General features: G+C 40.4%; 4 protein-coding genes and 1 long non-coding RNA gene across 7 annotated transcripts; 3 read left to right on the top strand and 2 right to left on the bottom strand.

Moving 5' to 3' along the window:
• The first annotated feature begins 5,824 nt into the window (after window positions 1-5,824).
• Window positions 5,825-10,625, top strand: LOC139153580 (uncharacterized). The gene is made up of 2 exons (XR_011556854.1): window positions 5,825-6,007; window positions 9,321-10,625. It is a non-coding gene; the product is annotated as an uncharacterized lncRNA (long non-coding RNA).
• A 6,912-nt stretch (window positions 10,626-17,537) lies between these two features.
• LOC139154155 (regenerating islet-derived protein 4-like) lies at window positions 17,538-31,683 on the bottom strand. Its single transcript, XM_070728588.1, has 7 exons — window positions 31,525-31,683; window positions 30,594-30,666; window positions 29,014-29,109; window positions 27,290-27,453; window positions 26,014-26,154; window positions 20,431-20,608; window positions 17,538-17,872 (listed from the first exon to the last, which is right to left on the bottom strand). Exons 1-7 carry the CDS (start codon window positions 31,681-31,683, stop codon window positions 17,805-17,807), a joined length of 879 nt encoding a protein of 292 aa, XP_070584689.1. The 3' UTR covers window positions 17,538-17,804.
• A 3,143-nt stretch (window positions 31,684-34,826) lies between these two features.
• LOC139175960 (C-type lectin Cal-like) lies at window positions 34,827-38,991 on the top strand. The gene is made up of 5 exons (XM_070767380.1): window positions 34,827-34,894; window positions 36,753-36,844; window positions 37,249-37,389; window positions 37,582-37,696; window positions 38,890-38,991. Exons 1-5 carry the CDS (start codon window positions 34,828-34,830, stop codon window positions 38,955-38,957), a joined length of 483 nt encoding a protein of 160 aa, XP_070623481.1. The 5' UTR covers window position 34,827; the 3' UTR covers window positions 38,958-38,991.
• An 11,506-nt stretch (window positions 38,992-50,497) lies between these two features.
• Window positions 50,498-55,403, top strand: LOC139175792 (C-type lectin LmsL-like). The gene is made up of 5 exons (XM_070767081.1): window positions 50,498-50,564; window positions 51,517-51,608; window positions 52,375-52,515; window positions 52,708-52,822; window positions 55,139-55,403. Exons 1-5 carry the CDS (start codon window positions 50,498-50,500, stop codon window positions 55,204-55,206), a joined length of 483 nt encoding a protein of 160 aa, XP_070623182.1. The 3' UTR covers window positions 55,207-55,403.
• A 6,716-nt stretch (window positions 55,404-62,119) lies between these two features.
• Window positions 62,120-70,909, bottom strand: LOC139175758 (C-type lectin-like). 3 transcript variants are annotated; one of them, XM_070767023.1, is made up of 7 exons: window positions 70,115-70,200; window positions 68,060-68,166; window positions 67,246-67,310; window positions 64,026-64,120; window positions 63,756-63,899; window positions 63,511-63,625; window positions 62,120-62,409 (listed from the first exon to the last, which is right to left on the bottom strand). In XM_070767023.1, the coding sequence occupies exons 3-7, from the start codon at window positions 67,295-67,297 to the stop codon at window positions 62,342-62,344; spliced, it is 474 nt and encodes a 157-aa protein (XP_070623124.1). In that variant the 5' UTR covers window positions 67,298-67,310; window positions 68,060-68,166; window positions 70,115-70,200; the 3' UTR covers window positions 62,120-62,341. The 3 variants fall into 3 exon arrangements, with proteins under 3 accessions (XP_070623124.1, XP_070623126.1, XP_070623123.1); XM_070767025.1 differs by lacking the exon at window positions 68,060-68,166 and having other exon boundaries at window positions 70,115-70,195; XM_070767022.1 differs by lacking the exons at window positions 67,246-67,310; window positions 68,060-68,166 and having other exon boundaries at window positions 70,115-70,909.
• Between the last annotated feature and the right edge of the window lie 770 nt (window positions 70,910-71,679).

Here is a 71,679-nt window from a genome sequence, read left to right on the forward strand (position 1 = left end):
ATTATTCAGTGCCCTTTCTTCTCTTTTAAATAACATTTAGATCCCAGGTTACTTCCTGCCAGTTTTCAGATAGTGGGGTGAGATGGAGTGGAATGGAACGGAACAGAACAGAATAGAATAGGACAGAGTTGGAAGGGACCTTGGAGGTCTTCTAGTCCAACCCTCCCCCCCCCCACGCGCACCTAGGCAGGAAACCTTATACCATTTCCAACAAGTTCTCCAATCTCTTCTTAAAAACATGCAATGTTGGAGCATTCACAACTTCTGGAGGCAAGATGTTCCACTGATTAATTGTTCTAACTGTCAGGAAATGTCTTCTTAGTTCTAGGTTGCTTCTCTCCTTGAGGAATTTCCACCCATTACTTCTTGTTCTACCCTCAGATGCTTTGGAGAATAGTTTGACTCCTTCTTCTTTGTGGCAACCCCTGAGATATTGGAAGACTGCTATCATGTCACCCATAGTCCACTAGCAACAAACTGAAACATAAAGAATATGGCACTGCAGAATGTTATTGCAACACCTGAAATCAAGATGTAATTATTTCTTTCTTCAGCAGGACTATTGTTCTCTGTAAAGTGTTGTTCTCTATTTTCTAGACTCTTTTCAATCGAGCTTTAGACATGACTACAGCACAGAAACTGCTTTGGTCACTCTGATGGATGATCTCTGGCGAGCCCGAGATGGCGGTCATTCCTCTATCTTGGTGCAACTTGCCCTCTCGGCTGCTTTTGGCATGTCACATGAAACCACTGGGTGAGATCATCCAATAACATGTGGGGAGGTATCAGCAAGATGCTGATGACACCCAGTTATAGGGGTACAGGCAGACAAACAAAAGCAAAATGGCAAGAAGTAACCTTAGATTTTTGTTTTATTACCTTGGAATACACATTACTCAGGTATATATGTGTGTGTGTGTGTGTGTGTGTGTGTGTTTTCTGTTGAAAAAACATATACAGTAGTACCCCTAGATACGAGCATAATTCGTTCCATAAGGGAGCTTGTATCTCGAGGCAACTCGTATTCTGGAACAAATAACTTTCCCCCCCTCCGAGATAACCAAAAGCAAGGATTCTTGCGCCACCTAGTGGACACTTGGCTCATATCCCAAATTTGAGCTCGGAACTAGAACAGAAATGTCTCTCCCCTCGTGGCTTGTATCTTGAAATACTCGCATATAGAGCAGCTCGTATCTAGAGGTACTACTTGTATATCTATATGCAAAAACATGTGATACATACATATATATGTATGTATATACACACATACACACACACACATATATACCTGTATTATTTGAAATGCATGAATATGAGTGAATCTATGTGCCTGCAGGTCATTGAAGGGCTACCAAAATTTCTACTACGACACTGTGGGCATGACTTATGCAGAACGCCCAGTATTTTCTTTCCATGTCTTTCAGTGCAAATTGGGTGCTCTGGGGTGGAGCTCCATTTTCACTACCCCACTGCATTCCTCCCCAATCCAGGCAGTAACCCACCCATGCTGCAGGTGCGTCTGATCATTTTTGGGGAATAGACCACCACAGTATGTACTGTTTAATCAACACCATAGAGAGACTAGGGTTTTTTCCTTTGATTACTGTGCTTTGAGTGTATGATTTGTATCCAAAGCAAGAACAGCAATTATTTGCCAACTTCCTTCATGGCCTAGAACCATAGGACATGAAGGTGTCTTGGAAGGCTTCTATTCCAACCCACTGCCCAAGAGAAATGGTTATCCAATCTTTTCTTGAAAACCTTCAGCAAGGGATTATACACAACTCCAAGAGGAAAGTGTTCCCTTGATTCATTATTCTCAATGTCCAGAAATTTCTGCTTAGTTCCAGATTTATTTGAGTGTTCTTCTCAGGAGTTTCTGTCCATTGCTACTTGTCCTGCACTTAGTGCTTTTAGAGACTAAATCAACCCTGCCCCCTCTTCCCTTTGACAGCTTTTCAAATATTGGGAGATGATTATCATGTCACTCACGAAGTGAGTGGTCTTCAAACTTGGTAACTTTAAAACTTGTGGACTTCAACTCCAAAATTCTCCATCCAGCTAGGGTAAAAACATTACTAAAACCAACTTTCTAAACAATGAATGGTTTCAATGCTTTATGAATGGTTAGCAAGCTTGGGAACACCTGGATCTCTGAGAAGATGCTGTTCTTGAGCAGGTGAGCATAGGTTGATAGAAGGGACCTGGAGCATCCTCACCTTACCAGTTCTGGTAGGGTGGACAGAAATAACTAGAGACAGGTAATCCAACAAATAGCCTGACCCTATGTCATGTAGGGCTTTACAGGTGACAACTAACACCTTGAATCACACCTGCAGGGCTCACAAAGCAGTGATATCATATGAGCATTGTGCAGAATGTCAAAAAAAATGCCTGTGTAGTTTCATGGTGGGCAATCAATAGTTTCTAAGGGTTCTTTAGAGCAATATTAAAGAAATCTAAATAGGAGCTAAATAAGTCATGAGTCATAATGCATAAGGTTTTCTGGTCTGGGCATCACTCCAGTTGGTGAATCAGATTAAACAGTGCAAAGATCATGTTTACTAAAACACTGTACAATGAAAGTAAGATAGCGTAAGATCAAATTATCTGTAGAGTACTACCTTGTTTCATTTTACAGAAGTATTTAGCACCTGCCCACACTGCCAAAAGCAGCAAAACCGGGTTCAATGACCGTGGAATTACTCTGTTTGATTGGCCAGTAAACTCACTTGACCTGAACCCAGGGCATTGCCAAGAGAAAGACAAGAGACGTGAGACTGAATGATGCAGAAGAGATGAATGCTGCTATTGAAGCATCCTGGCCTTCCATAACACTTCAGCAGTGCTACAGGGTGATAGCTTCTATGCCTTGCCGCATTTAGACAGTAATTGCTGCAAAAGGGGCCCAAATCAAGTACTGAGTACATATGTATGCTTATGCTTTTCAGAAGTCTGATATTTTTCTGTGTACAGTCCTTATTGTATTGAATGCATGTGACATGTGATATTCATGTAATACCACATTTTATCCTAAGACTATCCACAGTTGACCTCCCCAGATTCCTAAGAGGTCAGTAAGAGGAGTGCATAAGTGCACTAGCGTGCCTCCCGTCCCCTGTCCTATTGTCTCTCCTATATCTCATATATTGTATCTAATATTCTTCTATTCTATTCTTCTTATACTATTCTCATAATATCCTTCTTTTCTCTAATTGATATATTCTATTCCAAAAATTTGACTTCTATTCTTTCTCTAATATATTTTACTCGAGTATAACCTCTATAATCTTCATTGTGTATTGTTGTCCATTGGACAAAATAAATAAATAAATAAATATTCTAATTTTCTAATTTCTGGTTTCCATGTGCTGTACCCTCAGAATCATCACAATTATGACAAATCACAGCTTGATTATCTTGCCTTGCCTGTAATGAGTCTTTCTCATTATATTAATTTTCATCTTTTAAGTTGCATTACTGAAATAGATGAACTTTTACATGATCTTCTAATTTTTTTGAGTTTCACCTGTAGATTGATCATCTGTGTCAAACTAGACACCCAGTAGCACATGTTCAATATGGGAAACCAAAATAAATCTGGAATAATGCCAATTGTGAGTAGTTTATTTAATTTGTATGCAGGGTTCGGCTAGTGCCCGGATGGGGAGGAATGCAGTGGGGTAGTAAAAATGGAGCTCCACCACTGAGCACCCAATTTCCAGTGAAAGATGTTGAAAGAAAATTCACAGAATCCTGTATAAATCACGCCCACAATGTGGTAGTAAAAAAATTGGTAGCCCTTCACTGTTTGCATGGTACAAATGTTGGGTATGTATGGTACATATGTTGGGCGTATTTTTAATTTGGGGCCATTCTAATTCCTGCGTGAAGATAAGTCACTTCACAAAAACCTTTGGAATCAATAGCCTATTTGTTACCAGTTTGCTACACAAATAATCTTGCATACCTCAAATAGTGTCAGTCCTGTAGGAGATGGGAAAGCTCTTCAGATTCCTCCAGCATCTTCATAAAGGAATTTTCTTTCCCTTTAAAAAATCCTTGATGGTCTCCTTATCCTTAAGTTATAAATAAAAGGGTTCAGCAATGGAGTGACCATGGCAGTGATAACTGCCACTGCTTTCTGGATACCCTGAGAGCATTCCTTCTTAGATAATGACTACATAAAATGGCACTGCCATAGATGATGGGAGCCATCGTGATGTGGGACGCACAAGTGGCGCCTCCGGAGTAGACTCGGGCGGCTCACAGCAATAGTAAACACAATGTAAAATAAAAATCTAATATTTAAAAAACTAAAAAACCCATAATTTAAAAACATACACACAACATACCATACACAAATTATACAAACGCCCCCCTCGCCACAGCTGAAAGATGGTTTTCTAATGTAACCTGTGGATCGAAGAGGATGCCCAAGTTGCAGACCCTCTATGAGGGGGTCAGTAATTCCCCCCCCCCATGGTAATGGACTGACAGATGGAATTGTCCTTGTGAGGCAAAACCCACAGCCACTCCGTCTTATCAGGGTTGACTTTGAGTCTGTTGACACCCATCCAGACCCTAACAGCCTCCAGGCACCGGCACATCACTTTCACTGCTTCATTGACTGGACATGGGGTAGAGATGTACAACTGGCTATCATCAGATTACTGATGATACCTCACCCCATGCCCCTGGATGATCTCACCCAGCAGTTTCATGTAGATATTAAATAGCAGGGGGGAGAGAACCGATGCCTGAGGCACCCCACAAGGGAGTAGCCTAGACCTCTGACACCCCACTAACACTGACTGAGACCGACCGGAGGGGTAGGAGGAGAACCACTGAAGGACAGTGCCTCCCACTCCCAACCCCTCCTGTTGGCGCAGAGGGATACCATGGTCGATGATATTGAAAGCTGCTGAGAGGTCGAGAAGCACCAGAGGAAGGCCTGAGACAGAGGATAAACCCCTGTCCCTGGCCTGCCAGAAATCATCTATCAATGCGACCAAAGCAGTTCCCTTGCTATATCCAGGCCTTAATCCTGACTGCTCAGGGCCTAGATAATCAGCTTCTTCCAAGGACCGCTGGAGCTGGAGAGCCACCACATTCTCAACAACCTTCCCCATTTAAAGGGCTTTCCTGCCCCCTGGAAAACCCCTGCCCAACCCCACTGGCCTCCCTCATTTCCAAGCCGGGGGTTATAGTTAGGTCCCCACCTGCTTCTACCTGTACACTCAGCTAAGGGGGCCTTCACACCCAGCTTTCTTATTTTTCATTCATTCATTCCAATCATTCATCCACCATTCTTCATCGGCATATTCAAACACTCCCCACCCACAATAAAACATTAATATAAAAGGGTATCAAAAAACAACTGTGCTGGATTAATATAAGGCATATAAGGAGCATTGGTAACAAGGTTTCTAAATTGTAATTTCCAAGACTATCTATGGAGAAATGATTACATCCATAATACAGAACCATATTAAATATATTCTATTGCTTTGGTTAAATTTTAATTAAATTAACATTTAAATTAAATCATAATTTGTTTCCCTTCTGGTCTCAACTACTTTTGGGACAGTGGTCTATATAGCACACACCATTTTTCAGCTTCATAGAATATATAATTTTTTGGAATACAGTCTCCATTAATTTCCACTCAGAATCACGCTCTCCTTAGAAGATCACTTTATTCTTCTAGAGAAAAATAATTGTAAATTTAAAAAGGAAATATTTCACGTAGAAGCTAAAGTCCAGGGAGAAAGGGGAGGATGTTATATCAGGTATATGCACCTGGACATGCCTTCATAAAAGTCTCTTGTCCCATACGCAGTGATAAAAGTTCAGAAGGCTTTATTCCAAGGCTTCTATTCTGAAATGAAACACATTTTAGAGTATAAATAGGAACTCTAAAAACGAAAGTGATCAGAAGAAACCCAAACTTTCATTTCTCCTCCAAGGAAGAGCTCTACACATTGACAAATTTTTCACCCAGAGGGTAAGTTTGAAACCACTTTGATCTGCACTGTTCTAAGGCTGCTTTCCAGACAGAACTGATCCTGTGTTACCCAGGAGGAACAGCCTACTAATAGCTAATATCTTCTGTTTATGTGCATTTGTTTTATTATCCTTCCCATCTCTTATGTGTATGTATTTATATTCATGGAAGAGCTTCTTCTATTATGGGATCACTGATCCAAAGGAGAAAGGGATGGATACTTGGATTAACAGAATAACAGAGGAGGAATCTTAGGAGTCTTCTAGTCCTGCTCTATGCCAGTGATTGCAAACCTTTTTCTTCCTTGAGTGCCGAAAGAGTATACACACGTGCTATCACGAAGGTGCAAATGCCCACACCCATAATTCAATGCCTGGGGAGGGCAAAAACACATTTCCTGAACCCCTGGAGGCCCTCTGGAGGCCAGAAACTGCCTGTTTCTCAACTTCTAGAGGGCCGAGAAGGCTCATATTTCACCCTCCCCAGGCTCCAAAGGCTTCCCTGGAACCGGGGCAGGGTAAAAACACACTGCACCATCCCCCTGGAGGCTCTCTGGAAGCCAGAAACACCCTCCCGGAGCTCCTGAGCAAGCCAAAAATGAGCTGTCCGGCACATACATGTGAGCTGGAACAGAGCTAGGACAAAGGCTTCCCATTTGCTGCCCTTTCTTCCTTTTCTACACACTCTGAGGTTTGAAAAACAGGTGTCCTTTTTCCTATCCTCCCAAGCTTTTCGGAATGACTCATGGAGCCAACTTGAATCATGATACAGAATAACAGTGTATTAATTTACCTGGCGATTCTCCTAATGAGCAGAAATATTTCTTTGTATACAGACTAGATTTGGCTCAGAGTGTAACCTATATATTTTCTTTCCTCTCCCTTAAACAACATTGATATGGACTATACTATGATGTTGGCAATCATTCTGGCTTTCACCACAGTTTGTTATTAATAGATCATTAGAGAGCCATTTTGGTGTAGAGATTAAAGTACCTGGCTAGAAACTAGAAAAACAGTGAGTTCTAATCTGACTTTATCCATGCAAGTTCTTTCTGTGACCATAAGCCAGCCGCTCTCCCAAATTTTGGATTCAGCCTGGGGAGATCCAGGACCCCATCATTCCAAATTCTCGCCATGGTTTTGGGACGATCACTTTCAGCTAGCACATCACGCAGGACTTGATGTGGGTTCTGGATCCTTTTCTGCTGGTTTGCTGACGGGTCACACCAGCCATACATGTACACCACAGCAATAAAAAAAATAACTTATATATGTACATGCACAGAAGCAAAATCCGTGATGGTGGCACCTAGGGAGACATCGACAGAACCAGCGGCATGACATCATCAGCAACTTACTAGTGGCTCTAAAGAACCAGTTACAACCAGTAGGAACCCATCTCTGCCCAGGACTATTATGATGTGGATAAAATAAAGTATATTTTTTCTTTACGTTTCTGGGTTTCTGAAACTCAGGTGAGCACAAAGGTCTAATAAAAAGATTAGAAGAAATATATTTATCCATAAAACCATGACCAGTTGTCATCTGTTTTAAAGCTGCAAACAAACATGAGAGTTCAGAGTCCAAAGTTCAAAAACATATGAATTTGCTTAATAGAGATAGATTGATAGATAGATAGATAGATAGATAGATAGATAGATAGATAGATAGATAGGTAGGTAGGTAGGTAGGTAGGTAGGTAGGTAGGTAGGAAGGAAGGAAGGAAGGAAGAAAGAAAGAAAGAAAGAAAGAAAGAAAGAAAGAAAGAAAGAAAGAAAGAAAGAAAGAAAGAAAGAAAGAAAGAAAGATGATAAGCAGGCAGGCAGACATAAGACACTTTCAGAAAGCCACCTCCCAAATTGGTTTTCTGCTCTGGTCTATTCAGTGGAGTTGATAACATTTTTCATTTGTCCCTTCCTTCCTTCCTTACCATTTGTTTTGTGAGTTTTGTAGTTACAATGGCATTGAAACAAATGACTTATGATCGGTTTCCACCCTGAGGACTGTTGCAGCCTCCCTGTGGTCAGGTGATCAAAATTTGGATAGCTTGGCAACTGACATGTATTTATGACAGTTGCACTGTTCCTCGGTCATGTGATTACCATTTCTAACCTTCCAACCTCGATTTTGGCAAATAAAGTCAATGGGTGAAGCCAGATTCGTTTAACAACTACAGGATTCATTTAACAACTGCAGCAAAAAAACATAAATTTTATTTTATTTTATTTTATTTTATTTTATTTTATTTATTTATTTATTTATTTATTTTATTTTATTTTATTTTATTTTATTTTATTTTATTTTATTTTATTTTATTTTATTTTATTTTATTTTATTTTATTTTATTTTATTTTATTTTATTTTATTATTTAAATCAAGTTCTATGCCACACAATCACAAAGGACTCAGGGCAGATTACAATCATATAAAAATATACAAATACAATAAAAAGAAGTCAAATATAAAAGTCTAAAACTATAAAACTCCAGTTTAAACAAACCCACAACTCAACTATTCAATCAACTCACATACATACCAAAGTCATAAATTGCAGCAAAACTCTTACCAAATTTCTCACTTAGCAACATAAATTTTGGGCTCAATTACAGTCCTATATTGAGGATTTTCTGAATATACATAAACTTTGGTACTAGGTAAGGAGACCACTCAGTCACAATGGCATCACAGATCCGGTTCTGTCAGTGTCAGTCCGTGCATGTGGCCATATATTTTTCTGAATTTTTGGTGAATTTTCCTATGTTTGGATGGCTTCTCCTCATCCTCTGCTTGGAAGAACGCCCTCCTGCCCACCCCGGGTTAATACTGACATTTATTTCTTCACCTGAAGCACAGCTGATCAGCTGTGTTACGGGCTGAATCCACCTTCTGAGCATGCGTGGAGCAGAGCAAGCACGGGCACACAAAACCTCATAATGCGAACCGGTGACGAAGTTAAGTGGAACACACCCCTGCAATCATTGCACAAACCAAAAGGGCCCCCAGCTGAACTGCACATCTGTTCACCACCTGAGAAGTTTAATGTTGGATGAGGAAGTCAGAAGATCATTTAGAACAAAATTCCCCATTCTTTCCGCATTAGTGGCCCGGAAGGAGAGGGAGGGAAGAAAGATGGAATGGTTGTGTGTGAGGGATGGGTACATGTGTATGTGCAAGTACCAGTTGCCCAGAGGAGTGAGGCTGAGTGCCAGCATGCACCATCCAGTCACTCATGCAGCCCGGTTGTGAATAGGATGTGGATCTGTAGTGGGCTGTGACCCATGACTTTCTTCTTCTTCTTCTGATCTTTGCAGATTCCTGGAGTCTCCCGCCATGCTCGCCTCCAAGATATCCTGCTTGCTGGTTGTCTCTTTGGCCTTTCTTTTGGGGGCTCTGCTGGTTGGGCACAGCCAAGGGCAAAGCTGGCCAGGATTCCAGCGGAAACACATAGACGGTAGTCCATACCCACCTCCAAACCCCAGATTATATTGTGAAAACATGATGCGGGCTCGAGGCATGACCACTCCTTTTTGCAAACCCCGCAACACTTTTATCAATGCTCCTGCCTACACTGTCCAAAGACTCTGCCGAGGCATCTGGTGTCCATCTGCTATTACCAGTGTCACTAATTTCAATTTGGTTGATTGCAATTATACTGGTGGCTTTGCTCCCTATAGCTGCAACTATCGTGCAGATGTTTTGTCAGCCCGCATTCGTATAATCTGTGAAAATCAGCTGCCCGTTCACTTCATTCAAGTTGTACCATAAGCAAAGAAGTGAAATTCTCCTCCTGGCTCCTGAAGAAAACCCTGCAACCATTAACCAAGAATTGTTTTGCTTTATCTCTTCAATCACATCAAGCATGCTTTTGAAAGGAAACGCCTTCTGATAAAAATTTTCTCTTTAGATAGATCTGGACCCGGTAGTTTTGAGGCCAACAGCTTTGGGACCTGTCTATGCATGGCCTCCTTCCTTCCTCCTTCTCTATATGATCCATAGTTACTAATGACAATTATTAAGTGTTATACCACATGATTCTTGACAAATCTATATTTTCTTTTATGTACACAGCGAGCATGTGCACAAAGACAAATTCCTTTTGTGTCCAATCACACTTGGGCAATAAAGAATTCTATTCTATTTGTTAGCAATGCACCTGCTCTTATCCACATCACAATTCATTTCAACTTGGTGGATTTTGTGCATACTGTTGGCTCTACACCTTATTCCTGCAATTATCAAGGAAGTGTGCTGATGACTCATTTGTCAATTCTGTGACAATTATGGGCCCATTCATTGCATTCATATTGTATGAAAAGCAGAGAAATGAAACCTGTCCACTGAAGAAGACCCTGGAAACTTCGACCAAGAATTCAGCTCAACTTCACTTTACTTCTTCAATTACATCAATAATTTGAAATGAAATGTATGTTAATAAAAATTATCTCTTTAAATAGATCTGGATGTGTTGTTGTGAAACCAGTTGCCTTCCCTTTCCATATGCATTCTCCCATTGCCTCCTGTTACTCAGAATTAATCTGATGCTAAACCTGAATCTTATTAGTAGTAGAGGTATAAATCTGTCTGCATATTTGCATAATAAACTGCTTTCTTCTCAATACATAATATTGTTGTGGCTGATTATTCTGTGCCCTTTCTTCCCTGTTCACTGAGTGATTATTTATTTATTTATTTATTTATTTATTTGTTTGTTTGTTTATTCATTCATTCATTCATTCATTTATACATACATACATACATACATACATACATACATACATACATACATACATACATACATAGCGATGGGCGAACCCAACAAAGTTCGTGTTCGGTGGATTCGGGTGAACTTTTCAAAAACTTTGGGTGACATCACAGAACACCGAACCCGAACCTGAACCAAACTCCGAACTTTTAAAAAATAGAAGGAGGCGCAGCCCTGTGTTTGGTGGCGCAGCCCTGTGTTTGCCCACACAAATTAAATTTGCAGGAGGGTGAATGGGGATGCTGAGTAGCAGGAGGAGGCAACAGCAACCATTTGCCAGATTTTACTCAGCAATCCGATATGCCGCAGGTATCACCTTTCTCACAGTAATCCAGTGTGATGGAAGGCCATGCGCTCTGTGATGCCATCGGTCTCTGGCCGCTGAGACCAGAAATAACAGCTTGAGGCGTCAGCTTACACAGAAAAAGGAAAGGCAGAGAAAGAAGGTGGTCCTGCTGTTGACCCAAAATTACATTTGCAAGAGGGTGAACAGGGGGACACAGAGTAGTAGGAAGATGCAACAGCAGCCATCAATCAAATTTTGCACAGCAATCCTGTATGATTGGAGAGCATGCGCTCTGTGGTGCACTGGGTCACTGGCCACTGTGGGCAGTAGTAACAGCAGACTGAACACTGAGGGTTTTCAGCCCACTAGTAGTGATCTGGCACCTCGTCATCACCCATGGCATCTTCATAGTTTATACTTTATTAGAGTTGTATGCCGCTCTTCCACGAAGACTCCGAAGGCTTTACATTACACTGGAAAAGGAAAGGCAGAGAAATAAGGTGGTCCTGCGGTTGACCCAAAATTATATTTAGAGAGAGTGCTAGTGGCTTTAGATTACACGGGAAAAACCGCCCCGAGTCTACAGAGATGGGCGGCATACAAATCTAATTAATAAATAAAAATAAATAAATAAATAAAAGGAAAGGCAGAGAAAGAAGGTGGTCCTGCGGTTGACCCAAAATTACATTTGCAAGAGGGTGAACAGTGGGACGCAGAGTAGCAGGAGGACGCAACAGCAGCCACCCACCAGATTTTGCACAGCAATCCTGTGTGATTGGAGGGCGTGCACTCTGTGGCGTGCTGGGTCACTGGCCACTGTGGGCAGTAGTAACAGCAGACTGAACACTGAGGGTTTTTGGTCCACTAGTAGTGATCTGGCACCTCGTCATCACCCATGGCATCTTTTATTTATTTATTTATTTATTTATTTATTTATTTATTTATTTATTTATTGTTAGAGTTGAAAGGGACCATGAAGGCCATCGAGTTCAACCCCCTACCCAAGAAGGAATCCTATAGTACACCAGTCAAGTGGCAGTTCAATCTTCTCTTAAAAATGTCCAGAGTGTTGGAGTTCACAACATCCGCTGGTAGGTTGTTCCATTGGTTGATCGCTCTGACCGTCAGAAAGTTCCTCTTTATCTCCATGTTGAATCTCTCCATGGTCAGCTTCCAGCCATTGTTCCTCATCCGGCCCTCTGGTGCCCTGAAGAATAAAGTGATCTTCATAGTTTATACTTTATTAGAGTTGTATGCCGCCCCTCCATGAAGACTCCGAAGGCTTTACATTACACAGGAAAACCAGGGGGGAGTTGGGGAGCCCTTGCAGAGTAGTGCCAAAGACTTTAACACATTTTTCACTGATAAAGTCACTCGGATCTGGGCGGACCTCGACTCTGATTGGAGAACAGAGTCGACTGACAACGAGTCAGTCGAGGTGACTGGGGCCCGTACTTGTCCACCTGTCTGGGAAGAGTTTGATCTGGTGACACCTGATGAAGTTGCCAAGGCAATTGGAGCTGTGAGTTCCTCCACCTGTTTACTGGATCCGTGTCCCTCCTGACTGGTTTTGGCCAGCAAGGAGGTGACACAGAGCTGGGTCCAGGAGATTGTCAATGCTTCTTTGGGGAGGGGGTCCTTCCCGGCTCCCTACAAGGAGGCACTTGTGCGCCCCCTCCTCAAGAAACCTTCCCTGGACCCAGCCATTCTCAACAACTATCACTCAGTCTCCAACCTTCCCTTTATGGGGAAGGTTGTTGAGAAGGTGGTGGCGCTCCAACTTGGAAGAAACTGATTATCTAGGCCCTCAGCAGTCAAGATTCAGGCCTGGCTACAACACAGAAACTGCTTTGGTCACGTTGATGGATGATCTCTGGTGGGCCTGGGACAGAGGTGCTTCTTGATCTCTCAGCGGCTTTTGATACTATTGACCATGGTATCCCTCTGCGCCAGCTGGAGGGGTTGGGAGTGGGAGGCACTGTTCTTCAGTGGATCTCCTCCTACATCTCCGGTCAGTCGCAGTCGGTGTTAGTGGGGGGTCAGAGGTTGACCTCTAGGCTTCTCCCTTGTGGAGTGCCTCAGGGGTCGGTCCTCTCCCCCCTGCTATTCAATATCTACATGAAACTGCTGGGCAAGATAATCCAAGGGCATGGGGTGAGGTATCATCAGTATGCTGATGATACTCATCTGTACATCCCCACCCCATGTCCACTCAACGAAGCAGTGGAAGTGATGTGCCTGTGCCTGGAGGCTGTTAGGGTCTGGATGGGTGTCAACAGACTCAAACTCAACCCTGATAATACAGAGTGGCTGTGGGTTTTGCCTCCCAAGGGCAATTTCATCTGTCCGTCCATCACCCTGGGTGGGGAATCACAATTCAAAGTGTTGGTTATGACCTATAAAGCCTTCCATGGCATCAGACCAGAATATCTCCGGGACCGCCTTCTGCCGCACGAATCCCAGTGACTAGTTAGGTCCCACTGAGTTGGCTTTCTCCGGGTCCCGTCGACTAAACAATGTCATCTGGCGGGACCCAGGAGAAGAGCCCTCTCTGTGGCGGCCCCGACCCTCTGGAACCAGCTCCCCCTGAAGATTAGGATTGCCCCTACCCTCCTTGCCTTTCCTTAATAATAATAATAATAATAAGAAGAAGAAGAAGAAGAAGAAAGGCAGCGAAAGAAGGTAGTCCTGCGGTTGACCCAAATGTACATTATAGGTTCTCAGAACAAATCTGTGCAAAAAATAGGTTTATTGAACACAAGCTTTAGTCCAGCACAAACTATACCCAAACTTTCACCATAAAAATATAACTGACTATATATATACATACATAACATGAATTTTACAACTGTCTGTGAGGCTGGTATTGGTGGTGGTAGTAAGGAATGCTCTAACCACTCACTCAGGTGGTGGCACAGCAATGGCCTCTGTTAACCACGCCTGGTTCATTTTAAGAAATGTCAGTATATCCACATTCACGGTATATAGGCAGATCCTTCTGTCAGTGATGACCTCTCCTGCGGTGCTGAACACACGCTCTGACAGGACGCTTGCTGTAGGGCAGGCCAGCACTTCCAGGACATAGAGGACAAGCTCTGGCCACGTGTTCAATTTTCCTACCCCAAAATTGAATTTGTTGGAGGCATCACTAAGAAGAACCATCATGCGTGTGGACAGGTATTCGTCCACCATGAGGGTCACGTGATGCCTTCTGCTATGGGACATCACATCCGAGGGTGGTGTATCTGTGTGGTTGTCGAATAAGGTCTCATGCATATTTGCAACGTCTTCCAATGACCACCCCCCTGTGGTGCTGCCAGTGTCCCCGCTGCATTGCCGACTGCATCCTACTCCTACTCCGCATACCACCACTGGGCACTCCAATTGCTCTGGGAACTCTTCCAATATTGCGTCCATGAACGCACACTTGTACTCGCGTATTCTATGCTCGGGCGCTGGTATGAAGGAGGTGATGCGGTCCTTATAATGGGGATCCAGCAGGGCGGTCACCTAGTAACTGGCTGAGTTGAGGATGTGGGCTACCCTGGGGTCATTCTGCAGGCACTGGAGCCTATAGTGGCTCATGTGAGCCAGGCTGCCCCAAGTCAAGGCGAAGTTTTCAGCAACAGGTCTCTCCTCCTTCTCCTCCTGCTGCCACAAAACTTTACGCTGGCTGGACAGCAGAGTACCTGGCTGCTGTCGGCACAGCCCCCCACTCTGCAAGACATGGATTTGCTAGGAAAATGGGCCTTCCTCTGCCTGCTCCTCCTGTTCCAACTCCCGCTCTGTTTCCTCCTGTCGGAAATCATGCATGGCCTGAAGGGTTTTTTCCAGTAGGCAAACCATGGGGATGGTAGCACTGACGACGGAATTGTCAGAGCTGACCATATTAGTCACGTACTGGAATACATTCAGGATGGAACAAATGTCCCTCATGGAGGCCCACTCATTGGGGGTAAAGTGCTGTGGGTCTGCACTTCGACTTGACTGGGGGTTATGAAACTGGTAATCCACTATTGCCTGCTGTTGCTCACACACCCTTTTAAGCATATGAAGCATGGAATTCCAGCTAGTTGGCAAATCACAGATGAGGCGGTGGGTGGGAAGGCCAAAGTTCCTCTGCAGGGAAGATAGGCAAGCAGCAGCAGGGTGGGAACATCAAAAGTGCACGCACACCGCACGCACTTTACCCAGCAGCGCTGACATGTCCATATAATTGGCCAGGAACTTCTGCACCACCAGGTTGACCACATGCACCATGCAAGGGATGTGCGTCAACCCCACTTGGCCCAAGGCTGCCACAAGGTTCCGCCCGTTGTTACACACCACTTTCCCCGGCCTCAGGTTCAGCAGCAGCAACCACTCATCTGTCTGCCCCTGGATGCCGGTCCATAGCTCCTGCGTGGTGTGTGGTCTCGCCCCCAAGCAGATGAGTTTCAGCACCGCGTGCTGCCGTTTACCCATGGCCATTCTGAAGTAGGCGGTTGCTGGGCTGCGCTTACTGGATGTGGAGGAAGAAGACGGGGAAGCAGAGTAGGAGCAGGAGGCAACAGCAGGCACCAACTGATGTCTAGTAATCCTGGAATGGAATGGAATGAAATGGAATGGAATAGAATGAGTTCGAAGGGATCTTGGAGTCTTCTAATCCAACCCCCCTGCTTAGGTAGGAAACCCTGATAGCGAATCTTTTTTTGTTTGCATGCCAAATGGGGGTGGGTGGGTGTGCTGGCATGCATGTACATGCCCACACTCCTTCCCTCTCTCCCCATGCATGCGCACATACACCCTGTGCTTCCCCCTGCATATGCACATAGGCATTTCTGAAGCCTGGTAGGCAGTGGTGGGTTCATACTAATGTGGTCCTGAGAGTCGTACTGGCGATGTGAAACCCACTGATTTTTGGCATTTTTTCCCCTGGGCATCTCCATTGTCAGAAGAAGCCCCTCCCCCCACCCCCCCCCACCCCCCACCCCCCCCCCCCCACCCTCATCAAATCGGACCTTTATTCTTTGACCGAATATGACATTGCAGAATCATATTGCAACACCTGAAATCAAAATGTAAATATTTCTTTCTTCAGCAGGAATATTGTCCTCTGTAAAGTATGGGTCTCTTTCTCCAGCAGGAATATTGCCATCAACATTCTGATTGACAAGCTCAGCATTTTAGCCACTGAGCCACCACGCCCATCACATTATCACTTCACCATAGCATAAGACAGAGATTGGCATTATTGACAGTACATTGGTATTAAAGTATTGGTATATGTTTCATTAATAAATGTGTTTAGACAATGTTCACATATTCTAAACCTATCTAAATAGATTCATTTTTATATCAATTCTGGCAGGTTCAGTTTTGTGGGTTCCTTTCCACCCCCCAGCCCCCCAATGGAATAAAAATCAATGATTTGGAGATTTACATGTGGATAAACAGAAATGGAAATTGTGTTATGCATTAGGGAGGATCCTTGATATTACAAGGTTCAAAAGACAGTTTCTCTCTATTATGCAATGATTACAAAAATGTACTTTTCTTTCAAGAGTTGAGCAAACACTTTATCCTGGGAATCATGATTGGAAGATTATTTTAATGTTTGTAAAATGTTCTGTTTCTATCATTCTGTTCTGTCTGGATGGATCAATCCATTAGAAAGCACACACGCTAGAAACATTGATCAAGGCAGATGTATTATTGTTTATACAAAGTCCAGCAAGAAATAAATGAATTCTAAGATATTTCAGGCTGACAGTGTTCCCACCTATGGAGCATAGATAACACTGGATGCAAACCAGCTAGAGGCATAAACCTTCCTTAATGAAGTATCTCTGGTATTTATCACTTCACTCACTCAGCTTCTGTAAAAGCAGGAAACAAAATCCATGGAATCAGAAGCAGGCTCTCAAGGCACAATTTTCATGATGAACGTTGCTTGCCACACCTTTTCTCACATCAGCCTGTCCTATAAATACTGACACTGTGTGGCTAAATGTCCCATAGATCTAATCAATGCCTAGAACCCCTTCTGGAGCGATAGTCATGCCTGGCTCTCATTCTTCTGACCCTCACATCTAAGAGAGGGTCCTCAAAGTCCCCACCATCATCTGGCTCAGACAATACTCTAACTGGAGGTTCTACATCTCTGGTGGTTCCCCAGTCTCCAATTCCCCTTCACTCTCACTCTCAGACTCAGATGGCAAGAACACTGGCCTGCAATGCCAGTATTCCTGTGTCTTCTGGTCCTCAAAATCTGACCAGCTGAGCCAAATGTAGACCACTCACAACGCAACACCTTCAACTTGAGCATTGCAGGAATTGATCATGCTGGGAAAAGAATAAATGAAGTGATTCAGAGAATTGTTCATGTCTGTGTGATATCAATTAATTTATTCCTTAAATTATTCCATCAACTGATACCACTCCCCTGAAAGGAGTTTATGGAAATATGTATGGATGATCAAGACTCAAAGAAAGTGTCAACATAACAGTATTTTATTATTTTAATTATTAAGGGACTTTCCCAAAGAATCTGAGGCGTAAATAACAGTTAGTACAGAACATAAAACTGCCTGTTAAAATTTCTGATGCAAACACAATGCCAGAAACTCTTAATATCAGATACTATGAGTTATATTTAGCATGGTCTGTATGAATCGTGACTAAAAGAATGTATCTTCCAAGAGGTCCTCTTCTTCTGTAAGTCCAATTCATGTGAACCTCTCACCTTATGGAATCAGTGTCTCTTTCCTACAATGCATGCTTGCAGATGTAAGCATTCCGTTTGTGACATGCGGTGTTGTTCCATTTAATGAAATCTATGAGGAATAAAAACAAGCAGGGATTAAATAATGGGATGTGTTCAGCCAGCCAGCCAGTCTTTGGGATTCAGTAAAGCATGACAAGATTAACCCATAATGGACAGATGCTGCCTCAAAAGCAAAAGGGGACTCTACCGTCGTAGTGTGTAATCTTTTGTAAACAGAATTGGAGCAAACCTTGCACATCATCTAGCCCAAGAGTGTCAAACTCAATTGTGTTGAAGGCCACATCAGAACTTCTGTTGGCCAGGCTGGTGTGGCGGATTATGTAGATGTGGGCAATTGAGTGGGAATGGCCAATTTGATATCACTCACTGGGGGTGGCTGACTGGGTGGACATGGACAACTGGGTGGGCATGGCTAATTTCACACCACTCTGCTGGCATCTTTCCTCTTCGCACTGAGTAGACAGGGCCACTGGCCTGATGTTTCCTTTTCGTAGTGGGCAGACTAGGCTGAGGCCACACTGCCCCAATATTTCCTCTTTATATTGGGTAGATCAGGTCAAAGGTATGTGGGCTGGCACCTTACATTTTTCAGGATGGCCCTGCGGGCCAAATCCAACCACATTACAGGCTGGATCCAACCACATAACAGGCCAGATCCAGCCCGCAGGCCTTGTGTTCAACACCCCTAATCTAGCCTAAACTCCTGTCCAAGCATGAGACCCAATACCATTCTGGACAGATGGCTGTCCAAACTCTTTTTAAGAAACTCCAGTGTTATTGCACCTATGAATTCTGAAAACATGCTATTTCACTGATTAATTTGTTTTCACTCCAGGTAATTTCTTCTTAGTTCTTGATTATATCTTTCTTTTCATACATTACTCCTTGTCTTGCCATCTGGTGCTTTAGACAATAAGCTGGCTCCCTTTTCTTTCTGACAGCTTCTCAAATATCAGAAGACTGCTATCATGTCACTAGTCCTCTTTGTTATTTAGACAGTCCCAGTTCCTGCAATAGTTTATCATATGCCTTAGATGCCAGATCACTAATCAGTAGTGAAATCTACTTACCTTCTTACCTTCTTTACCGGTTCGTAAGCACTTTGTGTGTGCCACCATCACTTGCACTATTTCACTCTCTGTGTATGCACAAAAGGCTTTGCGCATGGGCGGAGGGTTTTAAAAAATGGTGATGTCTGGGTGAGTGGATGGAACCTCATGCTTCTAGAGGTTCTCTAAACCACTGGTGGCCACCGCTACTGTTACATCCATATCGGGCTGAACTGATAGCATTTCACACTTGCCCCTAATCATCTTTGTTGCTTTTCTCTGCATTCTTTCTAGAGTCTTAATATCTTTTTATAGTGTGATGACCAGAACTGGATGAAGTATTCCAAGTATACCCTGTCTTGTTCTCAATCAAGGTTCATGGATTTTGGACACTCAAACTCATATCCTGTTCCAGTTTGTTGTTTTAGTTGTTTAATTTTAAAATGGAAATAATCTGAATCAAAGCCATTGTGCATGGTCAGGAAAGCCTAAGCTTCCTGCCAGAAAGGAACTCATTGATATTACTTAATTAAAAAATACCTCTATCACTGTTCCTCTTCTCCTCATTCATTCATTCATTCATTCATTCATTCATTCATTCATTCATTCATTCATTCATTGGATTCATTCATTCATTCATTCATTCATTCATTCATTCATTCATTCATTCATTGGATTTATATGCTGCCCCACTCCAAGGACTTGGATAACCAGTGGCCCTGTTCCCGATTAGGTCAATATAGGCTTACAGGAAAATAGATAAAATAAAATAAATAAATAAAATAACAATATATCATAAAAGGTCTAATAATTTTAGTTTAGCCATTTGCATTCAGGTAGCAAGAGATGGATGCCTGGGTTACAAGCTGAAGGTCAGCTAATGTACGTTGTTCCTTCCTAAAGAACAGGGTCTCCAAACTTGGCAAATTTAAGATTTGTGGATTTCAACTTCCAAAATTCCTTCCTGGGAAAATCTGGGAGTTGAAGCCCACAAATTTTAAAGTTGCCAAGTTTGCAGACCCCTGTTAAAAAATAAAAAAGGAGGTCTCAGTTCTTGTGGAAATAAATTCTATTGCCTTTATTTTATTTTCCAACCCATTAGCTATGTCTGGTAGAAAACTAGACTTGGGAAGGATGGGGTATCTAACCAATAGCTCCTGGAGCACAGGTTTACCTAGTTCAAGACGCTATTACTTGAATTCTCAAGTTGCATAACATCTCAATATGTTTAGATTTAGGGGTTAAGGATATTTTTTAACTTAAACCATGTAAATCAGGCCGCTGCGGCCTGTTCCACAAGCCACATTAAAACAAATCATTATTTAGCATCATAATCACAGTGAGCCATTGACTGACAGTTTCCAGATCAGGCTAAATGTTGGGAATAGAGATTTAGACCCATTTCTCTCTGATTTGCCCTGAAGATCTTCCCACTGTGACTGGTGTACACATATTCTAAGAAAAAGTGTTCACCACTATTCAAGTGATTTAGCTGAGGTCAAGGAATGTTACTGAACAGGAGAGTAATGCCTGTTGGCAATATGTTGAAAATTTTCACCTTTATGATCTGTGATGGGTGCTGCTTCATATTGATGATAGGACTCCTTTGAAACATTAGCTCCATGTACAGGACGGACCAACTCAACACAATATTCCTTTGTTCTCAAGTTGGGTTTCCCCAACATCCATGCCTTGTAGTTGTAGGTGGATTCATCAGACCATCTCCATTTTCCATTCTGTGTGATGAAAAGAGGGGATAATGCAACAGTTCAAACCTGAATAAAGTTTTGGTTCCAGATTGGTCTCCAAGGGCTTTGAATTGGAAAAACCAAGAAGTGCAGGGGAGAGAGGGGAAGAAATAGGGAGATTCCCCAAGCTGCTTTTTCAAAGGGCAACTGGACTTTCTTTGTTTTTCCTTGAAAATATTTTACTTCACATCCAAGAAGCTTCTTCAGTTCAATCAGAACAACAGTCAGAGCAGAAGAAGCTTCTTGGATGAGATACAAAATATCTTCAAGGGAAAAGAAAGAAAGTCCATTTGGAAAAAGCACTTTTGGGACAACCATGATTTGGATGACTGATAATCTCCATAGACAAATAGGGAATTCCCTATGAAAAGACTGCTGAAACAAAAGAGAAGGTAAAAGGGCAGAAATGTAAAAGAAAACAAAAACCTAGAAAAGCCCATTTTTATTATTTGGATTCCAGACTGATTGGAAACCAATATCTTATCTCTGGCACTACAATAAGGATCAAGGAGAATAAGGAAATCTTGCAGGGCTTACATTGTGTTATCACTGACTAGCACAGCTTATTTTTATTTTTACTTATACCTGCATATATTATTTTTATAAACAACCCAATGCAGATCTTCCTCCCATTTTCTCCACAACAACCTTATGAAGTGGATTGAGCTGAGAGAAAGTGACTTGCTACCTATGTAACTGGGTTTCATAACTCAGATCAGATTTAAATTTACAGCCTCTTGCTTTCTACCCTTACCCTGTTGCTGTAATCACTAGAGCAAACTGGCTCCTCAGTTGATGAAATGGCAAAGTTTCAAGGATAACTTTCGGGTATACAAGATTCCTTAGATTCTCTGAGCAGCCTTGGGCAGAAGCATCACATTTGTCCAATTTAAACTCCTTTCTTGATGCAGAGATTGCAACTAGAATTTAGAGGACATCAAAAAAAGGGATGTTTGGCTACCAAAATGAACCAAGGGAGGGGAGAATATTTTTGGAGAATAAATATCTTCTCTGAAGGATGAGTTTTGTCCCCACATTTGAAGCCCTGTTGAAAGTTTAATCAGATTTGTTATTATGTATTGTTTTTTTACCATTGTTGTGAGCCGTCCCGAGTCTACGGAGAGGGGCGGCATATAAATCCAATAAATCTAAATCTAATCAATTATAGGTCTCTGAGAGTTCTACCTGGAAGGTTCTACCTGGCCCAGGATACTGCAAAAATATTTATGGCAGATTGGAAGGTTATATAATCCATGTGGTTTGGAATTTCTGGAGACTGTGGTCTCAACACATCCCTGGCTGAAAATTACTAGAGATTATCTTTTGTAGGAAAATAAACCTGAGATAGAAATTCTGTGTAGCCCATTTACAGTGATGCTAGTTTTATACAGATGAGAAAGTGGATTAAAGCTAATGTCTCAAAGAAAAAAGAGTGTAGACAATAGAAGAGGAATGGAGACATTTGGAACAATTATTTTGATACAGTATATGCTTTGCAGTGAAAAAGGTCAACTGTAAGCAACGTTAAGCAAACAGTATGGCATTGGGCCAGAATACATCCGGAACCGCCTTCTACCTCACGAATCCCAGCGGCCGATAAGGTCCCACAGAGTTGGCCTTCTCCGGGTCCTGTCGACCAAACAATGTCGTTTGGTGGGCCCCAGGGGAAGAGCCTTCTCTGTGGCGGCCCCGGACCCGTTCAATTTATGTGGCAGCGGCCCCAAAAGCTAGACTGCATCAATACAGGGTTAGAAGCAAGATCACATGAAGTTCTAGTAGCATTTTACAAAGCCTTAGTAAGACCACACGTGGCATACTGCATCACCACAGTATAAAAAAGATGTTGAGACTCTTGAAAGACTTCGGAGAAGGGCAACAGGAATAATTCGCAAGCTGGAGGGTAGAACATATGAAGAACAGTTACAGGATTTGGGTATGTCTAGTCCAGTGGCTCCCAATGTGGGGCCCATGCCAGGGACAATTTGATTTTTAATGGGGGCAATTGGAGACTTGTTTAAACCAAGCTAATGGCCTTTGAGGCTTTCCCTGCATGTGTAGAGTTCACTTTTTGAATAGTAAGAATTATATGTCATGGGGGAGGTATAGGGATTTTAGAGATGCTTGGGAGGGAGGCATGGCCAAAAAAGTTTGGGAACCACTGGTCTAGTTTAATAAAAAGACTAGGGGAGAGATAGTAGCAGTTTTCCAACATTTGAAGGACTCCTGCCAAGATGGGGGAGGTCAAACAATTTTGCAAAGCACCAAAAGGCAAGACAAGCAACAATGGATGGATACTAGCCAAGGAGAGAAGCAACCTAGAACTAAGAAATTTCCTAAGGGTGAAAGCAATCAATCAATGGAACAAGATCCCTTCAGAACCTATGGATGTTTCATCACTAGAAGCTTTCAGAAAGAGACTGGACAACCATTTATTCGAATTGATATAGGGCAGTGATGGCAAACCTATGGCATGGATGCCACAGGTGGTACATAGAGCCATATCGGCTGGCATGTGACCCATTGCCCCAGCTCAGCTCCAACATGCATGTGTGTGCCGACCAGCTGATTTTTGGCTCACACAGAGGCTCTAGGAGGGCGTTTTTGGCTTCCAGAGAGCCTCCAGAGGGATAGGGGAGGGTGTTTTTACCCTCCCCCGGATCCAGGGAAGCCTTTAGAGCCTGGGGAGGGTGAAACACGAGCCTACTGGGTCCACCAGAAGTTGGGAAACAGGCCATTTCCGGCCTGCAGAGGGCCTCCAGGGGCAAAGCTGTTTTTGCCCTCCCTAAGCATTGAATTATGGGTGTGGGCACTCACGCATGTGCGATAGCATGAGGAGAAGAGAAAAAAAGGGGGGAGGTTCACCATTACTCATACATGGTGTTCTGCTCAAGTAGGGGGTTGGACTAAAAGATTTCCAAGGTTCTTTCCAACTCTACCATTCTATGTTGTAAGAAAAGGGAATGTTTATGTAAAGAACATGAAGAATACAAAGACACAGACCTGAACACAGAGAACAAAACTGATGAGAAGAATGAAGAGGCTTGCCAGCAGCATGAGCATCAAAACAAGCGATGGGCGACTCAGCTGCAGAAAATGAAGAGTGTTCCCAAATCTTATATGTCTTCCATCAATGTTTTGGAGACAAAAGTAGCCCAAGTGGCCAAACAGCAGGATGCCAATAGAGAAGCCAGCAAGCAGCTTCAAGGCTGTGCTGAGAAGAAGATGAAGGAAGTGAGCCTGTAAGTTAAAGATGAAAGTCATAATGATGATAAGCAAAGGGGCTTCCATGGAACTCCTAAGATAAAATGGTTTGGAATTGAGAAAGGATCAGAAAAAGTAACCTAGTTCAGCTTAGCTTTCTGAATGCCAAGAGAGTCATAAAACACATTTTCTCAAAATGTTGGCCCACAGATAAGTCAGGGTGAAGAAAAAATATCATGGTTTTAATAGAGCACTTTTTTTCAGGTTGCTTGGACAGAAGCATGGAAAATATCAGGCCATTTTAATGAATAACCAAAAAGAAAAATTTTATAGAAAATGCTTCATATAAGTATACACTTCTTCTGAATGATTTTCAAATCATGCTTTGACCTAAAAATATATCAAGAAAGATGTGTGTGCAAAATGCATTCTTAAAAGATACGAGGGTCACCCAGAAAGTAATGCACCACATTTTTTTTCTCTCAGCCTACAGTAATGGTACAAATGCAAAACTTTAGATATACATTGGTTGAATTGTCATGAGTGCATGTGTAAATTTTGCATTTCTTCAGATAGATAGCATAGCTGCAGCAGTGTTTTAAAATGGCATGTACGTTACAAGCAGTGTGTCATCATTGAATTTCTTACTGCGGAGAAAGAATGTTGGGAACATCCACGAACATTTGTGTACAGTTTATGGATAATCTGCAGTCGACAGAAGTACGGTTAGTCACTGGGCAGAAAGGGTGAGGACATTTGAAGATGGTTCGGCAGAGCTCCAAGACTTCGTGACCAGAACAAGGAGTGGTACCGACAGGGATACATGCCCTTGTGTCTCACTGGAGGAAGGATGGAAATTACATGGAAAAATAGGGAGTGTGGAAGAAACATCATTCTTTCTTGTATGTAGGTTTCATTGTGTTCAATAAATAATTGTTGAAGAAAAAATGTGGTGCATTACATTCTGGGTGACCCTCATATCTGGCTGAATTTTCATACAAACATTTTAAAACTATTTGCAAACTAATTCCAAAAAAGACATCATATTGGAAGAACTGTACTATTGGGAATGGAGAGGACTATATAAAGTTTGCTCCTAAGAATCTAAAACTGTAAATCAGAAATGCATGAAAAATTATGGAGAGAAAACATGAAGTATTACTAGATGAAATAAGACAAAGGAATACTCAGAAAAGTATGGCATAACAAAGAGCATAAAAACCAAAGATTCTAAATTATTATGAAGATTTTGCCCTTCACTGGTGGGAGGAAATCTTAGGTTGTACACAATACCTCAGTCTATGTCATAGGAATAGGAATATTCTTTACTGGCCAAGTGTGATTGGACACACACAAAAATTGTTTCCAGCGCATAAGCTCTCTATGTACGTACAAACAACAAAGTGATAAACCATAGATCATAAATCATAAGATACAATCATAATTCATAAGATACAAACAAGTGATAACTCATGAGATATCAGTAAGAGAAAGTAGTAGGAGAGATGAGAAGAGGAGAAAGAGAAATTAAGAAAGAAGAGAAAATGAGAAGGACAATAGCAATACAGGCTTTTGCATCAATATTGGGTAAATATCTTTAGGCAAAAGGCAATGCTGTTGGAATTAGGTATTTACTAGAGGGATGGCATAGGGAGAAAATATTTTTGTGTCTTGCTGCTTTGGCGAGCAATGCTCTATAGCAGCATCCTGAGGGGAGAAGTTATAATAGTTTTTGTCCAGGATGCAAGGGGTTTGTAGAGATTGTCTCGGTCATCTTCTGGCCCATGCAATATATAGGCTTTCTATGGAAAGCAGGGTGGTTGGAATTGTTTTTTCTGCGGTCTTAACTATCCATTGTCCAGTTTGGTTACTGTGCCAAAACAGACAGTTATTGATATATGAATGACACACTCAATAATTCCTATGTAGAACTCAGAGAATTTCTGTCATCTCTCTTGGCAACACTGTCAGATCTGATTAATGCCAGGCTGCCAACAGGAAATTATAGGGCTATAGACTAGATTGAAATATACTAGAGATATTTTCATATTACCAAGAAAGCTCCATTGATTGGACTCCATGGAATGATGAACTCAACTCAAAGGAGACTATTTTTAATTACGTGTCATGTAAAGTATAAATATTAGAAGACATGGGTTGAGCAGAATAATACAGAACCTCTAGTTACTTACATGTCTAATGTCATGCAATCCAATCCATACATTGCTGGGCTTAGTCTGATAGGACACGATATGATTAGCCACTACTAGAGTCTCTGCAAGAGTGAGTATAGATGCCAAATGGGTCCCACGATGGTAACTCTGGCACTCAATCTGGACAGCACAAAGGAAATAAAGTGTTTGAGTGGTACTGTCTCTTTCTTCTGCATCTGGCTAGCCAGTAGCATGGCCAGGATCAATGCAATAGAGGGAAGAGTCATAAAGTGACACTAGAACTACATGGAATTATGATGTTTTGATTCTACTTTCCCATCTCCCAGTCTTAAGTTCCATATTCTGGTAGAGGACCCAAACTATTGGAAGTTTTCTGGATTTTCTTTTGAAGGGGTTTCTATTTCACTGACTAAATGTCAGGAAGAAGTAACCAGGATCAGGAGTCAATTTTGAAGCACTAAAAGTTTATTACATTTTACTTACATCTGTTATAATCATGTTACAATTATCTGATCTACTAATGGTTAAAGCAAATTAGTACTAGATAAGAGTCAGCTGGACTTGGGTCTCTTGTGACTGTGTCAAGATTCCAAACTGATGTTACATTTGACCCCACCTTCAAGCCATCACCTATATCTAGCTTCCAGCCATAATAAGAATTACTTGTGATTAGCCTTAGCCATTTCCTGCATCCTGCAATGTTTTTATGTTGTAACTTACTTAGGATTGTTGGATAAGAGATGGGCAGCAAATAAATTTTATAAATAAATAAAACTCTCATAATTAGCTGATCTGGATTTGGAGGGAGATGTAGTTTTGTCCAACTGTCTGCCTGGCTAATTTCCATACAGAGAAACAAGGGGAAGGCATTAGATAGCAAAAAGATGAATTTGACCAGACCAGGGTTGAGAATTCAAACTCTCAATACAAAAGTTAAAAGAAACAAGTTTAATCAAAGGCAAACCCATAAAATACACATTACCTTTCTGGATCAACAGCAAAGTAACTGCAAAGAAAAATAAAGGGTTCCTATTCTAACAATAAAACATTCTATACAAGTGGACACCTAATGAGCCATGATGTGTGTGAAGAAAGAGGGAGAAGAGGGGGGAACAACAAAGTGGAGACAACTATACTTAAATATAGTAATCAGGGGTGTGAAGGATTAGCCAGAAAAGGAAAGCATTTAAAAAGACACAACTCTTTTATTCCAAAATCCATACAGGGGTGACTATTCCAACAACCAGGTTACATAATCTGAAAGTCAACTCTCATATTCAGAACTTCCTCTTACCTCAGCTTCTTCCCATGTCTTCTCGGCCTCAAAATATCCATAGCAGTTGCCCTGGTACTGTAGCCACTCTCTAGCACAGGTGTCAGCATTAACTATTGTATATGGGTGGGATATAGATAAATAGGAAATGCAGAGAATGGAATCAGAAGAGGAATAATCTACTACTTAACCAAAAGATCTTGCAACATATATTTATTCAGATTGTTGGTTAATCTAGATCAATAGCCTTTACACTATTAACACTTCGCTAATTTCAACTCCCTCAGCCAACTTAGAGGAAATGCTGCATAAAACAGAAATAAAAAATGTGTTCTTTTGCAAGTATGCCCAAAATTGTATTTTAGTTAATTGTTCTTAGTTAGGAAGTGTTTATTCATATTTTGCAAACCCGGGTCTTGAAACCCTGCCAAAAGTTAAACCAGTTCTACCATGCATGTGTTGTACTGTATAACTGAGTAGCATTTCTACAAATTGAAGATTTGTTTTAAGAGAAATAATGCTGTTATTCAAATGAGCAGTTCTCTTTTGAAATACGTTTGGGTAATTCATTTCCATAGCTTCATTTACTCTAATATAAATAATGTTACACCCTAAGCAACGTTATAGGTTTGGGAATGAAGGAGGTAGTGCTACCTAAAATAATATGTAATAACTCACCTCCAAAGAAAGGGAATGAAAAGAGAAAGCTGACCAGGAAGGGACTCAGATAAATAAATAATCCCATTCTCTAAATTCACCTGAAAATACCAAATAGTGATAGAGACAAGTCAATAACAGGACCTTTGGTAGGAACATTCATGCACAGATTTAAACTTGTTCTGTATCTGCAATTTTCAAGAGTTAGTATTGCACAATACTTTGCACTGATAGGGTTTCAGTCAAGTAAATTAATTTGTATATAAAGCTCAGTGTTACATTAAGTTGTGGTTTATTTGACTTGATGGTAAAGAAACAGAGTTTGGTTTATCTTATAGTCAAAACCATGAATCTTGTAACCATAGCCTAATATTCTAGGTCTCTATGGTTACAGAAAACTCCAATTTCTTAGCACATTGTTATTTTTAAGATAAGAGGAGAACATTATTAAACATATGGAGGAATAATAATAATTTAGTAGGCTTGCATGAATATCGGACACCCCCAAATCAATTTGGATAGTTTTGGAACATTGAACGTATTTATTAGATTGAATGGGCCTAAACAGAGCCAAAATAATTTAGGTAATGTTCCGAATCAAATCTTGTTGACAAGTTCAGATTAGATTGGTTTATTCATGAGTCCAAACATATGGATTGAACTGTATTGTGTTTGCACTGAATTTGATGAGGGATATCACCATCACCACCACGACCATCATAAAATTTACAATTGTTGTTATTGCTCTGGAGAAAAAAAATCTTAATGTTAAAAGGCCTCTTTAATGGTGCACCATATTCAAACAAAATCAGTGCTTCAACACTGATATATGATTTGATAGTAGTTGAGTTACAATGGTAATTTGGACTGGGATTGACATCACTATGTCAATCTGTGATATGCACAACATTATGTATATATAGTGTTATATCACTGCATATATGATATAGTGTTATATCATATAATTTTATAGTGTAATGTCATTGACTTCTTTGACTTAGCTGCAGCAATCCAGGATGTTTTGGTAATTGCAAGGTCCTTAAGTGGGAAGCAAAAGGAGTCCCAAGTAAGGTGGGCCAAACACTTACCTCCATTGTGATGCAAACCAGTAGGGAAAGATAAGTGGAACCACCCCGATACATGTATGTACATAAGTATAGTGAGACTAAGCAAGGAAGCCTCACCTAAAAGAGTGCAGAGAAGAGCAACAAAGAAGATTAGGGGAATAGAGGCTAAAACATACGAAGAACTGTTGCAGGAATTGAATATATAGTGTGGTAAAAAGAAGGATTAAGAATGGCATGTTAGCAGTCTTCCAATATTTAAGGGGCTGTCACAAGGGGGTCAACCTATTCTCCAAAGCACTTGAAGGCAAGTCAAGAGGCAATGGATGGAAACTAATCAAGGAAAGAACAACCTAGAATTAAGGACAAATTTTCTGATAGTTAGAATAATTAATTAATAATTAATCAGTGGAACAATTCACCACCAACGCTAAGAGATTAGCCAACCATTTGTCTGAAATGGTATGGGGCAGTGATGGCAAACCTTTTTGGTCAGCATGCCAAAAGAAGATGTGTGCATGTGTTAGCACCCATTCCCTCCCCCTACACACTTGCGGACCCCCCCACACACACACACACACACTGCATAAGCGCATAATCCCTCCTGTCCCTGTGCAGGCTCACTGAAGCCTGGGATGGTGAAAAAATGGTCAAATGGGCAAATCGGAAGTTCGGAAATATAAACTTCCAGTTTGTCTGTTGTGCTGTTTTTTGCACTCCAAGGCTTCAGAAAGCCTCCGGAGGATATATGTTGAATATATAGTGAATATATAGGATATATATTGAATATATAGTGTGGTAAAAAGAAGGCCTTCCCCAAGGACAAAAACCAGCTAGCTAATGCATGCATGCTCAATGGAGCTCATACAGGGCAATGTCTCGCGTGCCCTCCAATATGGCTCCATGTGACACCTGGCGCACGCATGCCATAGGTTCTCCATCATGGGTATAGGGCTTCCTGCTTGAGCAGGAAGTTGGACTAGAAGACCTCCAAAGTCTCTTCCAATGCTCTTATTCTGTTTTTTGGCCAGTTTCCTATTGACTTTGCTTAAAAGAAACTGATAAGAAAGGTCACAAATACAATTATATGGCCACCGAAAGCTCCAGCCAGTCAAAAGTAGAAGCTGGTGAGCCGAGATGGCACAGTGGGTAGAGTGCAGTATTGCAGGCCACTAAAGCTGACTGCTAGATCTGCAAGTCAGCAGTTCAAATCTCACCACCAGCTCAAGGTTGATTCAGCCTTCCATCCTTCCGAGGTGGGTAAAACAAGGACCCGGATTGTGGGGGCAATATGCTGGCTCTTTTAAAAAGTGCTATTGCTAACATGTTGTAAGCCACCCTAAGTCTAAGGAGAAGAGTGGCATAAAAAAATCAAATGAATGAATGAATGAATGACCAAATTTTGTTTGAGTGACCACAGTATTGAAATGACTGGAACTTTGAGGACCAAACCTACATTCCTTTGGGCAGCATCATCAAAATTTCCAACAGCCACTAAAGGTAAATGCTAATAAGTTGAGGACCTCTTAAAAACCATCCTTAAATGGCGACAACAATCCCATGGTGGGGGAGGGGAACAAAAAGCAGGTAATCTAGATCCTCACCTGAATCTTTCACCAGACTATGATGGGGTTTCCAGCTGAAGATGATCTTAGAGGTTTTGTGTTTCACAGGTGTCTGTTATATACATTTCAAGAAGGTGTGATGAAATAACAAGGGTAACAGGTGTTAGGAAATGTCTTCACATACTAATGCAAACTGGGATGTCCAGTTACTAAATGCTATAACAAGCCCCAAGGTAAAGGTAAATGTCTCTATCACAAGTGACTCACAAGTGATCCGTCTGAAGGTTACTTCTACAGTTTTCAGACAGATAACTTCAATTAGAGGGATGCAATTATCTTAGATTGAACTTATGTACCATGAAAGGTACATTTTGGGAGATGGTCCACATTTATCAATGATCACTCAACCTTTTCTTAGATGGACAAAGAAAACCTTATCATTGCTATCTCATTGGCAATGACATATTTTGAGTTGAAGAAGTGAATGAGAAGTGAAACATCTTCAAATTAAAACCAGAAAATATCAGCTGCCTCTTGAAAAAGCATCTTTCGTAGACACATGATCTGGATGACTGAGAATCTCCATAGACAGATATTTTGAGGCAAGTGCTCTTTCCCAGTTTTGCAGGCAACATAATAGCAATAGAAATAGAAATAGCAATATACCGCTTCGCAGTGCTTTACAGCTTCTTCTAAGCGATTTAAAGCTTAGAGAGGGCTGTAAAGCACTCCACAAAGCCAGGGCTACAAATGCAAATGCTGTGACAATGGTGCTCACACATGTCTGCCCAACATATGGCAGAACATTTTATGCCTGTATAGGCCTTCCAGCCACCTGTGGACACAACATGTACAGCTCACAACCCATTAGATGTCAAGGTCCTCCTTGAACACAATGGACAAACATCATCAAGTGATTTACAGAGAGTAAGCATATTGCCCCAACAATCTGGGTCCTCATTTTACCAACCTTGGAAGGATGGAAGGATGCATCAAACTTGAGCTTATTGAGATTTGATCTGCCCAACTGCTGGCAGCCCGTGATCAGCAGAAGTAGCTTGCAGTACCACACTCTAGCCACTGCACCACCAAGGCTTGACAAAACAAAATGCAGATATGATGGCACCATTCCCAGTACTGAGTCACCATAAAGATGGTCTTCTAAATTTGTCTATGCAATAAACCATTCATTTATCTAAAAATGATTTGTCTTTGTGCTTTTTATTTTAAAGAGCACATTTTAAAAGCACATTTATTTTAAAATCAAAGAACTGAATAGCTCTGAACCAAACATTGGCAGTTTCTTTGGGGCTCAATAGAGTCTTTTTTAGATGAAATGTCTTTTGAAAATAGAAAGAAAAGTGTATATTTAAAAACATGAAAAGGAAATTGAAGGATGAGATACATTGAGAGGTTTTGATTTGCAGCTGACTATGACTCATACCATTTATGCAACTACTGGTCTTCCATTATAGTGCAAACATTAAGGTGATTGATAATCTTAAGAGAGAGTAGTTAGGTACTACGTATACAAGCAAATATTATTCTTGAATTGTAACGTTATTCCCCCTTTCAGCTCTCTCTTGAAGGCCACCAGGAAATGTATAAGCCTGGAGGAAATCCCTTTGACACCTTGTCATGAACTGTTAAAAAAAATGGAAAACTTTTGTGATGTCCTAGGAGATACCATCAAGGATGATTTATGTAAATCTTGAAACTGGGGGAAGTTGGTTGCTTAACTACTGAATTTACACATAATCTTCTACCTAATCTTTCACAGGCTGTGACTATTATTGACCTGTCAACCATCAGACATGAAATCTGGCCTGGATTTCTGTTTTGTTATAGAGTTCTCAAGGCAATGAACAAAAAACGCCATTGGAGTGGCAAAAGAATCAAGAAACAAGCCATGATCTGCAAGGCAATGTCTAGAAAAAACAAGCCAAGGTTAGTTTAATCAGAGTAGATTAAAAAAAAGTTCAAATGGGCTATAGAGAAAATCCAGAACTCAAATACTGGAACTACCTTTGCTGATCAAAAAGATGAGTTAGTTTAGAAGCTGAATTAGGCAGAATTGTCAAACTAGAATGTTTAGAACTACAGTATATCCAGATCCAATGGCAGCTATCTGGAGAAACTTCATCCTATGCATGAATAATCCTTTATTCACAAGAAGATGCTGAATGTTTTTCTATGGAGCCCAACCTTCATTTGCCTATACTCACTGAAACTCCATGGTGTTTTGATATTGTCCTCCTAATCAGATATGGAATATTTAATTAAATTTAATTAATTTGACTTCTATGTCGCCCAATCCCAACCAAGCCATCAACAACATCAGAGTTGACACCAGCCATAGAATAGAAAAACTCAAAGAAAGTTCAGAAGATGTGGAGAGATCTGGCCCATAGAACTGCCAAGAGTCGGACTGAATGGATAACATTATCATCTTCACTGTTGTTAGACATTTTGAACGTTGTTCTGAGCACTCAAAAGAAGAGGGAGAAAGGGAAGGAGAAGGAGGAGAAAGAGGCTTGTTTGGAAAATATTAAACCAGGGGCATTTCAGAAAAATAGGGTCTTGCAGTGGGTTAGATAAATCTTGGGTTTCTGCCAAGCTAATTATCTGGAATTGAACATTAATGGAATGAGAAAATGAACAAATGTTCTCCAGGATATAGTCAGATTATTTTGGCAATGCTTATATGTCTAAAATATAATGCCCTTTTTCCATGCTACATGATGGGGTTCATGAATTACTTCCTGCCACTTTGGCCTTTATTTATGCAAAATTTAAAAGGACATATCAGGATTTCCTTGAAGGACTTGGGTCATTAGCGTTGCATCATGTCTCCCTGGACTGTATATAACTGTTGCTCAGAAAGCAAGAGAACATCTTAGAGAGATCCAGCTCATCTGTCCACCACTTCTGCCCATCCAGGAGAAGAACATCACAAGGTGAGTGGCTGAATAGAACCAGATATGGGAGGCATACAAACATAGCAGTGATATAGTCTTTATGAACAAAAGTTATATTCTCCCACTAGTAGAAGTATTATTAACCTGGTTTAGTTACAATATCTGCTTCTCAGTGTCTCACAGAGAAAAACAACTGAGACTTTATGATAAATCAAATGCAAAACTTCATTTGAATAAGAACATTGTAGTATTGCCAGAATCTTAATTCATTATATTTATTTACAGTGAATTTCAATACATGGAAAAAGACTAAATGAAAAAATATTCTGTAAAACATGTCTACATTTCTGACAGCTAACTGTTTATTTGTTTGTTTGTTTGTTTGTTTGTTTACTTACTTACTTACTTACTTACTTACTTACTTACTTACTTACTTACTTACTTACTTACTTACTTACTTACTTACTTATTAGATTTGTATGCCGCCCCTCTCCATAGACTCGGGGCGGCAATTGTAGCTTCTTCTCAGGTTAAGAAAGAAACTGATATTCCTGATCCTGATGTTTAATATGAGGCATAACCATAATTTTGTTGGTAACATCTGACAATATTCATAACTTTGCTCTAAAATTTATAAAAGAAATTACTCAAGAGAGATCTGGGACAAGATCTGCAGTACATGATGTTCTGCTGGGATCAGTGGGTTCAGGTTGTCCCAAAGGAAACTGGACTATGCTTTTCCTTGAAGACATTTCGCTTCTCATCCAACCCATTTCTTCAGTTAGTTTCTTGGATGAGAAGCAAGATGTCTTCAAGAAAGTCCAGTTGACTTTTGAAAAAACACCATTGGGAAAACCACAGCAATAGCCTTTTAGACTTATATAGTGCTTCACAGTGCTTTATAGCCCTATCTAAGCAGTTTACAGAGAGTAAGCATATTTCACCCAACAATCTTGGTCCCCGTTTTACTGACCCTGGAAGGATGGAAGGCTGAGTCTATCTTGAACCTACTGAGATTCGATCTGCCAAATTGCTGGCAGCCCGTGATCAGAAGAAGTAGCTTGCACTGCTGCACCCTTAACCACTGCGCCACTGAGGCTCTTGACATGGATGGTTGAGAATCTCCATAGATCATCGGTTCAGGTTTACTCTATACAGAGTTGACCTACTGAAGTCAGCATATATCAAATATACAGCTTCTTCAGAATCCAAATAAGGGGAGAGCAGAATAACAACTGCAATTTAAACAAGAAAAACACATGTTCTTCTTCATTCACTTTCTTCAAAGAATGGCAATTAAAGAATACCCTTCTGGTATTTACTGTTTCTTTCTATCTTTGAAGGTAAATCGAAAGATGGCACTGCTCACTTACTTCAGCCTCTGCCTTCTTGGCATCTTCTTTGCTGGTCCTTTCCTTCAAGGTAATTCTTTTGATATATTTCAACACCATTGGATGGTTGCCTTTTAATGCCCATCAGGCCTTTTTTTTAATAGCATGGGAAGCAAAAATTGTTCTGACATCTTAAATGATAAGTGTCCAATACATGTTAAAGTGATACTAACCTAACCATGACTATGTTTCACAAAAATAGAGATATAGGTGGTTTTCAGCAAAAGGTTTCTAGACAAGGATACAATTATAACATTACACTTTCAGGAATTAAACATGGAAATTTTAGCATCTAATATTTATCGACTACCACTTAATTATGATGTTCAGTGAAGGACTGCAAAACATTTTACTATCACACTGTGGGCTTGGCTTATTTTGTGGGTGTGGCTTTCCAATCATGTGACCAGGTAGGAGTGGCTTGACGATCATGTGACCAGGGGGTGGCTTAAAGGTCATGTGACTGGCTTAAAGGTGGCCAACTTGATATCACTCACATCAAGGGTTTGGGTTAGGGTGTGTGGCCTTTTCTCGCCTCAAAGAGATACGATTTCCCTATTTACTATTACTGAACATCCAAAATATACTAATTAATTCTATGTATATATATGCCATGTGTACATATATATTACACACAAAAATATCCATTATGTACACACAAAAATATCCATTCTGTACTGTATAAACGGTATGTGTGTATATACACACACACACAGCTCTTCTAAAATTACACAGATTCAACCTTATTTACTGTGATAGGAAAAGCATACCCAGAGCCTAGAAGGGGAAAAAATGGAGGGAAATCAAAATTTTTCTACCAGTTCTGCATATCTGACCATACCCGTAGGAGCCCATCACTGATGATGTTCCATCATGTAATCCATATGTCTGGACTACATTAGCCAAAGTTGAATTAATACATAAACAAACACCTGGGTTCTTTTCCATTATATGGAGAGGTCCTTTTGATCTTCTATAATTTGCCTTGTGAGGCCCAGGTATATGAATTCTTTCTGGTGCTCTCTTGGTTCTAGGCTAGAGAGTCAATATTAAGGAAAGGACAAGAGATGTGGACTAGAGTTGGATATCTCATTCTAGATTCATCAAAAGTCAAAAGAAATTAATTATTCTCTGAAGCTAGAAGAATTTATTTATTATATCAATCTTCAAAAATAAAAGGGTATTTACATTGGTGCATTACAAACGCTCATCCTCATTTTTTTAGGCAATATTACCAATATTTGGCACAAGTCCATTTTTATCTGCCAGTTCAGACCCACTGAGGATGTGGGCACATGCATACACACAATAGTGCGCACACACACACACTTTTGAGCTGCTCAGGCACAGGCCTCACTGAAGCTTTGATACGTCTGCTGGGCCGTTTTTTGCTGTTCCCAGCTTCATGAGGCTTTCCTGAAGCCTGGGGAGAGCAAAAATGCTGAAAATCCAGAAATCCTGACATAGGGCAACACCTCACATGCTCTCAAATATGTCTCTATGTGCCACCTGTGGAATGCATGCCATAGATTCATCCATCACTGATCTAGCATGATATTCTCTCTTCTTTTTCACTGCCCTCCTTAAATGAAGTAGAGACCAACGTATACTAAACCCTGGTATCTCTGGAAAAAACAATATGAAAGGTCAATAATCCTTTCTTTCACACAACGGATCCGAGTCTCTGGAGAGGGGCAGCATACAAATCTAATAAATTATTATTATTAATTATTATTCTCCTGAATTGTCCTGTTTGGTCACCAGGAGAGGAAATTGTTTAATTAGACATCCCAGTCCAGCAAGATGTTTCCTTTGTTCCCAGAATTCTATATGGACATTATGTCCTTCTGTCTTCTAATATTCCTTTTCATCACTTTCTTTCAATGCAGTGGAGGCTGACACCTGTGCCAGGGAATGGCTGCAAAACCAAGGCAACTGCTACGCATATTTTGATCAGAAGTTGACATGGCATGAAGCAGAGGTAAGAAGTGTTTCTCCCAATCAATGTCTACTAGGTATATAGAAAATATAGAAAGAGGATTGTAGGGGGCTGGATAGATTGGAATTGTCTCTGTTACAGATTTTGATTCACAATATATATCCCACCATCTTATATTTGAATCACATATATTCTTTACCAACTTTCTAATTAAAAGTACTCTTAAAGTTGGAGCTGGAAAGAAAGAGGCTTTAGTGTAACTGCAAGATTAGACCACGTTGATGTGTAAAATAAACATCTCCCAATAACCCTTAGAAACATCCTTTCAATAATTGTTGAACAAATGATTGACCATATTTGGAATTCCACAAAGCTTAACTCAACACATGGAAAGTTTCACTATCCAGGTGTTGTCAAATAATCATATTGCTTTTGGCTTTCTTCAGATTGAGTGCCAGAGCTATGGCCGTGGGGCCCATCTTGCCTCTATTCTTACCAAAGCAGAGACGCTCCTGGTAGCTGAGCACATATCCACTTACCAACGCGAATTCAGTAATGTCTGGATTGGACTCCATGATACCCGTCAGGTGAGATCATCTGATTTAACTCTGCCCTTATTTCTCACTACTAGGAGTGGCACAATGTTTATTGACTTGCTAAATCCTATAGACTTCTCCTCAATACTTCACTACAAAAATACTCATGTAATCATAGATAAATATTTCCAGTCCATATTTAGACAAAGTTCTTATTCTCTGAAGCACATTTTCTTTCCACAGACTGGGAAATGGAGATGGGCTGATGAATCCACTTACAACTACAAATCTTGGATGAACTACCAACCAGATAACTATGACAAAAATGAGCACTGTGTGGAGCTGCGGCGGTCCACAGGTAAGTAAACATCCCAGAACTTCTCTGAACTTCTCCAAGAGTTTCCAACTTCTCTCAGCCTATGGAGAATCATAGGCCAGCAATATATTTCTTCATGATCTAAGAAAGCTAGAGACAAGGAAATTTATATCAAGACCAAAAGACATAGCTGAATTCAATTAGATAACAGTCTATTTTCTTTTTAAAACTTTAGCTTTAGTGTTGCAATAGATACATTTTTATAGTTGCAATTTTTTTCTCCAGTTTTAAATGATATACCATGTTTTCCCAAAAATAAGACCTGTCTAATATTTTTTGAACCCTGAAATAAACATTTGGCCTTATTATTTTAGGGCATGTGGAGCAAGATGGAACTTCTCTTGCCATCTTACTTGATTTCCAGCTCAGTCTCCCTAACCTTAACCAGAGCAAATGGTATTTTCGGGGAGGGCTTATTTTTGGAGGAGGGCTTATTTTCAAGGGAAACAAAGTAGATTTGAAATTGGTTGTTAAATTGTGTCTAATTCTTTTTCAGCATTATTTCAGAGGGAAATTACTTTAGGATGAAATGAGTAAACATCTTCATATAGTGCTATATAAGAATCAAATGTTCCTATAAATTCAAAGGATGGAATTGAAGCCAAACTTCAGCTTTCCTAATTTGTCTCAAACACAGACATATAGAATGCAGAGAGTCCTTGACTTATGCCCATAATTGAGCACAATGTTTATTTTCCTAAGAGAGACAGTTATTAAGTGAATGTTATGGCCTTTCTTGTCACAGTTGTTAAGCAGATTACTGTAGTTGTTAAGTTAGTAGCATGGTTGTTAATTGAATTTGGCTTGTCTTTGCTTATCAAATGATCATAATAGGTGATCACATGACCATGGGAACTGAAATTTTCATAAATATGAACCAGTTGTCAAGCATCCAAGTTTTTGTCATGTGACCATAAGGATGCTGCAGTGGTTATAAATGGTTGTAAGTGTGAGAAATGGTCATTAGCCTCTTTTTTCAGTACTGTTATAACTTCAAATAGTCACTAAGCAAATGGCTGTAAATTGAGGACATTCTATGGTAAATGTTTCCTGGAAATTATTCTCATTCTTCTAAATCCTGTACTTTGGAGAAAGAAAGAAAAAGTCTTTTTCTTTCTTTTCTTTTCTTTTTTTTGCAGCAAATAATAATAGCACTTTTCTCGTTTCTATTTTAGGCTTTAAACTTTGGAATGACATTCAGTGCAACACACGCAATGCCTACATCTGCAAACATGCATTGTAAAGATGACCAAAACTTCTCCCTGTGTTTCCCAGGAGACTGATGTGATGGGCTGCCTTCTCACTTATCTTATTACTTCCTCACATTTTGCATCTTCTTCAAAACCTGAATTTACAAGAATTGCCTCTGTGGTTCTTTTGAACTTTTCTCATGATTTTCGCACAGTACAATATCAATAAAAATATTCTGAAGCAAATATTTTCTGAAGTTGTCATTCTTGGTTTATTTATACTCTTCCCCAATAACAACATGAAAAGGCACACAAGATACCTTTTATTTTTCTCAGTTGTGAAGATGTACAATTAATATGTGTTGGTCATTTATCCAATGTCTACTTGAATCTCATCTTCTACATATCTATTCTATTAAAACCATGGACTTTCCTCCTATCTGGAATTTTGCTTTCTTTTGCATTTTGAAGTCCAGGGATAACCCAAAAGCTCTGATAAATGTTTCTTGCATTGCAAGATTAATATTTGTTACCTGGGTAGATTTTCTTCCATCTTTTTCTATCATATTGTGAAATAAAAAACAGAGTCACCACCATCTATCTTTTTTTTAAATCCTAAAATGTTCCTAGTTCCAGATAAAGTTTTAGCGAGCCTTTAAAGATGCTACAAATTGGCTTCGGAGATTGTTAGTAGACATTAAGAACATCTATAGACAATCAACCAGTCCAAAAGAGAAAAAGCACCTCTCCAGCAGTAATCAGCACTCAGATAAGCATAAATTTACACCAAAATCAACTTCAGACTAGAGATCAAGTAAACAATACCCCAATCAAGAAACTGCTAAAGAGTGAACATCAGTGTACAGCTCAACCAAAGAATCTCTAAACCTGTCCCTGCCCAAACTGATAGGCAAATCACAAGACAATAAACTGACAGCATTCCTTATTAACTCTGATGGTGTTACTAGTTAGGGTAATAAAATGGCCTGCAAGAAAACAAGCAAGCTCAGACAGCACCAAGGATCCTGTTTTGTCAAAATAGGAAGCACCATATCCACCCCCGTCCCAGTTAAAAGCGGAGTTCCCCAAGGTAGTGTACTGAGACCAACGCTCTTCATTCTCTACATCAATGACCTTTGCGATTACATCACAAGCAACTGTGTCCTCTTTGCCGATGATGTAAAACTCTTCAACACCACCGATAACACAACTACTCTCCAAAAAGACCTTGACGCTGTTTCTGAGTGGTCTAACACATGGCAACTCCAAATCTCAACTAGCAAATGCTCTGTCCTACACATTGGGAAGAAGAATCTGAACTCCAAATATGAACTGAATAATCAAATTAGCACAGATAATCCCCACTCGGTTAAAGACCTTGGTATACTAATAACAAAAGATTTAAGTGCCAAAGCCCACTGCAACAATATAGCCAAGAAGGCTTCAAGAGTTGTAAACCTAATCCTACGTAGCTTCTGCTCTGGCAATCTCACACTACTTACAGAGCTTACAAAACTTTCGCCAGACCCATCCTCGAATACAGCTCATCTGTTTGGAACCCATATCGCATTTCAGACATTAACACCCTTGAAAATGTCCAAAGATACTTCACCAGAAGAGCCCTTTACTCCTCCACTCGAAATAGAATACCCTACGAGACTAGAGTTTCTATCCTGGGCCTAGTAAGTTTAGAACTAAGACGCCTTAAACAAGATCTAAGTATTGCCCACAAGATCATATGCTGCAATGTCCTGCCTGTCGGTGACTACTTCAGCTTCAACCACAACAACACAAGAGCACACAACAGATTTAAACTTAATATTAACCGCTCCAAACTTGACTGTAAAAAAAATGACTTCAGTAACCGAGTTGTCGAAGCGTGGAACTCATTACCGGACTCCATAGTGTCATGCCCCAAACCCCAAACACTTTACCCTTAGATTATCTACGGTTGACCTCTCCAGTTTCCTAAGAGGTCAGTAAGGGGCGAGTACAAGTGCACTAGAGTGCCTTCCGTCCCCTGTCCTATTGCTCTCCTATATCTCCTATACCTTTCTTCTATTCCTATATCTCTTCTTCTATTCTTTCATTGATATGTTATATTACTTTATCTTCTTTTCTATTATTAAAATATTATTAAAATATTATAGATATATTTTACTATGAGTATCTCCTCTATAACCTTCATCATGTATTTTACTATGTGTATATAGATATATACCCACTAAAACCCTCATTGTGTATTGGAATAAATAAATAAATAAATAAATAAATAAATAAATAAATAAATAAATAAATAAATAAATAAGTAAATAAATAATTATTAGAAAGCAACACACACTGGAAACATTAGGTCGAAGCAAAGGAATGTTATTTTACAAACTCTTGCAAGAAATAATTCAAGTCTAAAGCATTTTCAAGATGACAGATTGTCCATGTAGGGAGTATAAAAAAGCCTCTGGGAATCACTCCAGGCATAAATCTTCACTAATTAATGGTTTTTCTCACTTCACTCACTTCACTCACTATTCAGAGCTAAACTATCTTCTGTAAAAAAAAAATCAGAAACAGAGATCCAGGAATTCAGGAACAGTCTTTCAAAGCATCATCTTGAAGATGAACGTTGCTTGCCACACCTCTTCTCCCATCAGCCATCGTATATATATAAAGTTTGGGTATGGCTAAATGTCCCATAGACTTAATCAATTTTTTAGAACCCCTACTTGAGAGATATTCATGTCTGGCTCTCATCCTTCTGACACTTGCATCTAAGAGAGGGTCCTCAAAGTCCCCATCGTCCTCTGACTCAGACAATACCCTAACTGGGGTGGTGGTGGTTCTACAGTCTCTGGCGGATATCCAGTCTCCAATTCTCCTTCACTCTGACTCTCAGACTCAGATGGCAAGAACACTGGCCTGCGATGCCAGTATTTCTCCATTTCTTGGTCCTTGAAATCCATGACCAGCTGGGCTAGACATGGATCACTCAGAACAGATTCCTCATATCTATGGAGTGCAACACGACAGTTTCCCATTTAGTTTGATTCTAATAAAGTCAAGCTATTCTACTAGTTTTTCTCATCATTCCTATCACCCATTTCCTCCCATGTTGACTGTATGACTGTAACTTGTTGCTTATATCCTAAGATTTTTATTAATATTGCTTATTTGACCCCTATGACAATCATTAAGTGTTGTACCACATGATTCTTGACAAATTTTATTTTATGTACCCTGAGAGCATATGCACCAAGACAAATTCCTTGTGTGTCCAATCACACTTGGCCAATAAAAAAATCTATCTATCATCTATCTATCTATCTATCTATCTATCTATCTATCTATCTATCTATCATCTATCTATCTATCTATCTATCTATCTATCTATCTGAGATTCAGAAACTGGACATTCCATAGCTACCTTGACCCAAAGGTGACTTTTCAAGAGGCAACTGGACTTTCTGCCTTTTCTTTGAAGACATTATCATCCAAGAAGCTTCTTCACCACTTCTATTCCCTACCATCCAATTAGAGCTGAAGAAGCTTCTTGGATGAGAAGTGAAATGTCTTCAAAGAAAAAACAGTCACTCCTTTGAAAAAGCATCTTTGGAACAACCATGACCTGGATGATTGAGAATCTCCATAGACATATAGCCATCTTGTTGCTCACTTCTTCCTTAGTGTTTATTGTGTTCCTTCTCTTTAATGAAAACTTGCTCTCTTTATCAGATAATAAGCAAATTGCAAGCTATGTCAATGAACCTAATAGTAACAGGGACCTTAAAAATCAACTAAAGAAGATAAAATTTAATCTTTCCTATCCTAACCCCAGCAGATGTTGTCATCTAGATAGACACTGTTGCCTGTTTCTTATTTGAACCCTATGACAATCATACTTTCTGATTCTTGACAAATGTATTTTTCTTTTATGTACACTGAGAGCATATGAACCAAAGACAAATTCCTTCAGTGTCCAATCGCACTTGGCCAATAAAGAATTCTATTCTATTCTATTCCATTCCACTCTATTATATTCTATATCATTATTACTGTTGTTGCTATCACCACCACCATATTCATTTTGATTTTCTTTTGATATTGTATACATGTAGTTGTCAACCTATGACCACAATTGAGCCTAAAATTTATGTTGCTAAATGAGAATTTTTAAAGTGGATTTTGCCCATTCTATGACTGTTAAGTAAATCACCATGATCAGCGGACTGCCATCTTCGGCACTATCGGTGCACCCACCGAGGCTGTCAAGGGTGTGTGGGTATGAGATTTAGCTTCTGTGCATCTGCAGCAAGTGAAATGTCTCGTGAAGCAAAAAAATGGCAAAAATCATCGAAATCTCACTCGCGTGAGCATCTTCACTCAAGATTTCACTTGCTGCACATGCGCAGAAGCCATATCTCATTTGGGCGTGGGAGGGCGCGTATTGGGGACATGCAGCTGCATGAGCATCCTGAAAATTGCTACTGGAACATAGCACTTTACCGTTCTGGTTGAAGGCCATCATTGACCATGATTCTTAAATTAATAATACTCGTATAATTGTTAAATTAATTCCCCATTGACTTTGCTGGTCAGAAACTTGCAAAAGAGGATCATATGATTCTGGGAGGCTGCAACCATGATAAATTTGAGTCACTGTCAAGCATCTTGACAGAAAAATCCAAAACCACACAGAGCTCTGTTATAATAATCAAAAATTTATTTAGAGAAAAAAACAGTAGACATAAAAAGTATGTCTATTAACCAGATATGTATACATATATGGGATCGCAAATTAAAACCTGCGATACCTTACCAATGAGTACAATGATATATTTATAGTATTGAATACGACATCGACCGCCCTTTTCCTATTGTCTACATTTGGGCATATTATTCAAGCTCAACTTCTTATTTCTTCATGTTTCCTCGGAACCATGGATCATACTTGGTTTTTTTACTCTATGAAAGTTCTTTGGCCTAAAACTGACACCGTGAGCAATCTATTTCTTAATAAACATGTTTTTCACTGTCTTGTGAAATTTCCTAACTGGTTATGCATGCCAAGGTTTAAAAGTTCACTTTTCTCTCTAAAATATATGGAACATAACATTTTCAGGCCCTATTCTCTCTAGGTGTTTCTTACACATCTGAATATAAATCATGTTACGATGAGGATGCCACAATGTTCATAAGTGTGAAAAGTGGTCATAACTTACTATTTTCAGTGCCATTGTAACTTTGAATAGCCAAAAATGAATTTTTGTGTCAAGGATTATCTGTATTTAGAATTAAGGATTCTGATAAATCACACAACTAAATCAATTGGTTTGGAACATGTTAAAACCACTTCTGCATGGGCACACGTACAAACTTTCTCCATCTACCCCAGATGTAGAGAATAAAATTACCATAACCTGAGTCACCTGAATTGCGTCTGGAGAACATTTAATTGTGGATAATTTATTCAAATCATAGTCTTTTTACTGGTGTAATAAACAAAAAAAGGATTATAACACACATCTATCTCTTCCTGGTTGCTAGGTAGGGATGGCCATGGTGGGTGTGGTCTAGTCAGCCTCCTGCACCACAGTGTGGGGAGCCCTCACTTAGATTTAGATGCTTTCCTCAAGCCTCTGGGAAGGCAAAAACAGCCTCCATAGGATCTGGAGTCCCTGTGGAGACCAGAAACAGACCTATTTCCAGCCTTCCTGATCTTCCAGTAGGCCTGTTTTTCACCCTCCTTGACTTTCCATGCACGTCCTACACTGACCTGCATCGAAAACAGACCATGTGAGGACTCCTGAAAGGGGGTGGAGTGGGAGGGGCCAGCCAGGAGTGGAATTGGGGGGTTCTCTGAATTGCACAGAACCCAAGCTAGACGTTCTGCTGCAACCCACCCCTAGCAGCCCAGCCCTGACCTTTACACAAAACGAAAACTTGTGAGCTGGTTCTCTCAGCAGCGCCATAGGCACCACCATCTTGTTTTTTTAAAGTAGTACACATACATGTGCACACAGAAAGTGCACCCATGCCACACAATTACTGCACACCTGCACAGCACATCCCTGAGCAAATCAGCAGCAAAACAAACCAGAAACCACCCCTGATCCAGTGCCCTTTAAAAACATGATCATGAAATTGACAAGATCTGAGAGTGTAGAAGCTCCACGTGAAATAATAGTACAGTGATTTCTTAAGACGGGATATTCCAGCTACTGTAGATCTTTTCCTCATGTTTTGAATCTCTACATAATAAGAATAGAACAAAACACAACAGAACAGAAGAGAATAAGAACTTTATTTTCACATTGAATGTACACTAGTTGGCAAATAACAATAAAGTGAAATTTTGTTGGCTACAGCTCTCAAATGGGCACCACCTCCAGTATACACTACATAATATAGCTGAATAAATAAATAAATAAATGCAGATGAACTTGCAGCCTTTGCCTTGTAAGGCAGAGAATTAACCTCTAAGCTACAGTATCCAATCCCTTCAACTCTGTACCAGGGAAGGGTTATATGTTTTTTATGTCGGATCACCTTGGTATATTGAAGGAATGTCACAGCTCCTTTTTGCCTCTAGGCCCAACCATCAAATCCCAGTAAGGGTGTGGCTAGCTGATGAGGCCAGAACAAGGCCAAAATGGTGCCATCCTAGTCTCCCTTAATTTAAAATTTCAGCAAAAAACATGTGATACATACAGAATATAGTTGTCGGCTATGAATAAATTAACTGCCTTGAAATGGCCCTGGGTTGGGCCTAGAGGCAAAAAGGAGCTGTGACGTTCCTTCAATATACAAGGGTGATCTGACATTTAAAAAAAATTAAAAAATAATAATAAAATAATTAAAAAAAACATATATATATGGTTTCAAACCACACCCAGCCACCAGTATTTATAGAAGGAAGGCAGCTTAGGTCTCGCAGTGTTCGCCTTGCCTCTAGGCCCAATCCAGGACCATTTCAAGGCAGTTAATTTATTCATAGCCGACAACTATATTCTGTATGTATCAAATGTTTTTAGCTGAAATTTTTTAACATTAAGGGAGACTAGGGTGGTACCAGTTTTTTCCCAAACGCCATCACTCTACTAAACAAATAATTCCCTCAACACTGTCAGACTTTTTACTAAATCTGCACTTCTATTCTACTAGTTTTTATCATTATTCCTATCATCCTTTTCCTCCCACTTCATTGCTTATTTGACCCCTGTGATAATCATTGTGTTGTACCACACAATTCTTGACATATGTATCTTTTTCTTTTATGTACGCTGAGAGCATATGCACCAAGACAAATTCCTTGTTGGTCCAATCACGCTTGGCCAATAAAATTCTATTCTATTCTACTCTATTCTATTCTATTCTTATAGATGTCGACTATAAAAAAGCTTTGCCTTAGAATATGGCCCCTAGAATGGCCGAGAGGCAGAAAGGAATAGACTGCCCTTCTCCATAGACTCAGGGGGGCTTACAACATGTAAGAAAACAATACAAAATAACATTGAAATCCAATTATAAAATTTATACTAAATCTGAATGTTAAAAGCCCTATAACTACAATTATAAATTTATAATAAAACCCAAATATTAAAACTATACAGCTAAATTCATCCATCACAATCATACTATAGGCTGGAATAGAGTGTCACGCACAATGGCCCCAAACCTACCGGTGGAGGTGTGTTTTTAAAACCTTCCAAAAGGCAGTGAGAGTGGGGGGAGTGTGAATCTTTGGGGGGAGTTCATTCCAGCAGCCAAAGAGAAGGCCTTTCCGCCAGAGTCTTCCAGATAACATTGTTTGGTTGACAGAACCTAGAGAAGGCCAACTCTCTGGGCCCCAACCCACAGAGGGATACATCAGGCAGGAGACAGTCCCTGGTCCTAAACCATGAAGATTAGGGTCGATAAAATTGATTTGCCTGCCTTCTTCTGCTGATTTATCTGCCTCACTGCATCAGAACATAATTAAGACCCCAATGGATGCTTTGAAAACACTAAGGACATCTGAATTGTCTTCCAAATGGAGAACTCATGAAGTGGTAACATTTCCATCTTACTAACTTCTCCATTTCACCTACTATGACAATATCCAAAGTTGTTGTGAGCCACTCCGAGTCTATGGAGAGGAGCGGCATACAAATCTAAATAATAATAATAATAATAATAATAATAATAATAATAATAATAATAATATCCTGGCCATTTGGACCTTGGACACCACTTTTGGACACCAAAATATTAGGATATTAGCTGGAAATTTCTTCTTTATCCATATTTGTTCCTTCTTCTGCTTTTCTTTTATTGGATGAGTCACCATTAGTGATTGTCAGGACCTTCAAGGTTACTTCCTCACCAGGTTAACACCTTCACTAAATCCTCAATATAATGGGGGTTGGGATATATTAACCTTAGTGAGAAAAATGCCACAAGGCATTTTAGCCATTTTGAGCTGATAGATGAGTAATGAGAACAGGCTTTATGTTTTTTTCAATGATGGCTCTTTAGATCTACAAGATACTGTGTGTTTCAAGTGAGAAAATGACTTTGGCCTTTCTCCTTCAGTTTCTTTTATAAAAGTCAGAGTTCTTCCTTCCTTCTTCTCCTTTCCCCACATGGGGAAATTTTTAAGAGGCAGTCTTTACTGTATTTTAGAACAGTTAACTACCTTAATGAACTTTATTCTTCTATCTGGACCTTAATGATGTGTTGCAAAAAAAAACAACCCCAACCTATAAATGAGTTTGGTTATATTCTGTTTTATATGTGTGTGTGTGTGTGTGTGTGTGTGTGTGTGTGTGTGTGTATCAAATCCCAGTAAGGGTATGGCTAGCTGATGAGGCCAGAATAAGGCCGAAATAGCGCTATCCTAGTCTCCCTTAATTTTTTTAAAAAATCAGCAAAAACATGTGATACCTACAGAATATATTTGTCGGCTATGAATAAATTAACTGCCTTGGAAATGGCCCTGGGTTGGGCCGAGAGGCAAAAAAGGAGCTGTGATGTTCCTTCAATATACCAGGGTGATTCGACACAAATAACATGTAACCCTTCCCTGGTACAGAGCTGAAGGGATTGCATACTGTAGCCTAGAGGTTAATTCTCTGCCTTACAAGGCCAAGGTTGCAAGTTCAAGTCCCAGTGAGGGTATGGCTAGCTAGTGAGGCCAAAATAGATCTATCCGAGTCTCCCTTAATTTTCAAATTCAGCAATATAAGATTGACAAAATAAATAAATTAAATTAAAATGAATTGCCAGAATAGGAATAACACCATACAAAGGAGTGTGGTGGTGCTATGCCAAGAGGAGCTAGAGAACAATCATGTATTGCAAATGGTCCACAATGCTTCCATGCCTTCAATTTGTTCAAAAATGGCTGCCTGACTCTCAGTGGCTTCCCTTGTTTCATTCCAGGAATTATAAAGGTCTCCAGAGAGCATGCATTTGGATCCTTTATTTTCCTTCTAAGCATACTATGTAGCAGAGTAACCCATCTAAAACTGCCATATTGCTAGACCTTTACGCTTCTTCCAGCTGAGTGGAAAAATCAAGTCACAATAACATGAACCTCTACAGATGTCTTACCTTCTTAATCTATTATTATCCTGAATTCTGTTCCCCACTTCCACCCAATCTTCTTGATTCCTCTCATAAAATTGTATAAATATTAAAATTAGAAAAAGAACAGGAGAAAGAAACAAAGATGTCTTATGCAAAAAAAAATATTAAGCAAGAAAACAGAATTTTGTCACAGAACAGGACGCTCTTGAGTTGAACCAACGTTGAATACTTTCTGACATTTAAAGTTAACAGAATGAGGAAAGTGAAGACATGTTTTCACAGCAGAACTGATCGTCTTCGTTTGATATCCATTCTCAAGTCAATGGTTTCAGTTGCGTGTACGTTCTCCAAATAAATCACAATGCCCTTTCATCATTGCTTCTGATGATTGGGTTCACAAATTACTTCACACCACTTTCACTTTTAGTTATGCAAAAGTGAAAAGGTCAGACCAGGATTTCCTTGAAGGACTTGGGTCATTGATGTTGCACCATATCTGTCTTGGGCTCTATAAAACCATCGCTCGGAAAGCAAGAGAACATCTGAGAAATCCAATTTGATTCTCCACCACGTCTGTTCCTTCAGAAAGTGAAGAACATCCCAAGGTAAGCTGTTGGAGAAATACGATTCTTACTAAGAGGGCTTCTTCTCAGTGATAAAAGGTAAAGGTTCCTCTTGTACATATGTGTTAGTTGTTCCTGACTCTATGGGGCAGTGCTCTTCGCTGTTTCAAAGACAAAAGCAAGTACTGTTTGAAAATGTCTTCATGGTCATGTGGCTTGTATGACTAAACACCAAATGTGCATGGAATGATGTTACCTTCCCACCAAAGGTGGTCTCTATTTTTCTGTTTGCATATTTAATGTGGTTTTGAACTGCTAGGTTGGCAGAATCTGGGATAAGAAACTGGAGCTCTTTCCATTATGGAGCACTAGGGATTCGAACTGATGAACTGCCAACCTTTTGATTGACAACCTCAGCATCTTAGCCACTGAGCCATCACATCCCCCTTCTAGGTGGTAGAAAGTATAGAAGTATAGAAAGGAGTTCAGGCAAAGTAGTGTTACAAGGATTTCTGTAAACCCTTAAATATAAAAATGTGAAACACAGTTTAAACCATTGTTGCACAACTCCCATTAATTTGTAAGACTGGGGAACCCTGGTATAAATTATAAATTATAAAAAGGTAACATTTGAACTCTTCTTATAACTATATGAGTAATGAGCCATCCCTTGTTTCTTGGTGTCGGTACAAAATGATTTTCCCGCTGATGTCGTCTTTTAACCTTTCTGACTAAGAGTCTTCTCTTCTTTCAAACAATTAACCCATCAAGCTTTTCCAGATCAGTCAAAGTCAAATAGAAGTAGCTATCTAGCACAGCCTGGGTTCATGTCATTTAGAGAAGTGGTTCACACCTATATTTTTCCAGATAGTTCTTTGAGTTTTGACCTCATATATCATCTTGCGATTTCTTTCCAGGTCCCACCCAAAAGGTAACCAGATCTGATACTGCTTAGTTTTTCATGACCAGTCAAGGCTGTAGATACTATTGTTGTGAATAATTTTCATTTGATGTTAATATCAATGAAATTAAATCCTAGATTTATTTATTCATGCATTTATTTAGAGGACTTATATGGCTGCCTATCTCATACAATGACTCAATTTTGTCTTGGCTCCACTCACAACTTTTAAAACAAGGTCATTGTGGGGACCTCTCAAGTGATAAACTTGACCCTCAAAACTGATGTTTTCCTTCCCTGTTTTATTCTTTGCTTACTACACCTGCTGCTCAATGCTCATGATTAATTTATGTCACACTGATTTCAACGGACCTGATCCATTGAATTACATTCAGTTCCAACTCTACTAAATATATAGCTGTTATGGGAGTCAAGAAAGAAGAAAGCAGCATTAATTTAAAAAGGAAAATAAACATGCTTCCTTTTTAGCTTTGGATTGATGGCTGTTGGACAAGATATCTCTTGTATTTAGTATACCTTTATTTCTTTGAAGGTCAGCCAGACAATGGGTCTCCTTGCCTACTTCAGCCTTTGTCTTCTTGGCATCTTCTTCACCAATCCTTTCCTTCAAGGTAAGCTCCTTTGACATATTTAAATAAAAGTCTATCATCAACATGCTGTTTCATTTTTAAAAAATATAAGAAGCAAGAGTTTCTCTGATATTTTATAGTATAAGGGTCTCATTGATGTCAAAGTGATGGTGATGAAAGGTCTTCAACTTTTCCTTTCATACTTGGTATCTTCTTTTTATATATATAAATATTTTTATTAATTTTTATAATATCAATAACAATATGCTCAGTGTTTAAATGCCCGCCACCAGACAACATTCATACCCCTCCACCAAAATGGGGACATATTTTGTATATAACATTTTAACTCAAGATCAATATATCTATTTACATATTATAAAGTGATTCTAATTTATTCTTTATAGCTTGGTCTCGAATTCTACTGATCACATATCCTCTTACCTTGTCCCATCGTCCCATCAGTTCCTGCAGATTGGTTTTATTAACCAAATTCATCCTCTTATCCATAATCTCAAATTGAATGTGATCTACCATGTGCCGATACCAATTTTGTATTGTCCATTTTGTCACATCCTTCTAGCCTAGGACTATTACCACTTGAGCACTTTCTATCACTGCTTCTTTTATTTCTCTAAATTCTCCCATCTCGTTCCTTTAAACTAATACCGCCATTTCCTTTGTAATTGTTTATTGTATGTTTCACATTCTATTAGTGTCCTCTTGCACTTCTTTCCAAAAGTTCTGCACTACTGGACATTCCCAAAACACATGCATAAACATCCCCTTATCTTGACACCCATGCCAACAAGTATTCTTAACATTCTGCTGAAAGTATGCAAGTTGAGCACATACTTGGTATCTTCTTGAGTTCTTCTAATTGGCCACTGGGAAGAAAATGTTGAATTACACCACCTGATCTAGAAAGATGTTTCTTACATTCTCAGCATTTTATATAAACATTGTGTCATTCTCCATGTTAAACTTTAAACAGTGAAAGCTGACACCTGTGCCAGGGAGTGGCTGCAAAACCAAGGCAACTGTTATGCCTATTTTGATCAGAAGTTGACATGGCATGAAGCAGAGGTAGGACATTCAACGTCTTTTGTAATGAATGTTTTACACATTTATGAAAAACATTGCAGAATGATGAATAGGTTAGCATTATCTGTCCTTCAAATCATGAGTTACAATAAATAATGTATCTTGCCATTCTGCATTTCAAACTTAGGTATTCTTTACTGAAACTGAATAAAGATAGTCTTGATCTTTTAGCTGGAAAAAATAATTTTAAATGTAAGTACAGGATTGGATTATCCGGGTATGTAATATTATCATCTTCCAGTAAGATTTTAAAATCTTCAATTCACATGAATGACTGCAGGAACTAGATATGTCTAATTTAATGAAAAGAAGGACTAGGGGAGACATGATAGCAGTGTTCCAATATCTTAGGAGTTACCACAAAGAAGAGGGACTAAAACTATTCTCCAAAGCACCTGAGGGTAGACAAATCAAGGAGAGGAGCAATTTACCACTAAGGAGAAATTTCCTGACAGTTAGAACAATTAATCTATGGATTAGCTTGCCTCCAGAAGCTGTGAGTACTCCAACACTGGAATTTTTCAAGGAGATATTGGATAACCATTTGTCTGAAGTGGGTTTCCTGCCTAACCAGGGCATTGGACTAGAAGACCTCCAAGATCGACTTTGGAAGTCAACTTTGTTATTCTATTCTATATTGCAATAAGGATTGACCACATTTGGAATTCTACAAAGCTTAACTTAACATGTGGGAAGTTTCACATGTCCTGATGATCACAGAAGTCATATTCCTTTTGGCTTTCTTCAGATTGAGTGCCAGAGCTATGGCCGTGGGGCCCATCTTGCCTCCATCCTTACCAAAGCAGAGACGCTCCTGGTGGCTGAGCACATCTCCACTTATCAGCAAGAACTTGGTAATGTTTGGATTGGACTCCATGATACCCGTCAGGTGAGATCATCTGATTTAACTCTGCCCTTATTTCTCACTACTAGGAGTGGCACAACGTTTATTGACTTGCTAAATCCTATAGACTCCTGCTCTATACTTCACTACTAAAACACTCATATAATTATAGATAAATATTTCCAATCCATCTTTAGACAAAGTTCTTATTCACTGAAGCACATTTCCTTTCCACAGACTGGGAAATGGAGATGGGCTGATGAATCGACTTACAACTACAAATCCTGGATGAACTACCAGCCAGATAACTATGACAAAAACGAGCATTGTGTGGAGCTGCGACGATCCACAGGTAAGTAAATCTCCCAGAACTTCTCTGAACTTCTCCAAGAATTTCCAACTTTTCTCAGCCTATGGACAACAATAGGCCAGTTGGTCCGTCTATCCAATCAGCAGTTATAATACATTTTCTCAGGAGCTAGGGAAGCAAGAAAACTTAAAATATGTCCAAAATGTTTAGTTTAATTTCTTTAGATAACTGATTAGAGTGCGTTTTGCTTGAAAGATGTTAATTTCAATATTACAATTAGTGTTGGGCGAACCCAACAAAGTTCGGGTTCGGTTGGTTCGGGCGAACTTGGCGGCAGGTTCGGGCAAGTTTGTCAAACCCAAACCCAAACCCAAACACTTCTGGCCCCGCCCTCCCAGAAATAGGGCGGTGCGGCTCTCCTGTTGCGCCCATTGCCGAGGGCATCCCGCAGCCGCCTGTCTGCTTTTATTTTTACGGAAAAGGCTCAGACACCACAGCCGCGCCTTTTCTGTAAAAATAAAGGTCCGCCGCAAAGGGAGCGGGGAGCCAATGTGGATTACAGCCGCACGGGTTCGAGGGAAGAAGAAATAAAAGAAAAAGAAGGGAAAGGGGGCAGAAGGTTTCCCGTCCCTCCTAAATCCTTTCAATGTCCCCTTCTCGGCATAGCAGGCCTACATGAGCCTTGCTGGGAAATAAGCGGCTCAACTTGGTAACGTGATTTTGCAAACTCTTGATGAGGCGGTGCGCTCCTGCGTAACCCCCATTTGTTTCAACTTTGAGTAAGCAGTAGCATCCCTGCCTTTCGAAGCCTGCCTCATAAAATGAAGAGAGTGGGAGGCTTCGAAAGCTTCCCTCCCTCTTCGTTTATTCTCCTCCCTTCCTTATTTTTCCTCAAACCCAAAAGGTTGGGAGCCAGCTTGGTTTCTTTGCTTAACATCCACCCCAATGCTGGGTGAAAATGACAGGGGGTGGCGAGGAAGAGGAGCCAGGGAGAGAAGGCAGGAAGAAACAACAGCAGGAGGTATCCCAGAGATCTCAACATCTGGCCCCTTTCCTCCCCTGCTCCTCTTCCTCGCCGCCCGCTGTCGTTTTCATCCAGCATCGGGGTGGATCCGAAGCAAAGAAGCCGTGGTGGCTCCCAACCCTTTCAGTTCTGAGGAAAAATAAGAAAGGAAGGAGGCTCCATCAAGTGGGCGAATCGGCTTGGGGGGGCAGGAGGGGTGACCCCAGATCTGGAGCCTGACTTCCCCCCCCCCCCCAGCACTTCACCTCCCGCCAGGCAAGATGACTCGAGAGGCAGGTCCTGCCGGCCAGTTATTCAGGATCCCAGCCAGCAGCTTCAAACGGGCGGTGGGCAGGAGAGGGATGCGGGGAAGGCTCTTTGAGAAGCCACCTCTGGAAGACTGAAGAGGTGGTTGTATCTCCCTGCCATGTGCACTCACACACCCCATGAAGGTCCAGGGCGCAAAGTTGGAGGAGGATCCCGGGGAGGAAGGATGCCAACAGGAGAGGAAGGGGAAGAGGGGGAAGAGCTATATTATACTGGCATCCTTCCTCCCCTGGATCCTCCTCCAACTTTGCGCCCCGGACCTTTGCGGGGTGTGAGTGCACAGGGCAGGGAGATACAACCACCCCCTTCAGTCTTTTTGAGGCAGCTTCTCAAAGAGCCTTCCCCGCCTCCCCCTCCTGCCCACCGCCCACTTGAAACTGCTGGCCAGGATCCTAAATAGCCGGCCGGCAAAACCTACCTCCCGAGTCCTCTTGCCCGGTGGGAGGTGAAGCGCTGGGGGGGGGAGTCAGGCTCCGGGTTTGGAGTCGCCCCTCCTTTCCCACCAAGGTGAGTCGGCGGCTTCAGCCTCAAAGCCCTCCCCGCCTCCCCCTCCTGCCCACTGCGGGGTTTGGCACGAATGCCGAACCTGAACACAGACTTCTGGAAAAGGTCGTGTTCGGTATGCCGTACACCATAAAATCTGTGCGAACCCAACTGTGCAAGTTCGGTTCACCCAACACTAATTACAATGGATATCTTGTCGTGGTTGCAGTTTTCCCCCCAATATTTGAAATTGGTTGCTAAATTATATGTAATCATTCATCAACATTATTTCAGAGAGAATCATTTGGTCTAATTTTAGGATGAAGTGGGTAAACATCTGAAGAGAAAGGGATAAGATGTAGTAGTTCAAAAGATGGAATTAAAACCAAACTACATTTTTCTTAATTTCTCCCATCATGCAAACACATATGCATATATGTATGTGAGCTGATTCCTGCAGATCCTACACATTTGAGAAAAAAATAAAGTCCTTTTCTTTATAGCAAATAATAATATCAACATTTTTCTTATTATTTCTATTTTAGGCTTTAAACAATGGAACGACATTCAGTGCAACATACGCAATGCTTATATCTGCAAACATGTGCTCTAAAGATGCCTGAAGCTTCTCTTAATGCTTTCCACAATGCTAAGGTGTTGCCTCCACACTTATACCATGATGTCTTTGCATACTGCAGAAATATGATTCTCTTCCAGCCTCTTCAAAACATCAACTCCCAAGAGCTGCCTCTTTGGTCTTCTTTTGGATCTTTCTCACGCTTATGCACAGTGCAATATCAATAAAAATATTCTGATGCAAATCTTATTTGGAGTTTTCATTCTTATTATTATGATCCTCCTCCCCAGTAGCAATCTGCAAAGGAGAACAAAAGCACTTTTGTGCATCTTGATCAGCAACGTGCATAGGTGTAGAATTTATGCATGTTGCTCATTTATTTAAAAAAATTGGTTCCTATTATTTCCAATTGTGTCTTGAATAGCTTCCATCCTAGCATCTAGCCAACCTACCCTTTCATCAATTTTTTAAATTTCTTCCTTAGTCCCTGTCAAAGTTTCATAATTTCAGTCTATTGACTCTTGCATCCTGATCATCCTTTCTTGTATTGCTGTCAAAGTTGAAAGAGTCTGTGCATCCTGCTGTCCTGTTATCTTATCACTGGGAGTTTGAGGAGTTAATGGGGGGCCAGGAACTGATAAAAAGATTCATACTTCACGTCACATTACATACGAAAAAAGTATAATAAACAATTGGAACCAAATAAAAAAGCAATATTACCCAGCAACTCCAAAGTGGATAGCCTCTTTGGAGGCTGTAACCTATCCAATCTTGTGGACAAAGGACAAGCTAATTAGATACCAACAGATTTTAGATGAAAATAATGACTTATTACCCAAACAGATTCTGATGACCAAGTTGGATTGGATAAATTATCTCCAAATCAAGTCAAAATTTAAGAAAGATAAAAGACACTTTGGTTTCCAAAATTATAATGAGCTTGACAAGATCCTCCTGGGATCAGAGGTTAATATCATATCTAAAATTTACAGTTTACTTCTTAAACAACTAATGGTAGAGGAACAAGTTAAACCATCAATGATAGCATGGGCTCAAAATTTCGGTTACCCCATATGGGTATACTTAAACGAATCTGAGAAACTCTGGAACTTAAACTATAAACTTACATTGGCAACTCCGTACAAAGAAAATCTTTATAAGATGATTTACCATTGGCACTTTCCCCTAGCACATATAGCAAAGATGTTCCCCAATATCTCACCTCTTTATTGGAAATATAAAAAAACAATTGGAACATACTATCACTGCTGGTGGACATGTCCAATAGCAAAAAAATTCTGGAGGAAAATTAAACTATATCTAGAACAAATTACAAAACAAATCATTCATTTAAAATCTGAAATGTTCCTGCTAGGAATATGTAAACCAAAATTTAAAAAAAAAGACAGATACTTAATTTTGCATATTCTAACTGCAGCCAGAATACTAAATGCCCAATACTGGAAGGAAAATAATATTCCCTCTACTTTACAACTCATAAATAAAATACATGAATGTGCAGAACTAACAAAAATGACTTATGAATTGCAAGACAGAGACACATCAGACTTCTACTCAGCCTGGGATCATTGGTATAATTGGCTGAAACATTACAAATATTCCCAATAAAAATTAATTAAAACTGACAAGTTCTCTTTCACCTTTCTTAGATATATTCCAAAAGAGACAAATCTGAAATAATATATACAAGAGAAACTGTGAACCTATCGATAGATGGCTATCCAAAAACTGTGGGACTGCCTTCTGCCGCATGAGTCCCAGTGACCAGTCAGGTCACACAGAGTCAGTCTTCTTCAGGTCCCGTCAACTAGACAATGTCACTTAGGGGAAAAGCCTGCTCTGTGGAGACCCTGGCCCTCTGGAATCAGCTCCCCCCAGAGATTTACACTGCCCACACTCTCCTTGCCTGCCGTAAGAGTCTCAAGACTCATTTATGTTGCCAGGCTTGGGGCTATTAGATTTCTGCCCAGTAATGGTCAGCCAGTGGCTTATTTTGTGGGTGTGGCTTAAGTGTCATGTGACTGGGTACGGGTGGCTTGCTGGCCATGTGTTCAGGTGGGAGTGGCTTGAACCACCATCGTCATTCAAGTGAACTGTTAAATCCTCGACTTACAACCTTACCAGTGTTGCTCTCTGGGGTGATAATTTGCTTTTTGTTTCCGACGCTCTCCTTCCTGAGTCACCCCCCTGCCTCAGGCTGCTCAGCTAGGCAAATGGATGCTGCCAGAAGCATAAATGCTGCCAGCACCGCTTCCACCCACACCTTCTGCTTGCACCTCAGGTGGGAGGTTGCCACGTGAGGCTGGAAGGGAGCCGGGCAGGAGAGGGGAAGCTCGTTCAGGGCCTGGAAGGAGGAAAGAGGGAAAAAGCAAGGAGCACAGATGTGGCAGCTGCAGCAGGGGAAAAAAGGAGAGCCGAGCCAAGACCAGTAATCCAGGAAGTGACAACTACCAATCAGCTGGAGCTGTGCACGCATCTTCATTTCCGCCGGTGGAACAGTGTTCCACCCTATCCTACCTGCTGCCCACCCCTGTTTTTATGGTCTTTGGGTTTTAGATGATTAATTATTGATTGGATTCAGGATGTTATATATTGTTATTTTATATGTTGTAAGCCACCCTGAGTCCTTGAAGAGGGGCGGCATAAAAGTCTAATAAATAAATAAATACTAAATAAATATTTTGTTGTCATTCTGACTGAGACACAACAATTGTATTCTCTACAACTGAAATTACTTGATGCTTTTTTGGCTATCATAAATGAAAATAAATGTGTACAATTTGTGGCGGAGGGATGAAAATAGTTGTTCATCCTGAAATTCTCTGTCCTTCACATTGGTTAAACGTGCAAAAATGTCTTCAAAACAAATTAGGTTTTAGAAAAATATTATTTACAACAATAAAAAAAGTATTACTATTAACAAGAGAGTAGCTAAAAAGAAACCCAAATGGAAATAATAGCAGATCTTCTCACTTGTGATGGCGAACCTATGGCATGTGTTTCATAGGTGGCATGCAGAGTCATATCTAAGGGCATGCGAGATTTGCCCTATGTCAGCTCCAGCGCACATGTACATACTGGCTAGTTGATTTTTGGCCTTCAGGAGGGTAAGGGAGGCCATTTTTGCCCTCCCAGAAATTCAGGAAATGCAGGTGATGAAAAATGGACCCATGGGCATACCAGAAGTTCAGAAACATTTTCAAACATCCAGTGGCCTTTTGCGTCTATTTTTCACCATCTGTAGCCTCCAGAGGTTTTCTTGAAGCGGTCCAGGTAGGGCCGCAACTGGTGCACCAGGCGAACCTGGGCAAATGCCCTCCTCACCACAGCTGAAAGATGGTGCTCTAATGAGAGCTGTGGGTTGAGGAAGATGCCCAAGTTGCAGACCCTCTCTGAGGGGGACAATAATTCCCCCCCCCAGGGTAATGGACGGACAGATGGAATTGTCCTTGGGAGGCAAAACCCACAGCCACTCCATCTTATCAGGGTTGAGTTTGAGTCTGTTGACACCCATCCAGACCCTAACAGCCTCCAGGCACTGGCACATCACTTCCACTGCTTCGTTGACTGGACATGGCATGGAGATGTACAGCTGGGTATCATCAGCATACTGATGATACCTCACCCCATGCCCCTGGATGATCTCACCCAGCAGTTTCATGTAGATATTAAATAGCAGTGGGGAGAGGACCGACCCCTGAGGCACTCCACAAGGGAGAAACCTAGAGGTCGACCTCTGATCCCCCACTAACACCGACTGTGACCGACCAGAGAGGTAGGAGGGGAACCACTGAAGGACAGTGCCTCCCCCTCCCAACCCCTCCAGCCAGCACAGAAGGATACCATGGTCGATGGTATCGAAAGCCGCTCAGAGGTCAAGAAGTACCACAGAGAGGTCGCAACGGCACAATCCGGTCAAGAGCCTCTGTCTCAGCCTTATTCCAGGCCACAGCAAGAGACTCTGCTGAACTGTGGACGAGTGCATCTGGTATAACCCCAAGTGCCCTTTGAAAGCCCTCTGGGGTTTAAGTTTATTAGAGCTTTGCAAACATTGACAATGATGTGTAAGTAATATGGTAATTCATATGGTGAAATTTGTTAAGTTCACATTATAGTTTCTCTCATCAAATATGAGAGTTCCCTTTGCAGCCCTGTTTCTAACAATACATAAAGTATTTAGTTTCATAGTAGTGCCCATGTTTAATTCTTTAATCAATTTCTTGTTTACCCTCATGGTACGGTGGCAATGAAGGGCTACCAAATTTCTTACTACCACACTGTGGGCATGGCTTATGCAGGATGTCCTGCATTTTCTTTCAGCTTCTTTCAGTGCAAATTGGGTGCTCTGCGGTGGAGCTCCATTTCTGCTACCCCACTGCGTCCCCCCCCCCTCGGTCTGGACAGCAGCCCACCCCTGTACGGTGGTTTGAATGAAGTATTGCAGGCTGATTCTGCCCACAGCCAGAAGTTCGATCCTGACATACTTAAGGTTGACTCCTCCTTCCACTCTTCTGAGTCAGTAAACTGAGGATGCAGATTGTTGAAGGTAATATTGGGTCCTACGGGATTGGGTAGTATAGAAGCCAATAAAATTAAATATGATGACATTTATAAACTGCTCAGAAAGTGCTTTAAAAACATTATGGGGTGGGTATAAAAATCTAAATGTTATAGTCTTTGCTATTAATAACCAGGTTAGAAATATTATTCCTATTAGAACCATCTTATTCAGATTTCCTAGCACTATTATACTACTTTAAAAGACATAAAAACAAACTTTCCTGCAAAGATTTATCAAGAGATTTAACCACCACCTCTTGAGACTTTCCCACATTAATTTCTATTCCTTTGAGGACAGCTTTCTATTTAACAGCTACAAGCAGCCCAAACAAATGAATCTTAACTACAATGTTAAGTGCTTCAAGAAAATTGTGGTCAAAACTTTTCATTAATCAAGGGGAAAGCAACTGATGAAAGCTTTGAAGAAAGAGCACTAAGCTAATATTTATTTGGGCAAGGAAATAAACATTGAAAAACCAACACTGTTTGTATAACCTAGTGGAAAGCAAATAAAAAATAACACCTTCTTCTTTAGTTCAAAGCAAGGAAAGATGGCAAGTGAAATATTAATGCATTCATCAAATTTATATCACCATCTATCTCATGAAAAGTGAGTTTGAATGCAGTTCTGAATTGTAGACAACAATGCAGCATCCTATAGTACCGTTGTATTTATATTGTGAGGCATACCACTTTGGTGCATAAATTCACTTTAATCCCATTCTCTAAATCTCTAGCAGAAAATTTTGCTTGATGGAACAGTGCTATCTTCCATTGGAATGTATGTATGTATTATTATTTATTGATTGGTTGATTGATTGATTGATTGATTTGATTTGATTTGTATGCCGCCCCTCTCGGAGGAGTCGGAGCGGCTCACAACATATCAAAACAATATACAATATACATAAATCCAATTAATATAGCGAAAGGGGGTGCGGTATCATCAGTACACTGATAATACCCAGTTATACATCTCCACCCCATGACAATTCAGTGAAGCGGTGGATGAGATGTGCCAGTGCCTGGAGGCTGTGAGAGTCTAGATGGGGGTCAACAGACTCAAGCAGAACCCAGACAAGTCCGAGTGGCTGTGGGCATTTCCTCCTAAGGACTACTCGATCTGTCCAACCATTGTTCGGGGGGGGGGGGGAGAAACCTTAACCCCCTCAGATAGGGTCCACAACTTATGGATCCACAGCTGAGCCTTGAACATCATCTCTCAGCTGTGGCCAGGGGCATCTTTGCCCAGGTCTGCCTGGTGTACTAGTTGCGACCATATCTGGACCCGGAGGCTCTACGCACAGTCGCTCAGGCCCTCATCACCTCCCGTCTTGATTATTGCAATGTGCTCTACATGGGGCTACACTCAAAAAGTGTTCGGAGACTCCAAATGGTCCAAAGTGCAGCCACGCGGATTGTCATGGGTGCGCCTCGGTACACCCATATAGATGATAGATAGATAGATAGATAGATAGATAGATAGATAGATAGATAGATAGATAGATAGATAGATAGATAGATAGATAGATGATAGATAGATAGATAGATAGATGATAGATGATAGATAGATAGATAGATAGATAGATAGATAGATAGATAGATAGATAGATAGATAGATAGATAGATAGATAGATAGATAGATAGATAGATAGATAGATAGATAGATAGATAGAGATGATAGATAGATAGATAGATAGATAGATAGATAGATAGATAGATAGATAGATAGATAGATAGATAGATAGATAGATAGATAGATAGATAGATAGATAGATAGATAGATAGATAGATAGAGATGATAGATAGATAGATAGATAGATAGATAGATAGATAGATAGATAGATAGATAGATAGATAGATAGATAGATCTTTAAAAACTCTAATAACATTTAAAATCATTCATTAGATCTAGATCTAGGCAACATTAGATCTAGACAACATTATTTTAAGTTCCTTATTGTATTTAACTTAGTTTAATCTCTAAATTATCATACCATTTCTCTCTTCTAGCACGTAATCCCTGGGTAAATATGAATTTGTTTTATTTTCATGCTGTAGCTTTCTCCAGATAGCACATCTCATTAAGGAGCAACATTCCGTTCTGTTTCCTGATTCTCTGACCTGGCGATGTAAGTTACTGAACACGTGGTTTCAACATGCAATGTGTATGCCTGTCATCTTTCAGGTTCCCCAAATAGACTCTTTTGCTGAATAAATCAGTTGATTTTAGGGAACTAGTTCAACCTATCCATTACAGCAAAAGCAATCTGACAGACATGTACACACACACACACACACACCTTTATTCTGTTGATTGAGAGAGAACTATGCACAGAAACTTCAGAGGGAAATAAAATGAAGCAAATGCAGATTGTAATAATATTTATTGACACAATGGCTTTCAAGCGATAACCGTGCCGAAGATTTGGTCCTGTTTGATGCTACAATACAAAAGAAGCCAATGATCACAGAAACTGTTCAAGCAATTGATGCACACAATATTTTAACAGAGGGCATCTGGATGGAACAGCATGGATCTCCACCTGATTCAAAATGATAATACTTTTAGGAGAGATGTCTTCATTTTCTAAAGATGATGTTTGCAGATGAAGGCTTTTTTCCTCCAGCAAACAGCATCGATCCATCCCTTGTAAGCTGCAATGAGAAAATGAGGTCCAGTTTCATCTCTGTCCCTTTCCCCTCTTCAGCACACCACACTTCTAGGCAGAGTTGTCATTCACTGAGATGGGTAGCAATATAGACTAACGATGTACATATACACAGTACATAACACTATGGTGCAATAGCAAATCAATTGAAAGCATCTGGGAAAATCTTGTAGTGTACTGAGGCTACATCCTCCATAGCACAGACTGGCCGGTTTGGTGAAGAGAAGAACTAGGAGTGACATGATACCAGTGCTCAAATACTTGAGGGGACACCACAGAAAGCACCAGAAGCCAAACAAGGAATAATGGATGGAAGCTGACCAAGGAGAGATTCAACTTGGAAATGAGGAGGTTGTGAAAACCCCAACACTTGTGACCTTTAAGGGGAGACAGGACTGCCATCTATCTCAAAAGGTGAAGGAACTCCTGCTTGAGTGGGGGGGTTGGACTAGATGACCTACAAGGTCCCTTCTAACAACAACAATAACAACAACAACGTGGTAAAACAGGAAGAAAAGAAAAAGAACACCAAGTCTACCAAAAGAGTTGATGAACTTCTTGAGGTCCTAAGTCATCTCAGTTGAGAGGACCACCTTCATATTACATCCTGATTACCAATTACTATAAAAATCAGCCGAATCATGAGATTAGGCTAGGATCCATTTAACTTAACCTACATATAGTCCTAAACCTTTGGCTACCAACAGACCAGAACTTCCATTGCTAAGCTATGTGGGCATTAAGTGAGTTGAACCCAATTTCAGCATACCCAGCTTCTTCTATTGACTTTACTTTTTGCAAGCATCTTAGAAGGTTCAAAAGGCAGTCACATAACCCTGGAAAATTGTAACTGCCATAAATATATGCCAGTTGCCAAACACTTGAATTTTTATCACATGATCTTGGGGATGCTGCAATGGTTGTTAGTATGAAAATCAATCACTTGATCAATCATCAATCACTTTTTTCACAAACAGTTGATGAGTGAATAGCCATAAGACAAGAATTACTTGTATTTTTCAAATGGTCAGCCCTGACTGCAGACTGCCCAAAAACCATGCAACCTTCTCTGAATGGAAAAATCTACCTGCGGCAGCTTGGAGAGCAACACAGTATTCAGCATTCCAAAGATTGTTGGGTTCTCCATCCATCCAGTTCTTGTAATTGAAAACCGACTCATCAGTCCACCTCCAGTTCCCATTCTGAAATTACCAAGACAGGAGAAGTACACACTATAGCCAAACAAAAGAGCCATCAAGTCAACAGGGGTTAGATAGATGTTAGGAACAGGGAACTGATTACTGATAGAGAAATCTGGAGGGTCATGCTTACATGGCGAACATCATGGAGTCCAATCCAGACATCCACATTTTTTTCTTTCATATAAGCATAGATATGTTTGGATACAATCAATGTTTCTGGCCAGGTAAGGATGGAGGCAAGGTGGGTCCCACGGCCATAGCTTTGGCACCTGATCTGAAGACAAGAGGGAAACACATGAGGCTGAGATGCTTCATCCATCCCATGTTCTTCACAACTTTCTTAGAGATTTTTATTTTCTTTACTTATTTATTGGATTTATATTTATATTTTTTATCTTACCTCGGCCTCGTGCCAACTCAGCTTCTCGTGGAAGAGACCATAACAGTTCCTCTGATATCGTAACCATTCCCTCGGACAGAATCCAGCTTCAGAAGCTGAGGAAGCACAGAAGACATGAATGATGGAAAGAGAATATGGTTATATCATGACTATGGAATAAGTGAATGCAGGGAGGAGCTCAGTATCCCAACTGCTATAAGATTACATTTTCCCATAAGCTCCATTGCTGTTATGTTGTTTATAATGGCCTGACATGGACACCATCTCAGGAGAAAAATATATCAGTTATCCGTAAACATAAGGTGAGCAGAAGAAGTATCTATGAAACATAAGAAGAAGAGGTGTCTAAAACCATAAGGTGAGCAGAAGAGGTGTCTATGATACCAGGAAGAGGGAGATTGTGATCCCCTTATATAGAGCACTGGTGAGACCACATTTGGAATACTGTGTTCAGTTCTGGAGACATCACCTACAAAAAGATATTGACAAAATTGAACGGGTCCAAAGACGGGCTACAAGAATGGTGGAAGGTCTTAAGCATAAAACGTATCATGAAAGACTTAATGAACTCATTCTGTATAGTCTGGAGGACAGAAGGAAAAGGGGGGACCTGATCGAAACATTTAAATATGTTAAAGGGTTAAATAAGGTTCAGGAGGGAAGTATTTTTAATAGGAACACAAGAACAAGGGGACACAATCTGAAGTTAGTTGGGGGAAAGATCAAAAGCAACGTGAGGAAATATTATTTCACTGAAAGAGTGGTAGATCCTTGGAACAAACTTCCAGCAGACGTGGTTGGTAAATCCACAGTAACTGAATTTAAACATGCCTGGGATAAATATATATCCATCCTAAGATAAAACACAGGAAATAGTATAAGGGCAGACTAGATGGACCATGAGGTCTTTTTCTGCCATCACTCTTCTATGTTTCTATGTTTCTATTTTCTTTGTTGCTTTAAACAAGGGATTAGGAGGGTCCCTGTCAGCATTATTTGTTAATCAATCAATTAATCAATCAAAATAGAGCTGGGAAAGGACCTTGGAGGTCTTCTACTCCAATCCAACTCCCTGCTCAAGCAGGAGACTATGCAATTTCAGACAGGTGACTGTCCAGTCTTTTCTTAAAAACCTTCAGTGACGAAGCCTCTACAACTTCTGAAGGCCAGCTGTTCCACTGGTTAATTGCCCTCACTGTTAGGAAGTTTCTCCTTAATTCCAGGTTTCTTCTCTTCTTGATTAGTTTCCATCCATTGCTTCTTCTGGCGCTTTGGAAAATAAGTTGATCCCCTCTTTTTTGTGGCAGCCCCTCAGATATTGGAATACTGCTATCATGTCACACACATACAGAAACACACACACACACACACACACACACTCCTCCTTTTCTCTAGACTAGTCATACCCAATTCCTGAAGCTGTCCTTCATATGTTTTTGTCTCCAGGCTTTTAATCCTCTTAGTTTCTCCTCTTTTGCACTTTTTCTCAAAGTCATTTTTTGTAAAGCTGTGACCAAAATTGGATGCAGTATTCCAAGTATGGTCTTACTAAGGTTTTATAAAGCGGCACTAATAATAAATAAATACTTTATTGTTATTGTATGTAAATACAGTAGTACCTCTAGATACGAGCTGCTCTACATGCGAGTATTTCAAGATACGAGCCACGAGGGGAGAGACATTTCTGTTCTAGTCCTGAGCTCAAATTCAGGATACGAGCCGAGCATCCACTAGGTGGTGCAAGAATCCTTGCTTTTGGTTATCTCGGAGGGGAAAAACAACGTCTAAAGTTATTTGTTCCAGATACGAGTTGCCTCGACATACAAGCTCCCTTCTGGAACGAATTATGCTCGTATCTAGGGGTACTACTGTACTTTATTGTTATTGTATGTAAATATACAGTATACCCATATGATGTAATTCATATACCTAAAAACCAGGAGAGGAAAGGAAAGGAAAGGAAAGGAAAGGAATCCTCAGAGACGGACAGCATAAAAATCCAATTAATTAATAAATAAATAAATAAATAAAGGGAAGGGAAGGGAGGAAGGGAAGGGGTTACAGCTCTGGAATATAGGACTGACTTTCCCAACATCAGCAAGCTACCATCAGAAAAAGCTTCAATTATATTGTAATAATTAAACTAATTTTATTAATTTTGTTACAATTAAACAACTTTTGAAGATTTTGTTATGATTAAAGAAGCATTTCTGATTTTGTTACAATTAAATAAGCATTTATAATTTTGTTATGTTAAATAGATGCATTTCATATTGATAAAGTGGAAGTTCTCTTATCATTATTTTACAAATTTATTTATCTTTTTAAAAAATCATGTTACTGGTCTGCAGGATTTAAAATTACGAATTTGGTGGTCCATGGGACTTAAAAGAATGACCTTGGTGGTCCCTGAGGTCCAAAGTTTTGGGGACCCTTGATCTAGATCAATGATGGCGAACTTTTTTTTTCCCTTGGGTGCCAAAAGAGCATGCCTGCATCCTATTGTGCATGCGTAAGTGCCCACACCCATAATTCTATTCCTGGGGAAGGCGAAAACAGCTTCCCCCACCCCCAGGAGGCCCTCTGGAGTCCATAGACAGTCTGTTTCCCAACTTCTGGTGGCCCCTTTAAGTTCCTGTTTCACCCTCCCCAGGCTCCAAAGATTTCCCTGGAGCCAAAGGAGGGTAAAATTGCCCTCTCCCGTCTTGCTTTGGAGGCTCTCCAGAAGCCAAAAATGCCCTCCCAGAGCCTCTGTGCAAGCCAAAAATCAGCTGACTGGCACACACATGCATGTTGGAGCTGATTCTGCATGCCAGCAGATATGGCTCCACGTGCCTCCTGTGGCGCCTGTGCCATAGGTTCGCCATCACTGATCTAGATTGTGCGTCGTGCTCTCTAAGCTTGGTTGTTTGCTTGCAAACATTTTCATTACCAGTCTAGGTAACTTCATTAGAGCACTTCATGTGCATAGTTATCTAGTCTGGAATTGAAATGCTTGCAGGCAAATAAAAGCAAGCCCAGAGAAGAAGGATTCCATAATTCAACTTTGAGCTACAAATATTATCTTCAAATATTGACAGCGGCATACAAATCAATCAAACAAACAAACAAACAAATAAGTAAATGTTGGCCTTCCATTCTGGTATATTTGACAATTTCTCTGTCTTCACCCTTCTTCTTGGACTACAGACCTTTTATATATATGTAAGGGACAACTCACCTGCCATAAAGAAGCCAAGAAGCCAAAGACTAATATAGGCCAAAGGTCTCATTTTTGCTCTTCAGCTAAAAGGAAATCAAGAGATAGTTTCCATTTTTAAAAAACTTATTTATTTATTACACCAGAAGAGAATGATAGTATTGTATAGGGATAAAGTGTTGGGATTAGGACTATGAACCAGCAAAGCTCTTTGCATGAATTTAGACCAATTACTCTTTTGTCTCCTGGCCTACTTCATAGAATTGACCTTGTGAGCATAAAATATAGATACTTTCAGCTCCTTAAGAAAACAGACTATACATCAAAGAAATCACAAAGTCATAATCCATTTATAACCTTGGCTTTCTTTGGAAAGCTTAACTAAAAGAGCCGTGTTAAGCATACTGGTAAATCTTTGTTTTGACCTACTTCAATTTTTTAAAAGCTTGAGGGAACTAGATCCTCCAACCTACATTTTTCCCTTAAACCTTTTAAGCTTTTGTAACTAAGTATTTACAAAGTGTTGAAGGAGAGATCAAATAGTGACTCCCTAATCACAGGTTTGTATGAAAAGCTGACATACTGTAGATAAAGTTCCACTTATGGAAAATCTGAGTCAAGAATTTAGCATTATGTTTCCAGGAAAGAAGCCATAAAAGAAATTCTGGGCTGATTCATACCACTCCTGAACACACACACACCTATGTATGTTCAGGATAGGTATGAATGAACCCAAAATGTCAGAGAGAGGGGGGAGGGAGAGGGGAGGGAGGTGAGAGGTGGGAGAGAAGGTGGGAAGGAGAGAGAAAATGCAATTTGAAGGGAGGCGCCACACCTGATTGGATAAAGTTTGTGTCTTTGAGTAGAAGTTAATTCTTGTGTCAGCAAACAGGCTGTTCGGTGTGAAGAAAACTCCCAGTTCCTTTGTGTCAATAATAAATCCTGAGGTAATAATAATAATAATAATAATAATAATAATAATAATAATAATAATAATAACAACAACAACAACAACAACAATAAAGTTGGAAGGGACCTTGGAGGTCTTCTAGTCCAACCCCCTGCTAAGGCCGGAAACCCTACACTACTTCACACCAGTAATGGGCAGCCAAAATTTTTACTGCCACACTGTGGCTCCTGTGTGGCTTATTTTATGGGTGTGGCCTGATCATCATGTGACTGGGTAGGAGTGACTTGCCGGCCATGTGACCAGGTGGGAATGGCTTGAACAATCATCATCATTCAAGTGAACTGTTATTACTGCACAATGCCTTTTCATCTCAGCTGTGGGCAGAGTGAGGGCTTCGTGAGGGGAAAATAGACCGCAGCCCAGACTGCTTCAGCGTGGCTCTCCTGGCCTTGGGAGGTGGCTGCTTGAGGCTGGAGGGGAGCTGGGCAGGAAAGAGGGAAGCTTGTCCGAGGCCAGGAAGGAGGAAAGAGGAAAAAAGCAAGGAGTGCAGACGCAGCAGCAGCAGCAGCAGCAGGGGGGGGAAAGGAGAGCCGAACTGAGACCGGTAATCCAGGAAATTACTGCCGCCGGTCAACTGGAGCTGTGCATGCAGCTTCATTTCCGCCAGTGGAATTGCATTCTACCCTGTCCTGCCTGCTGTCCACCCCTGCTTCAGACAGATGGTTTTAAAATATCTGCTTAAAAACCTATGAAACGGATAGTTCCCAATCAGTGGGCAGAAGACCATTAGACTTCTGCAACAGCAGATTCCTTAGAATCAGTTATTTATTGATTCCCAGAAATGGGCACAAAGTTGTCAATTTCCCACAAGGTGTGTGTGTGTGTGTGTGTGTGTGTAGAGAAAGAGAGAGGAAAAAATGTGTACACATTCACTCTTCCTTAAACTGAACACAACATATATAGTCTCTGTATTAGTCTCTTATAATTTTATCCTCACAGCTGAAATATTCTGGGCGTGGAAGATAAATAATCATGTCCACAACTTAGCCATGGTCTCTGAGATATTCATCACAGTTCTACTATTGTGAGTAAGAATAGATGATGATGAAGACCAGTGACCAACTAGCAGAACAAGTTGTGTTGATCAGTCTCTTAGCATTCTGTGCTTTGGTGTAAGAAAACACCGCTAAAGGCTACTGAACCAGCAGGATTAGGTCCACAACATAGAATATGGAGGAAACTGAGCCTCACCATACATTTCTGTTATGTAAAAATCATGATTCAAAGCAACACAGTAGAGGTTAGTGATCTTTAACAACCCAAAAGAGGAAGGCAATTAACTGAACTGACCAGTATTGGTTAGTCTGAACTGAAATAAATTATTTGGTGAATGTCAACAAGTGAACTCTGTTGTCGATTAGGAACTTCAATCTGAGTCTCTCAACTAATCAGGTTAACAACTAGACTATTCTACCAAGACAAATTGAAAGATTTGAACTGAGGGAAGAAAAGCAGCAGCTCAAAGTGTCAAATTTTTGCTATTGCCAGCATTCCAAGATGAACTCACCAAACAGCAATTTCCCATTTGTGACAAGTTGATTTTGCAGTAATAGAGATAACGGTTCAGAAAAAAAATCTTGAAGAGCAACAGAAAAACCACAAAGTGGAAGGATGAGAAAACAGGAAAAAAAAGTGGGAAGAAAGGACAGGGTTAGGGTTGTAAATAACAGAGCTTGCTGTTAAAATTGCACCCAATGTGAAATTAATGATATATCTTTAAGGAGTTTTCTTTTTCTTGTAAACATATCTTTCAAAGCCCTTTTACCTAGCCTTTTAAACAAGAATGACATTAGAAGATTTTACTAAGAATGAAAATGTGTATGTAGGTTCTATTTGCTTGCCCATTATCAAATTGTAAGCAATAGAAAGTCGTCTGCCCATTCACTGCAGAGTCTCAAGCATAAGTACTTACACACTCACCAAAATTCAAGAAGTCTCCCTTGATATTCAGCTTTTGAGTGTCATGTTCTCCTGACACTACTGCTTTTATCCAGATCTCTGTTGGAATCTGGAGGAAACTTGGGGCAAAAGGATGAAGTATTTCTTCCTTGTTGTGTAACCGTAGGCAAGCTAAGCTGGGGGCCATTTAGAATGAAATGGGAGATGCAAGTTACAATGCTATCGGTGATTTTGACATAGAAAGTATCCAGCAACACTTAAAACTTCACAAGCAGCAGCCAACATCTTTATAATTGTATAAAATATGAACAATATAAACAATACTCCGTTTAAGTTTCTTTCAGCTCTTGCAGGAAACTTTAATAAAACTGCAGATATGATCCCTGTATTATCATGGATTTTCTTTTTGATTAGAGAATTCCCGTGGATGTTGATTTAACCAGAAAGATAAATTGCATGCAATGAATGCTTTATAGATCTTCCGCATTTAGAACTAGCATCCTGCCTTAGGGCTGATTTTGCCAGGGGGCTAGAGAACAAAAAATAGCTGGGTAGAATATAGCTACAGCAATATGCAAACAGTAGCATGTAATGACATTTGGAGGTAATTAGCATTTTGGACAAATGCCCAGAATCATAAGCAGGAAGCTAATTTGGGTGGGACTCTGTAAAGGTTGAAGGAGATGACGTGAACATTTCTGACACAAGTGAAAGTAATGTCTGCAGTAATGTCTAATTAGACAAAAGATGGCTTAATGTGTAGCTTACTCATTCATGAGGTGTAGGATGAGGAGTGAGTTAGCCTAGAAAGATTTGGTCTACATTGCAATACTGCTCACTACACTGCTCACAGTCACTCATGCCCTCATCACCTCGAGGCTCGACTACTGTAATGCTCTCTACATGGGGCTACCTTTGAAAAGTGTTCGGAAACTTCAGATCATGCAGAATGCAGCTGCGAGAGCTATCATGGGCTTTCCTAAATTTGCCCATGTCACACCAACACTCCGCAGTCTGCATTGGTTGCCGATCAGTTTCCGGTCACAATTCAAAGTGTTGGTTATGACCTATAAAGCCCTTCATGGCACTGGACCAGAATATCTCCGGGACCGCCTTCTGCCGCACGAATCCCAGCGACCAGTTAGGTCCCACAGAGTTGGCCTTCTCCGGGTCCCGTCAACTAAACAATGTCGTTTGGCAGGACCCAGGGGAAGAGCCTTCTCTGTGGTGGCCCCGACCCTCTGGAACCAACTCCCCCCAGATATCAGAGTTGCCCCCACCCTCCTAGCCTTTCGTAAGCTCCTTAAAACCCACCTCTGTCGTCAGGCATGGGGGAATTGACATGTTCCTTCCCTCTAGGCATAAATTATAAAATTTATGCATGGTACGCTAGTGTGTATGATTGGTTTTAACTTGTGGTGTTTTTAAAAATTAATTTAAATATTGGATTTGTCTTACATTGTATTGCTATTGCTGTGAGCCGCCCCGAGTCTGCGGAGAGGGGCGGCATACAAATCTGATTAAACTTAAACTTAAACTTAATAGTTATGAAATGCCACATGGATTAAAATTATGCCGAAGCAATA

The sequence above is a fragment of the Erythrolamprus reginae genome, chromosome Z (genome assembly GCF_031021105.1).
Source record: "Erythrolamprus reginae isolate rEryReg1 chromosome Z, rEryReg1.hap1, whole genome shotgun sequence".
Taxonomy (NCBI): Eukaryota; Metazoa; Chordata; class Lepidosauria; order Squamata; family Dipsadidae; genus Erythrolamprus; species Erythrolamprus reginae.

Bases quoted from the DNA above. Each gene is read 5' to 3' on its own strand.
- LOC139154155 (XM_070728588.1), bottom strand. From the start codon at position 31,683: ATGGTGCCATCATATCTGCATTTTGTTTTGTCAAGCCTTGGTGGTGCA. The intron at 30,667-31,524 runs GTTGGTAAAATG...TGTATATAACAG, and splicing joins CATCCTTCCATCCTTCCAAG to ACACCTGTGAAACACAAAAC. The intron at 29,110-30,593 runs GTGAGGATCTAG...GCACTCTTTTAG, and splicing joins TAGTCTGGTGAAAGATTCAG to GTGAGGCTTCCTTGCTTAGT.
- LOC139175960 (XM_070767380.1), top strand. From the start codon at position 34,828: ATGGCACTGCTCACTTACTTCAGCCTCTGCCTTCTTGGCATCTTCTTT. The intron at 36,845-37,248 runs GTAAGAAGTGTT...GGCTTTCTTCAG, and splicing joins TGACATGGCATGAAGCAGAG to ATTGAGTGCCAGAGCTATGG. The intron at 37,697-38,889 runs GTAAGTAAACAT...TTTCTATTTTAG, and splicing joins GGAGCTGCGGCGGTCCACAG to GCTTTAAACTTTGGAATGAC.
- LOC139175792 (XM_070767081.1), top strand. From the start codon at position 50,498: ATGGGTCTCCTTGCCTACTTCAGCCTTTGTCTTCTTGGCATCTTCTTC. The intron at 50,565-51,516 runs GTAAGCTCCTTT...AACTTTAAACAG, and splicing joins CACCAATCCTTTCCTTCAAG to TGAAAGCTGACACCTGTGCC. The intron at 52,516-52,707 runs GTGAGATCATCT...TCCTTTCCACAG, and splicing joins GACTCCATGATACCCGTCAG to ACTGGGAAATGGAGATGGGC.
- LOC139175758 (XM_070767022.1), bottom strand. From the start codon at position 70,280: ATGGCCCCCAGCTTAGCTTGCCTACGGTTACACAACAAGGAAGAAATA. The intron at 63,900-64,025 runs GTAAGATAAAAA...TCTTGTCTTCAG, and splicing joins TGAGTTGGCACGAGGCCGAG to ATCAGGTGCCAAAGCTATGG. The intron at 63,626-63,755 runs GTAAGCATGACC...TGGTAATTTCAG, and splicing joins GACTCCATGATGTTCGCCAT to AATGGGAACTGGAGGTGGAC.